Source organism: Triticum urartu, chromosome 3, assembly GCF_003073215.2.
Source record: "Triticum urartu cultivar G1812 chromosome 3, Tu2.1, whole genome shotgun sequence".
Taxonomy (NCBI): Eukaryota; Viridiplantae; Streptophyta; class Magnoliopsida; order Poales; family Poaceae; genus Triticum; species Triticum urartu.
The window spans coordinates 666,283,154-666,355,242 of NC_053024.1; the positions used below are offsets into that span (position 1 = coordinate 666,283,154).

Consider the following 72,089-nt stretch of genomic DNA (forward strand, 5'->3'; position numbering starts at 1 on the left):
GAAGCACAGAGACAGAGACGTACGTCCGCGCGCTCAGGTTCGCCCGCACCACGCATGCAGATCGATCAGCCGTGTTGTCCACAGACCACAGTCACCGCTAATTAAGCTCGCTGACGCTGCTTTCGTCCCGTTACGAATTCGTTCTTTGCTTCCCTTTTTCGAGTCGAGTCACACACATGCATGGCTGCCCCTGTATGCCAACTTGCCAAGATTCGTGCGGCGTCTCCCTTTGCCTGTACTACTACATTCAATACTACATGTCCAGTCAGTCCAAGTAGTAGCTGCTTGCTTGACCCGGGGCACAGCCCAAGGGGCAACCCGCCGCCGTCGATAGTTTGCCTTTTTGGTGAAAGGCCTGTCGGCGGGAGGACATGCCCGATATGGAAGGGACGTCGCACAGTGACCCCGGGGCATATGACGCATATGTCCCTGGCAGGCAGCGTGACTCGACTCTCTGCCCGGTCGAAACGTATGCCTCTACCAGCGCCCGACGTTTCAACCGCGGAGACCCGCCACGCGACAAGGCGCGCGTGGGCACGGACCGGCGCCAGGCCCCAAGCTGCTGCCTGTTTATTACGACGCGGCTTCCTTCCTTGGCCTGGAGCTGCTATCTATCTTTGCCTCCTTCCCCCTTCTCTCCCCGTCCATTTGCTGCTGCTTCTTCTCGACTTTCTCCTCTCCCGCCCTTCAGTCTCTTTGCTGCTCGAGTTCTCTGCTGCTTTGGTTGATGTTGTTGCTCGTCTCATGGACAAGTGCTGTTGTTGATTTTTCATGATATGCACGAGCGGGGGTTTGATTTCCATCGCCGCGGCATGAGATGAAGGGTTCGTCCACAAAGCTCAACCTTTTCACGCGCGTCGATCTTCTGTGGATTTACCGTATGACACAGACTATATGTTGCGATGCAGTAGAGCGCACGTGAGCGAGGGCGTCCTTGCCCGAGGCCAAGAGGAAGGAAGGAAGGAGGACGGCGCGGCGCATCCACGGTTCGGTCCCGTCCCGGCGAGGCAATCGGTGCAGCGACCGCACCGTACGTGGTCGAGCTCGCAGATGGGCGTGCCGCCATTGCCGGCGCCGGCACCGTGTCAGGTGTGTTTTGCTCGCCCGTATTATTCCATTCCCCGATGTTCACACGGCCGATCTGTACACTTCGAAATGTTTTCTTACTCGGCCGGTTTTACAAATTAATTAAAGCACATCCACGAAAATATTTACAGTGTTACTAAAAATTGTTCATCTAGTGTAAAAAATGAACTGCTTGTGTTATTAAAAATTGTTCATCTAGTGAAAAAAATAAACTGCTTGTTTTTAGAGCTTAGAAAAATAAATATCTGCACAAATCTCAGTGTCAGATGGAAGGTACTCGAATTCTAGGTCAATTAAGAATTAGCAAATCTGTGAAATAAATTGCCAACTCTATGCATTATTCTTTTTTTCACAAATCCACGCACAACTTCTACGGAAAACTTACATGCTGCGAGAGAACCAGTAACCACCTGAAAAAAAACTAGGGAATAACTGACAGCAAATGGGACCAGTCCGTATGATTTTTGTACAACTAGTGTATAAGAATAACGTTGCTCTTTCCCTCAAAAAAGGGAAGAATGGCATTGCTCATATTTCTTCGGGATTAAAGCTGAACTTTGTTGTCTTGCCTCAACGCACTAGATAAACGAAAACATGCTTTCTGCATAACATGTCCATCGAGATTCAGCAAAACACTAATATCAAGAGGCCCAGCCCAAAGCCCAATCTGGTAGACCCAAAGAGAAAAGAACAAAGAGGCTGCAAATTCTGGAGCGGCAAATGCAACAGAAGGTAGGTCCACATCTCATCATCCAGGAAGGCTACTACCTTTTTTGACGGATTGCAAGGCTCCCACTTATTTCATCTTCTTTTTTTCGGGGAACCACTTATTTCATCTCACATCAGCATTATGGGATCACAAACCAGCCTTCACTTACTGACACAAATAAGTGCATTAGGTTATATATAAGGTGCATCCACATAAACTGATTTCCCATTCAGTTCCATACGACAGGAATAGCGAAGGATGACAACAGACTGATAGGTTCACATAAATATCACATATAGCTCGAACAAGGCACAAGGTAAAACAACCCACTAGCCTTTTATTGAATTTGCCCTTACTGCCATACACGTTACAAGCAGCAGCTCTGACAACTCTTTCATACCCAACTGGGGAAGAGTGTTGCATCAGGAAACAGAGCATTGCTTGTACCAAATGCAGATACATCACATGACTGCTCTCAGGTCCTTCCTCGCTTCTTCTGTCCCCTAGGACCGTTGGAGTTCTCACCACCCCTCGTGCTTGCGCCGCTATTTTGTTGCACCAACATCTGCACTCCAGCCAAATAAGAAAGCAAAGCTTGTAAATAATCTTGGTACATGGATACAGAGGATCTATTCTGATGTCTCCATTTTGTCTTTGTTTTTAGTTTGTACACTAAATTGCCTTGTAAATAGTCTCTGTATTGATTTAACGCTCCAACCAGGTTCTGTTTCAAAACTTAGTTTCCTATTTGCTGGTAACTGACAGGGATCTATTCTGATGTCTCCATTTTGTTCTGTCATTTCAGGCAGCCTGCAATGCAAACCGGCTTACTAATGCTACGGAATAACCTAGACAATTCTCAGATAAATGGAAAAGGAACCCACTTGTCACTGGCTTACGGTAAACTTCAAGAGTATCCTGATTCCAGTATAGCCAGAAGATATTTTGGCATCTGCTGTTTTGACATCACATGAATGTTCATACTTAACTTAGTCCTACCAAACAAAGCTTGCTCACAAGGTTTTCATTATCTTTGGCACGAGGTCAGATTTCTTTATGCATATGTGTGTCTGTTGCTTGGATCATATCCACAAGTACAGTTCTACTCAATCAAGGGCAGCACACAAACCTTTATGCCCTGTTTGGCATGGATACACTGATTTGAGCTAAATACCGATGCCATACATCCATTCCAAACAGGTTCTTATGCTGAATTTAGAAAATCTACTAGCAGTTGACTCCTTTTGAGTTACGATGAAACTATCAAAGGCAGTCACATCCATAGTGAAGTATCCAGTGAGCTTATTTTGCTCTACCTATCATTTACCAACACATAGGCTCTAATATAGCACACACATTCAGCCCATTATCTCAAGATCTAAGTACTTTATTTAACTTTGCTATAGTAGAATTGATAATAAAAATGGAAACTGCATACCCTACATCAGTAGATAATAACATTATATGTTCAGCAGGAATTAAGTTATGTCTAGTTAGGGCATCAAGAGCAAGACTGGAAACCAAGATAGTGATAAAGCTGTGAGCTACTGAATTAGTGAAAATAGCTGAAAACAGAGCCATTTTTCTGATGGAGCAAACCAACAGGAACCAGAGACTTGATGCATTGACACAAAACCTGATTACAGGTGTCAATAGAGCCATTGAAGTGTACCTTCTTGGATTTTGTATTCCTCAAAGCATCTGTCAGGAGTTTCTCCAGTTTCTCTAGCTTATTAGCATCTGAGACATCAGCATTGTTTTGAATAGACCTGCAGGATTGCACACAATCAGTTTGTGTAAAAACACAGTAAATAACATACTAGAAGAGATTATGAAAGGTCTCAAGGGCTACCAGGAAGCGATCTCTTTAAGCGTTGACTGTATGTTTGAAGGATCACCATCCTGGTCCCGAACCAAAATATTGTGTCAGAGATATGTAAGTATATAAACAATCATATAATTTGGATAACATGGATTCAAAATGGTGTAATTACAATTATAGTCTTAGGTTATAGAATATAAATGGCTTATTTGGATAAACTAGTAGCTACCCAAAAAACCTATATTTGTATTCATTTTGCTGGTCCTTGATTATAAACACTTCATCATAGGTGACATAATCCTTGATCACAGACACTTCATCATGCACATCATACTTCCATGGCAAATTCAGAAATATAGACTGATAGAATCCATGATACTTGACAGTTGCATATTCCACACCTAAACAAGCTCTAAGATATGCAATAAGAAAAGCTATAGATTATTTTACATTGTTGCTACTTGCATCGCCTCCATTCACATTCGTTCCAGCTCCTGCAAATCTCTGATAGCGATCATATGTACCTTCGATGCTGAAAACAAATGTACCACATTAACGTTTGGAAACTCACTGTACTAAAGCTGTAAGACTCTGACAGGCGATTTCAAACAAAAATATCTAAGTACTCAGGAGAAACAGTAAAATATGATTAATCTCTTTCTCTTTTATAATTTGGTGAAGACTGCATATAGGTCTTTCAAATAAAAATTTGGTGAAGACCTGCATGTAAGACTGACAGGCGACTTCAAACAAAAAAACTAAGTACTGAGGGCAAAAAGTAAAATAGAATTCATCTCTTTCTCTTTTAGAATTTGGTGAAGACTGCATATATGCCTTTCCAACAAAAAATTGGTGAAGACCTGCATGTAAGACTCTGAAAGGCGATTTAAAAAAAAATTGTAAGTACTGAGGAGAAACAGTAAAATAGAATTCAACTCTTTCTCTTTTATAATTTGGTGAAGACCTGCATGTAGTTTCATCATATCTCAACCTGTGCAAACAATAGCTACATAGTGTAAATTTAGAAACTTTTGTACCACTTTTCTCTTATAAAAGCCCCCTCCTTGGGCCCGAGTAAACCTGATGATGGACAGCCCAGCCCAATGACCCAGCCCGAGCCCGACCCAAAAAAATGGGCTGGGCCGGTCAGGCTTTGCCTTTTTGGCCGGGTTTGGGTTCATTTTACCGGCCAAAAGAGTATTTGGGATGGGCTTGGGCTTCCATTTTCGCGATTATCAGGCCGGGCTTGCACGTGCGTAGGCTAAACAATAGTGTTCAGTCAGGACTTTCGGCTTCACGCAACTTTTTGGGCCGGGCTCGGGTTTGAGAAAAGATATATTTTCGGGCTCTGGGCTAGGCTAAGGCTTGTAGTTTAAGGATCAGGCTTTGGCAAACCCGGCCTTAAACCCGGCCCGATATATGATTAGGTTTAGGCCCGAAGGCTGTTTGCCTCCCGGAAGACGTTTTCCCCTCGGCATTCTCCAAGTCTTCGCCCAAGAGTTTGGGCTTTTGGGAAAGATGTTTGACCTAGAGTACAATACCCAACATGTATGGTATTACTTGCCCCCGTCGGCTAAAACTTCTATCAAGTTTGTAGCTACGAACCATTATATGGATAAGATTAGTAAGGATGTTCATAAATACCTTCTAAGCATGTAGGTAAGAACACATATAAGAAGAGAAATTAAACCACATATACATTCCTTTCGAACAATATTATTGTCTCCCTTTTAGACTTTAGAGTGTGTCATCTTCACAAGCCCTCGCTCAATGTTTTTCTTTGGTTCCATAACGTTTGCATCATCCTTGGAGAAGGGCTAGAACAACTACAAGAAAACTAGGACCCTCAATAAGACCGACCTCTTAGCCACGTAAGATTTAGTTGATCTGGTGAGGTTGACTCTAAGAAGTTCAAGATATTTTCTTAGCCACCTAAGAGAAGTCACTTTTCCCAATAGAAGCATAATCGATAATATAGGGCTTCAAGCATTCCCTCGTAGAACTATCAAAATTGTAACAAACATAGGTTGTCAATCTACCCACTCCATTCGCCGTGGGTGCAATGCGGTGAGCTCAAGATGGTGGTAGGCAATTCGAGCAAAAGGGGGGCATCTATCTTCATAGTGGGTGGGGTTTCTATACTCCGAGGCGGATCGGGCACCAAACTTAGCTTAGATCTCCAGGAAAGCCCCTACATAGCTCAAGAAATAGTCCTACATGATGACCATTGTCAGTCGAAATGGATGGTACAACTTCAAGATGCATCACATTAAAAATGCAGTCGAATATGTTGATATCCTCAATATTCCTACTTCAGTATGACGCACAACAAATATGCTATCAAACACATCTACATCACCATAATGACTCTAGACTTATTGGGCACCTTGTTCATGAGGCAAGCTTGTGGAGTCTAGCATACCTGCCTAGGTCATGCACACCAACATCGTGTGGTGCACCACGAGGGTTTGAACAACCACTGTATTTGCAACTCTCATATGAAGTCCATGCACTTGATATGGTAAGGGTTCCTAACTCCAAGAAATGTTAATGACTACAAGCATACCTTCTTGTGAAAGCGCCCTAAAAGATCCATGGTGAAGTAATATTTAAGTCATTAACTTGCCCCGAAGAAACTTCTCACCCTATAACAAGTAGAGATGGGAGAAGTCCCCTGGTATACCCCAAAAGGAGTTTTACATGGATAAGCTATGTGATTGGTAATTCCACACTTCAGAGGTCACCAGTAACACTAAATGAGTCTTGAAGCGACCATCAAGTAATATGAGTTCCTATACATGCAGGAAATCATATTGGAAGAGGCTAGGCGAACTTGTGGTAACAATTGCATCAGAGTATGTTTTAGATAAAACCACCATCAAGAGTTGATTGAAAGAAATGTTTCATTCGAGCTACTTTCTAAGATTCGCGGGAGGTAAGAAGCCATGGGAACTACCCCAACATTCTCATAACGTTGAAGATCCTCCAAGGGGAAGTCTCTCAAAGGATCATCCTATAAACTATTGAGGCTATTGAAGTAAAAAAGTTGAAGAAATGGTAAGCCACCATGTTGGGTTTCCCTGACGTTTATGAGCATGCCACAATAGTTTGTCTATGTCGTGAGCTCGATGTTGGGTAATCTCCCCTTCGTTTCTCTTATTGGTACCTCCTGTGTTGGACAGTCCCTCGAAATGAGCTGAAAGGATTCACCTTTTATAAATGTCTGCATGTCTTGTGTTGACAATGAACATGGAAGCCTCCCTAGGTTTTGAGACTTGCCTAGAGAAATCACTTTGCACTCACAAAGTCCGAGTAAGACTGCCTGAAAGGTGTAAAAGGGTTGGTGCATGAGCTTGGCCTTTGATGTGTACAGTCCACAACACAAGAAAACTATTGGATACCACTGCATCAGATGTGGTTGACTCATGAGATTGTTCTATGTCACTCATTTGTGCAAATCCGGGATGGATGTGAGCCACAAGAAAAGCAAACCCATGTGGAGATACTTTAACCACTCAGGAAGGACTCGTGATTGTATTGCCCCTATGAGGGAAGCATCGTTGTCAACGAAGCATGCTGTCAAGGGAGAGTCTTTGAGAACACCCCAAAAGGAGTCTTAAAGGGACAAGTTATGTGACTGATTCCACACTTAAGAGGTCACTAGTGACACTAAATTAATGTTGAAGTGACCATCAAACTACGCGTAGTTCCTATGCATGCATCACTAGCTTAATTATATTGGAGAAGGCAAGTGAACTTGTGGGAATAATTGCATTGGAGTATGTTTTGGACCAACCACCATCAAGAGCTAATTGGAAGAAACATTTGATTGAAACACTTCTAAGATTAGTAGGTGGTAAGAAGCCATAGCTAGTATTTCGCCACCCATCATAAAGTTGAAGATCCTCCAAAGGAAAGCCTCTCAAAGAATCATCGTTCAAACTATTGATGTTATTGTAAGATTAGGAGAAAATTTGAAGAAATGAGAAGCAACCAAGTTGGATTTGCCCGAAAGTTTATGAGCATGCCACAATATCTTCTCTGTGTCGTGAGATCGATTTCCATCTAAAATAGAGGGTAACCTTCCCTTATTATGTCTTGTTGGTACCTCCTATGTTCGGAAAGCTCTTGAAATGAGCAGTGAGTTCGCCTTTTTCAAGCATCCGCAATAGGATCCAACATAAATCTTCATCCTTGGGTTATCATTATTAACACAAAAGAAGCTTGGAACAACCTTTGAACTGAGATAGGCTCGATCTACCACTCTTCACTGTGACCTTTTGGAACACATACCACCATCAACTTTCTCTTCAACCTAGATGATTACAATATCATAAGCGTAGTATGAGAACAATAACATACCATGCTAGAAAACATGAGCCCATGCCTTAAAATCTCCAATGCAAGGGGGCTACGTTATTCAAGAAGCCTCGATTCCCATATGACCATACCATGATTCAGTGGACAAGAGCTACGATGACATTAAAATCCCCTCACAAAAACATTAGGACCCTTTGATTGTTTATTAGATGGCAACAAGGCATGATTGTGGGGAGCGCTTGCACGAATGTGGTGATGTATTAATTGGACTTATGCTATCAAGGGATCCCATGTAACGAGCATCGCGGTGGTCCAATTATTTTACAAGTGGCCACCATTATTGCTAGTAGATTGTCTCTACTACATATCCATCAGTATAAGAGTGTATGTCTGATAAATTGAAGGTTATGCTTAATGTGACCCCCCCTTGAATGGAATGGTGCAATTTTCATGCTCTGTCTCCATACCCAGAGGTGAGCAACAAATTTAAGTGCCTTTTGACCCTCTTGATATGAACTTTAGAGCCCTTTGGCTCAGAGACACCTCATAGTACGAATCTTAATATCAAGGAGTGACATCGAGGTGCATCGCAAATGTCAAGGCCAATAATGGGAAATGGGATGTATTTAGGCATGTGATGCCATACTTGGGTTAGCACCTCATGTCATTTAGATAGATGAAAATACTAATGCTCTATTAGTTTCTAGTGTTTCACAACCTTAGGGCTTCACCCGAGGGGCCAACCAGATAAATGCAATTCCCATAACCAATCAGGAGATGAAGAATCGTCATGTTTAGCTTCAGGATTAGGATGTCCATGTTTTTCTGTTGGAGGGCCTTACTGGTAGCAGTCCAATCCTTGTCGCTCTTCATTCGTGGCCCCACCAGGGGTCTCTAGCATGCTTGGCTACAGTTGGACATATGCAGGAGAAAAAGGATGAAGAAAGTTTGTCCTAAAAGATAAATGCCAGCACATGAGAAAATACACGAAAAGTGCATCTAAGCTAGCTAATGAGTTTTCATGATTAATGGTGAGACAACCAAGGGGACTTACTATTTTGTTGAGTCTATTTTTGTGGGATTAGAAAGGCATACCGGTTAGTCGACCCCGATTACACTGGTGGTGCTTCTATCTAGACAGAGTCGAGCACATCCTCCTCTAGGTCGAGCACCTTTCTGATATGGGCACGGGCCACCTGGTGTAGCAGTAGTGGGCCATGGGCCACTCATTCAACACCCCCTCAAGACGGGCTATACATATCTATCATTCCCATCCTGTCACACGCCAAATTGCATTCTTTAGTTCCTTATCCTTTTGTGAAGCAGTCTACATTATGTTGCCCTGAACTCACATGCTCTATCTTGATGATCCCAGCATCTAGTTTTTCTTTGATGAAGAATTTGTCTAGTTCCACATGCTTAGTTGTATCATGCTGCACTGGACTCTTTGTTATGTTGATTGCCGATTTGTTATCACACCACACATTCGCACAACTAGTCTTTAATATCTTTAGTTCTTCTAATAAATTTATGTTCCACAACATCTCACTTAGCCCTTGAGCAATAGCTCTATATTCAGCCTTGGTAGTTGACCTAGACAAACCAACTTGTTCCTTCTTCATGATACTAAGTTCCAACCAACACGGAAACAAAATCCCAAGGTTGATCTACATTCATCTATGCAACTTGCCCATGTTGAAGTGTATATGTAGTTGCCTTGCCTTCTCCATCAGTTCAGACTTTTGGTTGTGTTGGCTGCATGAAGCTTAACATGGTATCATAGCCTAAGGTCTTGGGCTCAAGTCCTCACTTTTGTTATTTATCCAAAAATTGTTGTCACCCCCGCTTTGTCTAAGTATATGCCTCTTGAGCCATATCTTTGAGTCTATTCACATGTTAACTTCCTGTGTCACACGCGAGGAGGTGTTGAAGTATATATGTGGATTGCCTAGTCCTTCCATCAGTTCGCACTTTTGGTTGCGTTGGCTAGTGCATGAAACTTACCAACCCAATCTGCATCACAGTACCTATCCACAACAAGATGCTTGTTACCCTCAAAGAACAATCCCGTTCAAGTACGTCATAATCATGTGCACTGCTTAAAGATGATCACTCCTAGGTTCACCCATGCATCTGCTTACCACTTCCGCAGCAACGTCGGGGCGTGTATGGCATAAGTACAACAACCTCCCAACCAATCTTTGATACCTCTCCTTATCCACTAGCTCTCTTGACTAAGCCATCACTTTGTGGTTTTGATCAATTGGAGTTGAGGAGAGCCGACATCTTAGCATTCCTACATCGCTTAGGAGATCTAAAGTATACTTCCTTCGAGATAACACAATCCCCTTGCTAGACCTGGTGACCTCTGTGCCCAGGAAGTATTTGAGTCGGCCCAGATCTGTGACTTCAAGACTTATCCAAACACTCTTTCAGCCTTGCTATTTCTTCTTTTTCATCCCCTGTGATAATAATATCATCCACATATAAAACAAGTATAGTGATTTTCCCTTTTCATCTCTGTAGAACAGTGTATGATCATCATTTCTCTTCCCATGCACCATATTATTGACAACACATCTGAACTTGTCTAACCATACTCTCGGAGACTATTTTAGACCATAAAGAGCTTTCTTTAACCTGCATACCCTGCAAGTAGTCTCAGAAGTAGAGAGCCCAGGTGGGATCTCCATGTATACCTCCTCCTGCAGGTCCCCATGCAAGAAAGCATTCTTCACATCAAGTTGATGTAAAGACCACCCTGCACGAAGACCAAACCCTCACATTGTTCATCTTTGCTAATGGGGCAAATGTCTCGTCATAGTCAATGTCGTAGGTCTGGTTGTACCCCCTTGCCATAAGACTTGCTTTGTACCTTTTCACTTCCTTCTGCATTTTGCTTTACAGTGTATACCCACTTGCAACTAATTGCCTTCTTTTCTATTGCAAGAGGTATTAGTACACATGTCTTGTTCTGAGTTAATGCCTCCATCTCCTCTATCATAGTTGCTCGCCACTTTCGATCTGCTTTTGCTACCTTACAATCAGTTGGAAGAGACACTTGCTGAAGAGAAGCAACACATGTTCCTGATGGGTTGGCAAGTTTGCCCATATCAACGCTTGCCTCTCCTCCCTCCCCATGTTCCTGATGGGTTTCTATCTACTCTCTGGAGGGACTCACACGAGTTTTGACAAGCATAGGGGTGCCTTCTATTGGAATTTGGCTGATAACAAGCGCAAGTATAGGTTGGTGAAGTGGAACCTTATTTGCAGACCCAAGAGCCTTGGGGGCTGGGCATCATTGATACATCGATTATGAACAAGTACCTTATCATCAAGTGGTGGTGGAAAATCATGACTGCCCCAGAGCACCCTTTGTGGCTTAGTATTCTCAAAGCTAAATATTTTCCTGTGTCTAGCCCCATGCCTGCTCCTTCGGCGGGTGGCTCTCAATTTTGGAAAGATCTCATCAAAGTGCGCCCGTGTTTCAATCCTTGGTTAAATTTGTCGTCCGTAATGGCAAATCTACCTGATTTTGGTTGGATTGGTGGTATGGGGAGTCCACTCTTGCGGTGGCGTTTCTGGTTCTTTTTTCTTATTGTCCGGACCCGAAGATCTCTATCTCTGAGCTCTTCGAGAATAATTGGGACCTGGCCCTTCGACGCTCTCTGTGTCCTGAAGAGTTGGATGACTGGCAGTGCCTTGTTGCCCACTTCCCTTTGCTCTCGGAGGGGGAGGACTCGGTGGTCTGGCCCCATTCTGCCGCTGGCCGCTTCTCTGTGAACTCCCTGTATGCTAAACTAGTCTGAGGCTCTCCTACTACTAAATTTAAGTCGATTTGGCACTCACGGATCCCTCCTAAGATAGAAATCTTCCTCTGGCAAGCGTTTAGAGGAAGGCTGCCTGCAGCTGATCAGATTCGTAAACGGAACGACCCTGGTTCTGACAGATGTGCTTTGTGTTGTGCGCTCGAAGACACGGGTCATATCTTCTTTCAGTGTGCCCTGGCCAAATTCGTATGGTGTTGCATCAGGACCTGGCTTCACGTGTCTTGGAACCCCTCCTCTTTCGCGGATCTTAGGGCCTAGCCAATGGCCTTTCGGGGACCTCTAAACGGGTTTTCTGGGTGGGGTTTGCTGTGATCTGTTGGTCGCTGTGGACTACTAGAAACAAGTTTACTATTGAACACACCTTCCCGGCTAAACCTTTTGACTGCTTATTTAAAACTTGCATGTTCTTGCAGCAATGGAGATTATTGACTAAGGAGGTCGACCACAGGGCTTTTGATGTGATGACTTCGAAGATTCGGGCTACTGCTTCTTCCTTGTCGCAACACAAACCCGGAGGAGAGTGAAACTTGTAGGTCCCCTCTGCTGGCGTGCTTTTCTTATTCTGGCCTGCGTGCCATGTTTTGGCTTGGGAGCCATGTACCAGTACTGCTGCTGTTATTGTTCGTCTGCTTGTTTGGAGAACACTGCGTGCTGGCTTTATTTATAAAGTCGGGCCGATGCCTTTCATCTAAAAAGAGAAGCAACACATGCTTTGGTGTTAGGAATAAATGCAACTTGTATTCCCATGAGGCCATAGGCCGATATATATACATGTACAGGTGTGGAACATATGCAGGAAACCCCTTATACAACGGGATAAATACAAAGGGGTACATGACTTATATTATAACTCTAACACCCCCCCTCAAACTCATGGTGGATGAACAACACTGAGTTTGGAGAGATAAAAGCCATGTTGTGCTCTAGTCTGAGCCTTCGTCAGGAAATCCGCCAACTGTAACTCGGAAGGCACATACTGAAGAGCAATAACCTGATCCTGCACAGCAGCGCGCACATAGAAAGCATCAACACCAATATGCTTGGTGAGCTCATGCTTCACAGGATCGCGTGCAATGCTGATAGCACCTGTACTGTCAGATAAAAGCAGAGTCGGTGTAGTGACAGAAACACCAAAATCCTGAAGTAACCACCGTAACCAAGTCACCTCTGCCGTCAAAAGAGCCATTGCTCGCAACTCAGCCTCCAGCCTCGGCACTCGAACGGGAAACTGTAAGCTGTTTCTTCGTCTTCCAGGCAATGAGAGAACCACCAAGAAAAACACAGTAAGCAGAAAGTGAACGGCGATTGGAAGGATCACTAGCCCACGTAGCATCCGAATAGGCCTGGAGCTGTAAAGAACTGGAGCGAGGAAAGAATAGACGGTGAGAGATCGTGCCTCGAAGATATCGAAGAACACGAAGGAGATGACTATAGTGAACCGAGGTGGGGGCAGAGACAAACTGACTCAGAATATGAACCGGATAAGAGATGTCCGGACGAGTGACAGCTAGATAGACAAGACTGCCAACAAGATGACGATAACGCGTCGGGTCAGGGAGAGGATCACCATCAGTAGCACGGAGGTGAACATTGAGCTCCATAGGAGTCTCAACAACGCGCTCGTCAGTAAGAGCAGCACGAGCAAGAAGATCCAGGATATACTTTTCCTGGGATATAAAAAAGCCATCAGAGGTAGAAGAGACTTCAATCCCAAGAAAGTAGCGAAGGGGTCCAAGATCAGACATAAGAAACTTCTCACTAAGACGGGCCTTTACAAAGGCAATATACTCGGGGTCATCCCCCGTGATGATCATGTCATCAACATAAAGAAGAAGAAGAGTCCGACCACGAGGAGAAAGGTGAATAAACAATGCTGGATCATGAGCACTTGCTAGAAAACCAGCAGCAGTGATCACAGAGGCAAAGCGCTCAAACCAGGCGCGGGGGGCTTGCTTAAGGCCATAGAGAGAGCGACGAAGACGACATGCCATGCCATCAGGAACAAAATACCCAGGTGGTGGCTGCATGTACACCTCCTCACGCAGCTCACCATTAAGAAAGGCATTCTTGACATCAAGCTGAGATATAGACCAGTGGCGTGCAGAGGCAACGGCAAGAAGTGTACGAACAGTGGTCATATGAGCCACAGGAGCAAAAGTCTCGTCATAATCACGACCATGCTCCTGCTGAAAACCACGAGCCACAAGACGAGCTTTGTGACGCTCAAGAGAACCATCAGAGCGAGTCTTAACCTTGTAGACCCACTTACAAGTGATCGGACGGACTCCGGGAGGAAGAGAAACAAGATCCCAGGTACCAGTGCGTTCAAGAGCAGCAATCTCCTCTGCCATCGCAAACTGCCATTCAGGATGAACAACAGCCTGACGGTAAGAAGTCGGCTCAAGAACAGCAGCACCAGCGGTGGGAAATCCAAAGCGATCAACAGGCGGACGAGGACGAGAACGCAAGCCATAAGTAGGCTGAGAGGAAGATGACGACCCATTCACAGAGGCATCGACTGGTCGTGGACGACGAGTGTAATGCTGAGGAAGAGATGGAATAATAGAAGGAGGAATCGGCAAGGTAGAATCAGGGGGTGGCGACGAAGAAGTCACCGGAGATGAAGGTGTAGAATCCGGTGACAGACTGGGAGAGGAGACCGGGGAGGAAGTCACCGGAGATGAAGGTGGAGAACCCGGTGACATGCTAGGCGAGGAGACCGGGGAGGATGGTGGCGGCAAATCAACTAGATGTGGAGAAGGAGAGGAAGTGGAACGGAGAGGTACAGTGTCGGCGGGGGTGATAGGTGAGTTAGGAAAAGTGAGGAAAGAGATATCCTGCACTGAAAAAGTCGAGGAAGATGGGCGTGGGTAGAAGGGACGAGACTCTTCAAAAGTCACATCTCGAGAGATACGCATCCGACGACCAATAGGATCCCAACAACGATAGCCCTTATGCTCATCACTGTAGCCTAAGAAGACACACTCAACAGACTGAGCGGTCAGTTTGGTGCGTTCGCGAGGGGCAAGAAGAACATAGCAAACACAACCAAACAAGCGAAGCATCGAATAATCAGGAGAACGATCAAAAAGTCGCTCGAAAGGAACACCACCCTGTAGAGCAGCGGAAGGCTGTATATTGATAAGATAGGTGGATGTGGAGACGGCCTCAGCCCAAAAATGAGGCGGGAGAGAGGCAGCAATCATCAATGCATGAGCCGTCTCAAGAAGATGTCGATGCTTTCGCTCAGCCACACCATTCTGAGCATGAGCACCAGGACAAGAAAATTGAGAGAGAGTCCCGTGCTCAGCAAGAACACCACGCAACATCTTAGAGATATACTCGCCAGCGGAGTCAGCACGAAAAACACGAATGGGTGAAGAGAACTGAGTATGAACCATGGCAGCAAAACGCTTATAAATAGACAACACCTCAGAACGAGAAGTCATGAAATAAAGCCATGTGTAACGAGAGAAATCATCTATGAAAATAATATAGTATTTATGACCACCTTTCAAAGCGAAAGGGGCCGGACCCCATACATCAGAATGGACTAAATCGAAAGGACGCTTAGACACTGACTCACTATGTGAATATGGTAACTGAATCTGCTTGCCAAGACGACAACCCTGACACTCTAAAGAGACATCTCCTGAGACAGACCCCAGAAGGCCTCGACGAACTAAAGAAGACAACCGAGAACCACACAGATGACCAAGTCGATGATGCCACTGCTGGAAGGAACCAGTGACAGAGGCAACAGAAGCGGAAGAACTGGCGATGGTGGTGGCAGCAGAAGGAACATGAAGCCAGTCCAACTCCCAAAGACCCTGAGAATCACGGCGGCGAGGGCCAGCCCCAACCAGAGTGTGCGTGTGACGGTCCTGGACAGAACAAGAGTCAACGTCGAGGATGACGCGACAACCAAAATCCGTAAGTTGACCAGCAGAAAACAAATTCATGGTAAGTCGAGGAACATGAGCAACATCAGGAACAGAATAAGAAGGAGTAGTAAGATTGCCTCTACTAGCAACAGAAAGTGGAGTACCATCAGCAGTGAAGACATGAATAGGAGAATCCAGTGATCGAAGAGAGGACAAAGTGGAGGAATGAGAAGACATATGAAAAGAAGCTCCAGAGTCGAGAACCCATGGGGATGTACCTGACTGTGTAGAGGGTGATTGCTCAGTGCGGGAAGCATCAGTCACAGAACCGGCAGTACCCGTCGAGGAAGAACCTGAAGCCGCGAGCAGACGCTTAAGTCTCAGAATATCCTGCTCAGTCAAAGCAATGGCTGAAGCTGTCGAGGTAGATGACGAAGTCCCTGAAGATGATGATCGAGCCTTGCGCAGGTGTTTCTTCTTCGTGTAGCACTGAGACTCAAGATGACCATCATTGTTGCAATAGGCGCAATGTGGACGGGGGCGACCTGAGCCTCCAGAAGGAGTGGGCAAGAGCGGCGGAGCACTCGAGCGAGAAGTGGTCGATGGAGCAGGTGGCGTAGGAGCACGAGTAGCAAGCACAGAGGGAACCTCCAGCAAACCAGCACCACGTAAGCGAGTCTCCTCAGCACGAATCTCAGAAAGCGCCTCCATGAGAGAAATACGGCCACGAGCAAACAACTGAGCACGCCGGGGCTCAAACTCCTTACGGAGCCGAGACAAGAACTCATAGACGCGATGAAACTCCAAATTGGCCTGGACAGCCTGGCAACAGGGGCAGGTACGACACCCAGCACTACGGAGAGAATCAAGCTGGCGCCAGATAGCAGAACTCTGTGCATAGAAGTCATCAACAGTAGAGTCACCCTGCTGAAGGGCATGCTCCTGACGGATCACAGAGAGGTATAAGGCATCACCAGAGGGCTGATAGCGCTCACGAAGACGGGTCCACATCTCAAAGACAGTAGGAAGACCCAGAAATTCAGAAGCAAACTGAGGCAGAACACTAGCAGTGAGAACAGCTGCAGCACGAGCATCATCATCAAGCCACTGGGTGTAAACAGACAGAGCACCATGATACGTCTGAAGAGCCTCCTCATAAGCCAAAACCCTCTCATCATAAGCATGATCAGCAGCCTCATCAGCAAGCTTAGCCGCATCCTTGGCGGCCTGATTAGCATCCGTAGGAAGAACCGATGGAGTTGGCGGAGTAGGGGCCACCGAAGGAACTGGACGTGGCGGACAGCAGACCTCGCCAGAAAGAACACCCCAAAGACGGATGCCACGCATGTGAATGCGCATGAAGCCAGTAAACTCGGTGTAGTTAGTACCATCAAAGATCACCGGACAGCGAGGGACAGCAACATAGCCCGATGCAGCAGACATTTTTTTAGAACCGACTAGACTTGGCGAAGTGCGCGGGGCTGGCGAGCGGGGCTTGGCGAACGACGGCTGTAGCGCGCGGGGCTAGCGATGTTGTGCACGAAGTGCAAAGCTAGCTAGACCAAACCTGATGGATTCTCAAGCAACAAACACGTAGACGTAGATGACGTATACGTGAATTTACTTGGCCGGCTGCTGGATCGGACGGGGCTAGCGGCGGCTGTGGCGCGCGATGGATAGAACGGAGTAGCTTGGGCGGGAGGGCGCCGGCGATTGGTGGAAACGGGCGACCGGATCGGGCGGGCGGCCGTCCGCTGGAGATAACGTCGGCGACTGGATCAGAACCAGGGAAATCAGCACGAGCGACGGAGAACAGAGCGACGGCCACAGAGGACGGTGGCGTCGCGAGGCGGATCAATCAGCACGAGTTGCGGCGTGCAAAAAAAAAATGACCTAGCTCTAATACCATGTTAGGAATAAGCAACTTGTATTCCCATGAGGCCATAGGCCGATATATATATACATGTACAGGTGTGGAACATATGCAGGAAACCCCTCATACAACGGGATAAATACAAAAGGGGTACATGACTTATATTATAAGTCTAACACTTTGTAGGTTGGACATAATGCTTCATAGGAGACATAATTTCAAATATCAATGACATAAAAACCCTACCATTCCTCTAGTGTCCCTACTTTTGCTTGAATACCTTTTCTCAAAGCAATTGGCAAATGAATTGACCCTTTTGTAGTCACTAACTCATGTTCAGCCTGATCCCCATCAGAGGAGATTCAAATCACATCGTACTATCCCGTTATTCTGTCTATGGCTAATCTAGTTCCCCCCTGATGTGCAACATCATCACCTCGCCTCTGGAATACAACTTTAGTTCTGGATGATCTAGTTGCCCCCCTTATGTGCAACACCATCACCTCGCTTCCGTGAATACACCTTTAGTTGCTCATGTTGGCTCTGATATCCACCTTGGTAAACTACCGATCCGGGTGGGAGCATCGCCTACCCCAGCATCCCATCAGTCACAACTGGTCCCCACTCGGTTGTATTATCAGTTGTTGAGATTGCTGCTCGCTTCGCTATATTGAAATATCACTATCAATTGGTTGATGCATCACTGAATCGGCACCACCACAACTACCACCACTCTCCCCCTCTTGACCTATCACATGAGACAGGGTATAGTCAAGACTGTCAAACAAGCGACTAACATCAATTTTCTCGGCGTAAAATGGTTCAAATTCCCTAAAGATGACATCCATGCTCACAAAGGTCCTCCATCCAGAAGGAGTCCAACACTTGTAGCCTCGCTGCCCAGAAAACTACCCAATGAAGATACACATGACTACCCGTGGATCCAATTTGTCCACAGATGGCATGTGATCCCTGACAAAGAAGAAACAACCAAACAGCTTGGGAGTAACCACAAAATCATTCTTTCCAGGAAGTAACTCAGAAGGTGACTACCCAATACTCTTGATGATGTGCGATTGATCTGGTATGCCGTAGTCATCACAACATCACTCCACAAGAATTTCGGCACATTCATATTAAACACCGGTGATTGGGAACCTCCAGAATATGTCAATTCTTCCTTTCTTCCACTCCACTTCTGAGGAGGAGTGTCCGGACATGAGGATTGATGCAAAATCCATTGCTCTGCTATGAAAGTCCCAAACACATTGTTCACGTTACTCAACATCATTATCAGTTCTTATCACTTGTATCTGAACATTGAAGTTATTTTTCGCATAGGCATAAAAATTCTTGAAGCATTGGAAAGTTTCATCGTTGTTATGCATCAAATCGATCACATACGTGAATGGCAGTCAATAAAGGTCACACAATACTTTACAACACTAACCGACACCACATGACTTGTCCACGCATCTGAGTGAATACACATGAATTGGGATATACATTTAAGTCCCTTACATAAGACGTCCTCGTGTGTTTTGCTATCACACAATTCACACTTTAGCTTGTTCTTGTCTACTCCATTCATTACATCAAGAAACAACTTATGCATTTCACCAAAGGATACATGCGCCATTCTGAAGTGATGTTTTTATCATTGAGGACCCTCTTTCTTCCACAACTGCCGCAAACACCAAGCTTCCCATCTGATAAAGCTCTCACGGTACATGTACAACAGTCCCATACGCCTTATTCCAGTCCCAATCCTCCTTCTAGTCGAGCTGTCACGAATCTAGCACATTCCTTTGTCAAGTGTACTTCTGGTTGATTAGAGCACTTAGAGACACCAAATTGACTGAGAAGGCTAGCACATGTAGGACTGCAGGTCACATAATTTTAGGTGTACATTGAACTATCCTAATAGCCTTAATAGTCTGCAATGTCCTGTCACCTGTACATAGGGTGTTACTTGGAGAGGGAGTTTGCTGATCATATGACTAAAATTCTGTGAAGTCACCTGCAACATGTTGAGATGCACCAAAGTCTAGTATCCATTCCAGATTTCTGTCAACAACAATTGTGGCCTTTTCAGTGTTGCCCTCATTTGTACATATAAAATGAGCCAAACTTGGAGGACTAGTATCCTCTTGACTATCATGTTGTTCAATATCGCATGTATCCTCTAATGTCTGCAACACTTCGCCAAGGGAAAGTAGCAAAGCGCACACTTACGTCCACATACTTGTTGCACATGTCCATAGCAAACCAACGCCAATTGTCGTCGCCTCCTATGCCTCGCACAACTCACACCGGTTCGTCACATGTAACCTCTTACGGTCATGGTCTCCTCCTATCCTTTCATCTCCTTTATGCCTTCCTCCTTTCTCTGCACCACACGAACATCCATCATCCGGCCACACTGAATCCATGATTTTGGTCTCCTCCGCCAAGTCGTTTGACATATCCACAACATAACCACCTGCCATGTTCCTCCAATGTAGCCCCGCATAACAACTAGCCTTCCTCCTTGAATAGCCGCACGCAATAGCAACACCACCAGCTCCTACTCTACACTCCAAGACAACAACATAAACTCTCACAACAGTCACTGCCTCCTGCTCCCCTCCAATCAGCAGCAACTCTTCGTCGCCTCCAGCACCACAGTAACACCACCTCTCGCTCCTCTGCCAAGTCGCGGAGAGCCCGAAACCTGGAGCGGCAAGAACCATCAAGAGGAAATCGGGAAAATCCTCAATACTAAGCACCGCCATCGCCGTGTCTCTGCACAATCTCGCCACAGTGCACGTAACTCGCGTGGACTCGCCCCTCCTCGACACTGCACCCTGCCGCCTCGCCAGATCCAACACCACCGTCACCGCCTTCTCCACAAGCCACACGCTCTGATACCACGTGGGATTGGAGGAGAGACATATCAGTCAATCAAGCTCAATTGCACTGGCGGCGCTTCTATCCAGACAGGGTCGAGTACATCCTCCTCTTAGGTCGAGACATCTCTTATATGGGTCTGGGCCAGCAGTACATGAGCCATGGTCCACTCATTCAACAATTTCATATTATGTCACCATGCTAAGTCGAAAAAAATTGGTGACTACAAAAATGAATTTTGCCTAGTGCTCAATAGTTAGTAATACTCTCGTATTTTAGTGGATCCAAGATTCCACTTGAATCTAAGGACAACCGTACTATCTATAGAGGCACACCCATTAGAACTACGAATGAGCACATACACTATCTTGAAGCAACCTCTCGCGTTTTTCCGCTCTTATTATCTCATTTCAACCACTTTCCTGGTACCATCGGACCAATTGGTTTAAACTATCAAGCCTAGTGATTTGAGAGAGTTGTTGAGCGAAGTAGTTGTTTCCACATTTTCTTTTCGGAACTACTTAGTCTTATCCATAACTACTAGGGACCACATCATTTAGGCATATCTCTTTTTAGGCCTGGTACCTCCAAGGGTTTTCCATGTCTGGAACTTCTGAGCTAGTAAGTTTTTCCAACCAGTGTAGTTCCACTATAGCTCTGGCACATTTGAGTGATGTTTTTTGGAATCTCCGGTCTGTGACCTATTCGTTTTCCACCAAGCCATTTTCAGAGGATGAACTGTTAGGTAAATACCTTTGAGCAAGAGTTATTTTGAACATCTGACACCTATGAATGATCTTCATCCGGCACCTCCATGTAGTTGGCTTCCAAAGGTGATTTCGGACCATCTGGTACCTGCAAGTGCTATGGACACTTTCGGAGTTGTCCCCCCATGACTATTCAACTTTTGAACTTGTTTGGTACTTTTAGTGTGATGTTCAGAACTTCCAAGCCTTTTTTCTTTTTTTGGCATCCAACGGTCATATTTATGGGTTTCCATAAATATGACCCCTAGCCCTTGAGTTGGGTGATGAAAATTGTGAAAGCAAAGCCCCTTGCTGCGAGAGCCCCTTTGTATTGCGCTTCACCTATCTTTCTCCAAATTTACCCTTTTGGTCCTCAAGAGAGACAAGAGCGATTCTATGTGTTGTTGAGATTCGCTTATTGCACAATTGGAGAAGAGAGGGGGAACCTTGACGAGATGGGAAGCTACAACTTAGGGAACTCTTCACCTTATTATACGAAGCGCCATTGTGGATCCCTTGAGCATCGAAGGATGGGATATTAAAATACAAGAACTAGAACAAAAATAGGACTGCGGCCAAACTAGGTGACTTGAGAAGAAGGGAACCATGCTTGACATGGATGACTACACTCGGGTATATCTGGCCATGGGCCGGGCCGGGCCGGGCTTGGGCCGGGCCTAAAAAAGCCCATGGCAGAAAACTGAGGCCCAGGCCCTCCCAGGCCCTACCAACGGGCCTACTTTTCAAGCCCAAGCCTGGCCCATCTCATAAAAAGCCCTGAAAAGCCCTTAGGGCTTAGGGCCATGGGCCGGGCCTCTTCCTTAAAATGCCAATATGCCAAGCCCAAGCCCGTCCAGGCCCTGTTGATGGGCTCAAAACTCAGGCCCAAGCCCGGCCCACGAACAAGCCCATCGGGCCTAGGTCCTGGATTTTAGGGCCGGGCCTGGGTGGGCCGACAGGGCCGGGCCTGAGATGGCCAGGACTACACTCGGGTGATTAGAGGTGGTTTCAACATAGATATTTTTGGATGCCACAATCATCACCAATAGCGAAGGTTATAGTGTTAGGAATAGGAGAGCATTCGAGAGGAAATGAATGAGAACACAAAAATGAGATGTGACAATGGGTTCTGCTTATAGATAAAATTATTTGGTAGAGGGGTTGCGTGTAAGAACGAATTTAGCCATAAGGTACAATTTGAACTAAATAACCTAGATCAAGATATGAGTTTAACTGAAACTACAATATATATGTCAAACTAACAACCTAAATCAAGACATGAGTTAAATGACCAAAAGTACACCTTTTTAAACATCATAATGTCTCGTTAAATTACAACATGAGTTTGGATGAAATTCTACACTAAATTATATGAAAATATTTTGATACCATAGCTAAGGAATACTATAGCATTTCACCAAAACATATATCGTAAAAGAGAAATTTATCCTCATAAAAGACTAAAGTTAGCTTTAAACATGTAGGCTTGGTGGCCAAACTTAATAAAAGCTTTGTCCATGCAAATCAATAGATTCTATATATTTATAAATTCATAAAAATACATGAAATATTCGACATTTATTTATATTAAACAGAAATTTGATAAGGAAATGAACATTAGTGCACCAGCATATATTCTCTTTTATATGATGACTATTTCGTTATATCTTATTAGAAATTTGTTTTATGGTCATCTTTAAAAAACATAGATACACTTTGATGACTCTTTAAAAGATGTAGAATAATGATTTTTTTGTATGTATCACTAAAGTTACTTTCAACCAAGTAAAAAGAAAAGCTTTCAAAAGGTAGCAATATTCAAGTGATATGCAAGCTTAGAAAAGAACAATGGCTAAATAAATTGAAGTATCTGTATAAACAATCATGCGAACAAATAATATTGGTAAAACATAATAATATGTATATCATTGTAGGCACCATCACCACCATAGAAAGCAAAGTTCTTGTAAATCCAGTTGTTGTAGCTATTCCCACTTGAGAGAATATTTATCGAGGTAGAATTTCCTATGACACCTTTTAAAACCAAGTCAGGCCGAGAAATGCAAATGAACCATCAAACTTTAGAAATAGAAAATACCATAGAAATCACCAAGCAGCAATCACATCATGACATGGTATTATAATACACTCTTTGCCCAAGACATTACTTTTCAATAAAATCCAACAAAGTTTGTGAAAAAGACTCCAAAGTGACATTCTATAAAATAATAAGTTACTAAAGGTCAAATAGTTACTGATATATTTCCTTAATCTCAATTCATAATGTAAAGTTTACTTGATACAAATTATGTACTAAATTTGCAACTCTTTCTTTCAAGTATTTAATAGAACAATTCTAAATTTTTATGTATTTTTTTGCGGGTGAAATTTGTATGTATGAGCATGCACAATTTTATTAAAAAAATATTCATCTCACATGAACCAAAACATTTTGCAATATATATTATAATGTATGACAAAAACATTTAATTATCATAGCATCATCTATGCATTTGTTCAAATGGCAAGCGCAAAACTTATAACACCTAGTACATAGAAATAGTACCCCTAGTGCAAACTTCTTATACGTAAACACCGTTTTATTGAGCTTAGGTGGATCTAATTGGATGATAGTAATGATATATGTACCACCTTGCATGTCTATACAATATCTATGATAAGATGCGACATCATCCTATCGTTATTAATTACGCGATACGTAGACACTTTTAATATAGAGGTAAAGTGACAACGCCAAAGGTGAAGCATCATCAACTTTCCTCATCGGTTATGCCTACATAGAGACAAAAATGTTGTAAAAGCCAAAACATAGTGCCAAAGGTAGGGCACAAAGAGAGACCTTGTCTTGACACACTATAGCTAGCTCATGCCTTTTTCTAATGCTAAATATTCCCCATAGACTAAATTTTCTTGCGATGAGTAATTGGCATAATTGTGTTTGATAGATCTATTATTATTTATTTATTATTATTATTATCAACTTTTGGAATTGGTGCAAGGAGAATTTTAAGCTGGGAGCATATGCTCATGTGAAAGCTTAATGCATATGGGTTACATTCTTGAAGGAGATTAAAATGATTAGCTAAGGTTATGACTATGAACTCATATAGCAATGTCGTTAGCTTCTTGGGTAATCATATGATGGAGTTATTGTATTTTAACAAAATGGGTTACACAAGCATGCACTAATTAATTGCATGAAGTGCTTGATTAATGATGTTAATGTATTCATACTATCGCTTTTTTGTTGGAAATGTTGTATGTATAAGGATATACTAGTTGGCATGCTTGTTATGACGGGATGCTGGATCAAACAACAATTGGTGTTGACTTTGTGGATACTGAAGTTGGAACTTATGTCTACTCACCTGACATACCTAACTTTTCTTTGCGATTGATTATAAAATTTGTAGCATTGCATAACATATGTCTGTGGTAAACTTGAGTGTTATGTGGATGATATGTTAGAATATGCCATAGAGACAATCATAGAGATGATTACATTTCATTGTATCCATGATTTATTAAATGTTGCTTGCATAACATCATTTGTATAGATTGGAAAATATGTGTCTTGTTTGTAATACTCTATGCTTAAATGATTGTTCTAAATTAGTCCCTAGTCAAAATTCATGTGAAGATACATATTAGCATTAGACTAGCACATGTATTGTTTGATGACCCTCCTTCGCGGTCATGGACATAGAGATGTCGAACCAATAATATGAACACATGTTAGGGAACATGGGGTTGGAAAAGCCCAACTTGATACAATGGGAGTGCTTTCTAGTTGTCTCTTTCAGTGAGTACGCTATGCCCTTAGACCTGATATTGTAGCATGTACTTGTGATGTTTAGTGACTTACTTAGAGACTAAAACACTAATCCATAACTGAGTAGTTATAGAGGTTGCTTTTCTTGTTTGTCACATAGCATGTTGTGAGGCATGGTCAATCAAGATGAGATTTTTTGCTGTCTACAATGAGAGAGATAGCTGGCCCCTCGAGTCAATGAATTCCAAAATTCACGGTCGTGCTACTTAAGATTAAAATGCTAACCTAGTAATGGATTTTTAGTCACATGATCAAGAAAGAGCGGTCGAGCCCGAGCTTGACCAATATCGGGAGATAAAGGGAGTAGCAACTACGAAACATTGTGAAGGTTTGTTCGATATGATCTTTATGTGCGATTTTGGGAGTTTGTGCGGTTTTGGGAGTTGGCACACCGTGATAGGAGCATTAGATCATGTCCAAACATGCACGAATAGGGTCGCACACTTAAGGGTTGGAGCCTTACTTGGATTAGGATCTGAATTAGATTGGAAATTGAGTCTTTATGGGCCTCCAATGTAGAAGTCCATTATGGGGACATCTACATAAGGAGAAGGGGCAAATGTTTTAGAGTTAGCCAAATCTTGACTTTTTGAAACCAAGCTGCCACTTCTCGAACGCCAGAAGTCACCAGAGGCATTCCTCCCTGAATGTGTAGATGCCTTGGAGGTGTTGCAAATCTGACACTTGGACGAACCTTACGAGGAAACTGCGAGAAGAAGATACTAAGTCGAGTACACCGCATCGACACGTTACATGGACTCTACTTACGATACGGGCTAGCGCGTCTAGTGGTAAATTCGTGATCTATAATTACATCTTGTTCGGTTTGCGCAGTGGCATGTTTGGTACGAGATTATGCAGGCTACCCCGTTTTCCTACAATGGTCTTATAGAGTCAATGTTGTTAAGTTTTGGATTTGGGTATATAACACTATTTGTATTGGCCGATGTAGTAAATTATACATGATGTCCGTGGATGGATTAGAGGTCCGGTATCCGTGATACTAAATTATGTTTGTGACTCTATATAGTCGCACTAGTTGGATTGGCCATCGATGTAAACTACGAAACGTAAATTCAATTAGTGCACATGAAGATCGACATGTTTGGTCGAATCTGAACAAGATCAGACTAGCTTATGGATTTGTCAGCAATGTATAGTGATCATGTGATTGGGCTCTAAGTTGATTCCCAAGGGTCTTAGTTGGTTTTAAACAACATAGCTAGTTGCATGCAAAGTCAATTGAATGGTCGAATCAAACAATAATCGATATATGATGAAATAAATAAATATGATTCACCAAGTGAAGATAGGCATGGTCGATGGGATTTGTCATTTTCTTTGAGGTTTTGAGCGTTACCACCCACAATGTGCTTTGCCTCGTCAAACCCCGCCAATCGACAATCAGCGGTTAGGATGCCGCAAGGGAGGGCACTACCCCTTCAACCTTTGCAAGGACTAATGCCCCTCTGAACACCTTTTGAAAGCACCCTTTATACCATAGGACATTCTAAAGAGTTGTGGATTCACTTAATACAATATAATGCGATTCTATCTATAACTTGTTTTTGCAGGATTATTGTGTATAGTATAGCCCATTATATATGTGATGCGTGTATGTAATTTTCCATGGCCTATGAGTCATGAGTATGTGACCCAGACTGGAGCCAATGAGCTATCATTAATTGTATTAACGACCTGCGTGTCGGCTTGTAATGATTCCATAATGCTATGTAATTTATTACTAACTGGTAGGAGAAACAAATTATATTAATAGTTGGTGGCACATTGTAGATGGACCATGAAGATGGAGATCATCATGGATAACAGAACCATGGCGATGGAGATCACCATAAGGGTGCCATACTATATATCACAATCATGTGGATGTGGTGGATTTTATTCTTGTTATTTTACTCCTATGCACCCTCACATAGTATCAAGTAAAACTCATGCCCTCCCAATTAAAAGTTACGTTGCACATCTCCTCTAAATTAATGGTGGGTCTACAAATGTAGGGTGCCATTAACTTTCCTTGATTAGATGTGTTCATGTTGAAATACACCCATAGCATTTGTTAACTTGACAAGGTCATCATAATAGTTAAGGACGTTGAGACATTAAGGTTGGCGTTGAGGCATAGAGATGCCACCTAGTAAAACGAGTCATATAGGGATATGATTAGCAAGGTGTTTCTTACCAATTCAATTGTCTTTTAGTAGTGGCGCAAAAGGTCACCAGTAGACTAGTTAATTGTAGGTCTTGAGTTACTCTATCAATAGAGGAATATTGATTTTAGTGGGAGTACATTCAATTAAATTTTCTTAACACCATTGACTATTTGATGGATTTATGTCTGTCAATGATTAATACGTCGACATCTTACAATCGACTGTAGGTCGTGGAAGACAGTAGGGAGAAAGGTGGTGCCGAAGGGATCTCATCTACGATGAAGGTGGCATGGTGGTTTTACCCAGGTTCAAGCCTCCAGATGGATAAAAGTCCTACATCTTGCCTACTAAGCTTTATTGATCAATGAGGGGATTAAAATGATGTATATCTACTTTACGAAAAACTAGATTACATGCAAGTTTCTCCTGGAGTATGATGATCTTTGATGAAGGGACACTCGCCCCCTTTATAGGTTACGGGCGATGGTAATAGCTGTCATTGAGGGATACGATAAGATAATGTGATCCCGCTGTTATAGGGAGTGTATCTCTCATAACTGCCAAAATCTCTAGCTTAGTGCACACATCCTTATCCCTTTGAAGTGTCAGCTCGGTCACAACGAGGTGCAAGACATTGGAATCTTCAGACACCCTTTTGGTTACTTGGTACGCAGGCCATTGAGGCATCCTACTTAGACTAGGTACATGTAGTCAACGAGTAACCCCACCAGTACATGAAATGAATCTATTGTTATGCTTAGTGGATGCGGTGGGGAAAGTATTTTCCACTCCCACTTGCGGAATCTTCCCGTTTGGCTCGACAGAGTGGGAGCCTCAATCTATGTAGTTCCCTTCACCCTTTGTGGTTCAACACGTACCCCCAATCATAATTTTGCTCCAATATTAAGACCAATGTATGGAGACGATATTTGAGGTTGGAAAACGAAGAGTTCTTCACCAAGGAACGGTGTTCATTCAAACTGCTTCCGTTTGCTAGCGCGAATTTTGGGTAGTGGCCTTGGTGTATTTCGATCTAAACCATCACCGGTGCAGGGAGGGCTATAAGAAACCACGAGAGGTTGCTTGCCGAGACTCTTTTCCCTTAGGTTTATCCACCCCCTTTTCTCCTCGCCCCTCTGCCAGAGTGGTAAGTGGCCCATGGACAATGTCGACTCTTGAGCAAGAGGTAGCTACATGAGTTGGTGGACGGTCACCTCCTGAAGGAGCAGAAGGCCATACACTAGTGCTCTACCCTTAGGGAGCCTTCTACTCAGAATAACCCTGACAAATTGGTCATATTTGAAAGATTCTGCCAGTTGGGCCTTTTGATCCCGCCATATGCCTTCATGGGTATCTTGGCCTGGTAACAAATCAAGCTTACCCACCTCAGCCCATTGTCCTTGGCGCTGCTCGCCTTTTTCATGCACCTTTGTAAAGCTTGACTTAGGGTAAGGCCAAACCTCGACATGTGGCGGTACTTCTTCCAGCTCCAGAAGGCCGAAAAAATCATCGCAGATAGGGTGTCTGACACCGCATCATTCCATGTTTGCATGGAGCAACATAGAGATTACATCACCAGACGTTGCCCCCCACTGCCAAATTAGTGGTCAATGTCATTTTATTGTCGGGGCGAATTCAGGGAGGCTCCTTGACCGAGATTCCCGAGTAGAGTTCCAGGCCTACCTCCCTAGGGCAGCTATGTTCTATCGCCCCACTATTGCTAGTAAAGATCTTCATGCCAAGGATGTAACCCGAGACTTCTTGGGGCGCCACATTTTCCTTCGATGTTTGAGGTCTTAAGCTTCATGCACTAGCCAATGCAACTAGGCAACCACATATACACTTCAACACCCTCTCACGTGTGACACGGGAAGTCGACATGTGGATAGACTCACATGTATGGCCCATGAGGCCTATACATGGACACAAAGGGGGCAACAACAATTTTTGGATAAACTACGAAAGCCAGGACTTGAACTAAAGACCTTAGGCTCTGATACCAGGTTAAGCTTTTTGCACTAACCAACACAACCAAAAGTCCGAACTAATGAAAAGGGTTAGAAAATCCACATATACACTTCAACATGAGGATTGCGTAGTTCTCCGATGAAGAAGTGATATCCATTATGATTGATAAGGTTTTACTTGCCTCAACCAAGCGTCATCATACCGAGTGATCCACTTTTAGTCGACCCTTCACTACAGCAAGTTGTACGCACATCTGATCATTCAGATAAGCGTGGAGTTCCCTCCATGTTTGGCCCGATGGCTGGAGCATATCGGGCGCACAACTGCCACCACTTGGCACTGGCCGAAACCAAGGAGAAATTTCTCACTGGGAGCTTAGGGGTTCTGAGGCTAGAAACCCCTAACTCGGAAATGAGGAAGAGGAGGGATGAGCCTAACCCCACGAAGCTCCCTCTGAAGCACCCTTGCAGTGGTAGAAAAGGGATAATCCAACTAACGGTGATCCCCCTTTTTGGGTTAATGCTCTTTCACTGGTGGACTTCGGTCTTATTTTTCCTATGGAGCCCTGGTTCCAGTGGATAGCATTTTGGAGGCGATGACATTGTGATCCCTCCCACAATCCAACGGTGACCCGATCAATAAGGTCTGACTCGGATAGCTGGGAGGCTCATCAAGGCTAGATGAGGACGAGCTCCGGTTATAGGATTTACATGCGGGTCTTCCCACCAAGGTGGATGATACAAATGGCTTGCCATCCTTACCATGTGCTAGGGTGATACTTTTCTTGGCTAGTTAAACATTAACCTCCTCGTATGTACAACTGTCTCTGTTGGGGTCTCGCAAGTCAAGGCGAGATGGGGCCGACCTAAGGGGTGTCAGATTTGAAGGCCAAGTAGCTTTTCTGAGAGCAAGATAATGTTTGGCTTGGCTCGCACACCCAACTCATGGAGCGTCGATTGGCCATTGTGTGGTAAAAAGCGTCGCGTTGCGTTGGTCCAGGAGGCACATTAGGAAAGGGAAAACATTGGTACGGTAGAGATTGTCTTTTCCCCTAAGAGGTCCTTGGTGGCGACTGACCTGTCACTACGGTCCGTGTATGAAGACTATGGCAACTTCTTGTCTCGAGCGGGGTTGCAAATGATGCCCCGAGGGACCTTAATGACATTGGGAATCCATGATAGATTTACGACTCTTGTGTTGCCTTCATGTGCGAGATGGTGACACGGGAAGTGAGTTTGGGAAACAAGAAAGCAGTCGCTGAAGTTTTGTCCTACATCACCGACAGCTTCCTTGTGGTTAATCCATCAACGATATGGGACCTTTCCTAAGGGTTTTGAGTAATTGCTACTTCCTTTGTGGGGAGACTTGACCCCTGACAACCATGGAGGATGTTCCGGCCTCTGGGCGGCTCAAGTTTATAGGCTCTTCACCTATAACACCAAACATACATCACAAAAACTAGGGGAAACAACACCAAATTTCCTCTGCTTTCTAAGTCTTGAGTTGACCGTTGACACCTTTCTAGCTCTAGGACGCTTAGCTTAAAGGTGGAGTCCTTTTAGGGTTGACGGTTGCTTGTTGATTTTTAGATTTATGAACACGTTGCAATGTCCAAGTCGACTCCTAGGTCGCAACAGGGCTCTCATATCTGCTTGTTATACTTAGTTTGGTCTTTACAATGAGCTTCCATGCAATACATCTTACCGTGTCACTATTGGATACCTAGGGATACCACTTTTCTAAGTGAAGGCAACAACGAGGAATAATGGTAGGGTACCACAAGGACTTTCTATTCCTTCCTGAATCCCAAGCAATGGTGAGGCCACAACAACCTTAATGTTTGCAAAAAAGCTTATCATGGCAATGCCCTAAGCAATTTTACAAAGGCTAAAGCAGGTCTGGATTTAATGGGAAGTGCAAAGATCATGACTAGGATACTTGGGTGTTTTGTCCAATGGACCAAATCTGAGGAAATGGAGACGAAGGGCTAACAGTGGAGGTTCAAGAAGTCCCTTGTGACGCGAATTCCCCTTTGCCATATGGATTCCCTATGAACCTAGTTACGCACGAGGCAGTTCATCATGGTTCTCCTGTCGAGGAAAGATGTCCTTGTGTTAAGACAAGTGTCGTTGCAAGTGTTGAAGTGTGGATTACCTAACCCTTTCCATCAGTTCAGACTTTATGTTGCATTAGCTATTGCATGAAGCTTACCATGGTATCAGAGCCGTAGGTCTCAAGTTCGAGTCCTGGCTTTCATAATTTATTGAAAAATTTGATGTTCCCCCCTTTGTGTCCATGTAAAGGGCTCTTGAGCCATACCTCTGAGTATATTCACGTGTTGACTTCCCGCGTCACATGTGAGAGGGGGTGTTGAAGTGTATATGTGGATTTCCTAGCCATTTCCATCAGTTCAAACTTTTGGTTGCGTTGATAGTGCATGAAGCTTAACAAGTACTAGGGTGGGATGAGGTGCATTCCATAAGAGGGGCAGGTGAGAACTTTTTTTGGCTGGCGGGGCCTAAGGTCTTACATCACGTGAATTGTTAAGGGGGGATGATGTCTAATGCCTTAGTTTTCCTAAGGGTGCTCCCACTTTTATTACCTCTACCCTAAGGTCTTCAAGTCTTCTTTTTCATCAAAGTCGACTCGGGCTCAAGTTTGGGTGTTGGGGTGATTCCCCAAGGTCCGCCTGAGTCGACATTGAGACACACCACCCATTCTTCAAGTATATTGCCATCCTTGGTCGCCACACCAAGGTTCTTATGGCAACAACCGGCAGCCTCCATGCATCCCTAGAGCATGATGGCCCCCTTCGGCATAGGAATCTTGCGACGAGCGTGCGCATAGTTTGACATGACAATTAATTTCAGTAGTGTCAGCCATCAAAGTATGGCCTTGAATGTTGTCTTGTAGTCCATACCCTCAAAGAAATGGACAAGGTAACATGTCTAATAGTCTGGGCAGAAGATCTGCAGACTTACATGGAAGAATTGCCTAATTGACTTGATTGACGTCCTTGGGATTTACAGATCGTCACATGCTTAAGTGATGAAGATGCTAAGTAAACTCCCTATGTCTACGAGCACCAGGGTGACGCTCTAGTTAGCGAGCACTGGGGTGAGAAACTAAAGGGAAACACCCGAGCTGAGTTAAGTCCCAGGCTGTCCTCTTGGTCGAAGGTGATGGTGGTGTCCGACCATTAGTAGCTGCTTTTGGGATGGGGATGATGGCCAACAGTTGCCTTTCGACAACCTTGTACAACTTTCTAAACATGTCGAACATGGAGTTACCAAATATATGGTCCAGAATGCATTCTAGGAAGGGGTCAGTGCCACCAGTTCATGTGAACTTTTTCTCTACCGAGTGGTCATTGTGGTGTGATCCCAACCTAGACGAGCCCAAGCGCTTTCCGATGATGAGTTTATGGCCTCTTTGGCATCCACGTCCTTCCATGCCCACTTGAGGAAGGAATTCATCGATTATGGCCTAGCCTTGGTTAGGTTGGCATTGTAGGCGGTGGAAGCTAACCACCCCTCTGAATCCGTAGATAAACGAGTAATCAAGAATCCATGGGATAGTATGGCGGGTGCTGAAAAAACATTGGATGAAGTCCCACAGTGGATCCTCATCTCCATGTTGGACATATGACATAGTTTGTTCCACGAGTAGATTTATCATCGAGGGAGGTGCGTCAACTAATCTCTAACGGTCCCCTTAAGGATTGCCACAAAGGTATTTTGACATCACCACCACCAGCTGCTTCAATAATTGTGGTGTAAGTCTTAAGAAACTCTTTTATGATTGGTAGTTCCATCGAAACGCTTGACGGTGTAGACGCAGAAACCCTTCGTCTGTAGGACAACCCAAAGTTCTTCCGTCGGGGCTAGGCATCCGTGAATTTTCCACCTTAGTGATCGACCACGCCTCAAGGAGTCTGAACTGCTAGAGCTTCCCATAGAGCGATGAGAGGATGATGACATGCAAAGCCTCCCACACGAATATTCGAGATAGGTGAAGGGACTCACATGAGCTCCTCTGTGTGTTGGCTTAGGGGGTGTAACAGGTGACCTCATGGCGATCGCGTGTTCCCAACTTAGCTTTCAACGAATAGATGAATGGACATGCTTGTTTGTTCCTCACTAGAGAGCGAGAACTCGACCTTCAAACATGTCACAAACAAAACATCACTTGGTGAATTTTGGCATGTGAATCTACCTCCTGGCTTTTTCCTTTTTGAATGCATTGACTTTATTGGATTTTATTTGGATATTGGGTGAATGACTTGGTAATTTGGCAAGCTCTCTCCATGGAACCATGAACTTTTCTCAGACCATTTTGATCTCAAGCAAATTATTAGGGTGTATCTTTAAACCCTAATGCCACCATATTAAAACCATGATTCCATTTCTGACCATTACAAAGAAAACTTCTTTTCCTTTGCTCCTATGATTCTCCAATCACTAGCATAGCCTATATGATATATAGAAAGCCCACTCCCACAAAAATATTGATGTCATTTTGCAATATTTCTCATTATTAAATATCCCTTTCATGTCCATTATCGCTTCCTAAATTTAAAGTATATTTCTATGCCTTAAAAAATTATTAGGCCAACTCCAGCGCGCGACCCCATCCTGTCCGGGTGCGTCCGTTTCGAGCAAAACGGACATACTAGACGGCCCAGCGTGCGGACACAAATGGACTTTTGTCCGTTTTCTGTCCGTTTTCGACCCATCCCTAGCCCAAGTTTGGGCCGACTTTGAGGTGAAACGGACAGCGCGCGGACGGGCAGGACGCGTGCGCTTGTCCTCCCCTGGCCCGCCCGTCGGTGGCACAAGCCTCCCCTTTTCTATCCACTCCCCATTCCCCCTCCGCCGAGCGCTCCAGCCGCACCCCCGCCACTCTTGTCCCTCGCTGCCGCCGCTGCTGCCATTGTCGTTTGTGCAGCTCGGACGCGCGCTCGCCCAGCCCCCTTTCCCTCGACACCCCCGAGCTACCCAATCACGGCCACCTGATTTGCACACTCGGTGGTCGGATTTGGAGCGGATCCGGCCGGGCTTGAGCTCACCCTGCCATGGGAGGCCGCGTCGTGCCATGGACTGGTCGGGCACCGGGTCGGAAGGCCCCGACAAGGCTGCAAGGCTGCATGCAGGTACTGACTCCGCCTCTAGCCGCTCGGATCTACACTGCGGCGGTTTGTCGACAGATACACGAACGGCCATCGGCCGGGCTCGTTGCTAGCCCAAAAGCTCGTCAGCGCACCGTTGCCACTCATTAAGTGCGACGACTGCCCAAAGAAGGTCTTGCGCCGCGTGTCTACAACGCCACAACATCCCGAATGAGTGTTCATCAAGTAGTCAACCGATGGGGCATGTGCTACTTAGCTTCAGTTGTGCTCTCGGATTTGACTAGTTGTGCTAATTTGAATTTTTATTGTGTAGAATGGATGCAACTTTTGGTATTGGGAAGAAGAGTACATCGATATATTGATAGAGCTCAATTTAGTAGATGTTCATGCACTTTTAGCTAGAATAGAGGCTAGACATGAGACTAAATGCGAGGAAGCAACGTCTACTTCTTTAGACTCGAAGAAGAAAGAAGCACGCAAGATCGAGCCTCCGCAGATCAACAATGAATGCATCGAGAAGGCACCAATCCAACTTAAGGGAGCAGTTATGGAAGTTGGTTATCTTCTAAAATGTCTTCTTGTGGTTCTTGTTTTCTTTGGTCTTGCTTTTGTAGTCAAAATTTGGTGATGTAGTTCCATGTATCAAGAATCAATGATGAAAATAAAAGATATGTGCTTGAAAAGAAAAATGTATGCGGACGGGATGCGGCCGAAATGCGACCATGTGTTGGGCGCACGGTCGGCATATCCCAGGAAAGGCCCGGACACGACCCCATTGCCCTACCCAAACAGACAGAATCCGGGCAAAATGGACGTTTGTTTGGGGTCGTGTGCTGGAGTTGGCCTTAAACATTATGGACATGATCTTTATCCCCACATTGTCATCTAGTAAAATTCTCAACTTCATTTGAGCTGGGAAAATATCGTTTTTCCTATTTTTGTAAACGCCTATTTGATAACCCTTCCAAAGCAACTACCCTTCCTATTGCTTGGAAAATTTTGAGATTATCCTTGGACCCTATCGTAGTCATATGATGCCTAGATCCACCAAGCATGACCCGACCTTGCTTTAATTTTGAGCAGAGCATCCAAAAATTCCTCTCCGGCCTAATTAGCACCTTGTGAAGGAAGTGCCTTTGCCTATGATGCCTTTGGCCTAAGATTTTTACACAATGATAACCTTCCCAAATGGTTCACCTGAGAGGAAGATTGGATCCAAGACTAGGCAAGCGTATGATTTTCCTATGAATATTTTCTTTGACTCTTACAATTGGGTTCTTTTCCCGATTGGATTACTCTGACACACTCTTTTTGACCAATGAGGCAGACATGTTGCGACTAAGTTTGGAAACAAAGAGAGAGTCTTATTGATCCAATCGGCTTACTTGAACTTTTTAGATAAGAAAGAAAGAAAGACAAGTGAAGGATTTGCACCCACTGGGTTGAACATTGGAGGTAACACCGGCAACAACTTTAGTGCAAATTAACATCAAGTGAACTGCAATCGGATCAAAGGGGAAAATCCTCGAGCGAGGTGTGGCATCCGAGTATGGTGTAGCCCCTGAATGCGGCTTGAATCGACGGATGGAGTAGCCCTCGAGTGCGGCATAATCTCGAGTCCCAAGTGAAGAACACTACTTTGATTTTCTTTTGCATGAATACCAAAAAACACTTAGTTGAAATAATTCGGAGACAATAAATACAAAACTTAACGTTTTATTCATCAAGACAGACTAGGCACAAGTTTGTGAAACAAAAATTATGTACAACTTAAGTAAAGAAACGGCAGAGGAGATCAACATTCCACACCCTTGGTTCTCCAGTCTTCCTATTAAGGTGATACGATCGGTAAGCACCATTCTTCAACACCTTGGAGATGATGGATGGCCCTTCCCATAGAGGGGCTACCTTCTGTTCCATTTGAGGATCCAATCGGAGGACGAGATCACCTTCACTTAATGCACGCCCATGCACCTGCTGCCTGTGTTATCGACATAGGTTATGCTGGTAGACATGGATTGGACAAGGGCTAGCTCGCGTTCCTCCTCGGGGATATCGAGGCCATCCTATTGCGCTACTTTAGCTTCCGGTTCATTATAAAATTTCACCTAGGGTGAATCATGAATAAGATAACTCGTCATATCTGCTTCGCTCCGTAGAGCATGCAAAACGAAGTTACTTTGGTGGAACGATTGGGAGTAGTTCTTAGGCCCCATAAAACATATGGTAATTCTATGACCCAAGCGCCTACTCAATGTTCCAAGTCTCTCAACAATCGTGGCTTCAAGCCTTTGAGTATCATTCCACTGGATCAGTTCAACTTTTCCATTAGTCTGCGGGTGCGCTATTGAAGCAAAGTCAACCCGAGTGCCTTGGGACCAACAAAATTCTTTAAATTCATCTGAGTCAAAATTAATACATCATTTTTTTATGATGTTGTGAGGTATACCGAGGCAATAAATCATCTCTTTCATAAACTTGATGGATGTCTTGGATTCCAGTTTCTTGATAGGCATAGCTTCAATCCACTTGGTAAATTTGTTGACTGCCACCAATAAATGACTAAAGCCACCTTATGCCATTCTCAGCGGCCCAGTCATGTCTAGATACCAAACTGCAAACGACCAAGTAAGCCAAATGGTCTTCAGCTCGGAAGCTAGCTTATGAGGCTTGTTGGTGTGAAACTGGCAATCTGTGCACTTCTCCACTATGTCTTGAGCATCAACATGAGCAGTTAACCTGAAGAAACCAGCTCGGTATGCTTTTGTTACCAAGGCCCGAGAGGGCGCGTCGTGATCTCATGTACCCGAGTAGATTTCTTCCAGGATTTGTCTTGCTTCTTCTAGGGGACACAACGCTGATGCACTCATGTAACACTTTCTTTATATAGTTCACCATTCATAACAGTATAAGCCTTGGAGCGACGCACAATCTGCGGTACATAATGCAACTCTAGCCCTTCAATTTTTTTCTCAAGCTTCCTGACTGCAGTGCAATATGTTGCCATTGAGGGGCTACGAACATCCCAATCTTTCATCACCTGGTTAACAACTAGGTCTAAGTCCCCATAAACCAGCAAACGGTCGATACTAAGTGAAATAGCCATGCGTCGACCATACATCAAAGCTTCATACTCGGCCTCGTTGTTTGAGGGTGTAAACGGACTTTGGGGCACGCAACTGAGTTTATTGCCTTTTCGGGAAATCAAAACCACTTCAACCCCCATGCCAGCTAACATCTTGGAACCATCGAAAAAACATGATCCCTTGATCCGACTGGATTTGGGCGAGTGGGTGCTGGGCTTCATTCCAGCCGGCAGCGAAATTTGCAAGGGCTAGATTTAATTGCTTTCTTAGCTTCAAATTTGATGTCGTGAGGCAACAATTCTATGGCCCACTTCGTCACTCAGACTGTCGCATCCCGGTTGTTTAAGATTTCTGACAATGGTGCATCGCTTACGATTGTGATCGAGTGCTCTTGGAAGTAATGAACCAACTTCTTTGCAGCAAGGAAAACACCATATACAAGCTTCTGATAATGCAGGTACACTGCTTGGAAGGGGTTAAAAAACTTCATAGTAACGGGCCTTTGAACTTTCAGAGCATTTCCTTCCTCTTCATGCTTGACTGTAAGCACGATGCTAACTACCTGATTGGTTGCTGCAATGTATAAGAGCAGAGGCTCTTTTTCACTCGACACGGCTAATACTGGTCTAGTGTACAATAACTTCTTCAAATCTTTGAAAGTTGCCTGAGCTTCATCTGTCCAATTGAATTTATCAAATTTCTTCATCAGTCGATACAGAGGCAAAGCTCTCTCATCGAGTCTGGAAATGAACCAACTGAGGGCCGCGAGACAACTAACCAACTTCTAGAAGTCATGAATCTTTACCTTGCGTTTGTCTCGCGAGTATGCACTATAGTGAGGATGAAGCCAAGCTATTTCTTCGTCAACTGACTTGCATTAATCTTCGGAGAAATGACGCGGGTATTCCTGACGGGTTTAGCCTTCATATCCAAATGAAGCTTGTGCTGAGAAAGTTTCTTTTGAATACCAAGCATGTCAGAAGGTTGTCATGCGAAGATGTCCCAGTTCTCATAGAGGAACTGGATGAGCTCGTCTTCCTATCTCTTATCTATGCCCTTCGCCACATTTACGGTCTTGGTTGCGTCAGTCGGATGAACTTGCAACTTCTGGGTATCATGGGAGACTGAAAGGCGGCCTCTGACATTGGCTTCTTGGTAGATAAGTCACTAGGATCGGCTAATTTCTATATTCATCGAGTTCTACCTCTGCCATCTACTCATCCACAATGACAAAAACCGCGCTGCATGCAATTTTCAGCTCTCTTCCTATCCCCAATGATGGTTATAACTCTGTTCGAACCAGGCATCTTTAATTGAGATAAACATAGCATGGCTTGGCCATGAACCTCGCATACGCTGGCTGACCAAGAATCACAAGATGGACACATTGGAAATCCACCACTTCAAAAATCATAATTTCTTTCCGAAAGTTTTGGGGTTGCCAAACACCACTTCCAGGGAAATTTGTCCGAGTGATTGGGCCTCCTTTCCTGGGATGACACACGAACTCACATCTGACTAACGCTGACAAATGAATGCCCATCTGCTGCAAGGTGCTAGTGTATATGATATTCTGGCGGTTGCTGCCGTCCATGAGGACGTTTATCAGTTGATACCCATTAACAAGTGGACTGAAAATCAATGCCTATCGACCCGAAGTCGGGACATGAGCTGGATGATCCGACTAGTCAAATATAATGGCGTTTTCGACCAGTTCAAGTACTTGGGTAGTGCTGGCTTAACTGCATTGACCTCTCCCGTTTGACGCACTTGAGCACCCGCTTGCACTCGGATCTGCAAAGATCAAGAGTACACCATGCTCTCTTGGAAATCCACCTACTAGAGCTACGTCATCGTCATCCTCCTCCTTTTCTTTGCTCTCCGATGGCATTAACTTGTTAGACAACATTTTAATCAGCACCAGCACTGCTGAGTGGTGTGCTTGGGAAGAACAAGGTTTCCTTCTGCATCCTTAGTGACACGAATCTGACATGGTTTGTCCAATATTTCTTCGTCTGAATCTTCCTTCTTACTAGGCACCCACTCTTTCTTTTGACCCTTGCCCTTGTTCTGATTAGTAAAGGCAACAAACTCAATGCTTGCACTTATTATTGTTATGATTATTGTTGTCATTACCACGATTCTGGCTCGAGTGGTTGTTGTTGTCACTAGCTCATCCTTTATTATTGTTGTCATTATTATTGTTGTCACTCTTCTCGACCAAATTGGGCGCACACAGCATCCGCAAATGGCCCCCAATCGCGAAAATGCAAGTGTGCCTTGCTCGACTGTAACCAAGACAGGGCTCCATCGATGAAGTACATCGTGGCACAGCTAACCCAAGTATCCGGACTCAAAGTGCACACACGAAAATAAGCCTCGCACTTAAGCTGCCAAGCTCTAGGCCCATCACCATCGAACAATGGAAAATCAAAACGAGGTGGTGGTGGAAACCGATGATACCCAAAACTCCTGTCTGCCATGAATGAACTCTCTCCGATGTGGAGCTGAGAATCGAGCGTACCCGTGACCGGAGGTGCCCTAGGGGTTTGTTCCCTCGGTGACATCCCCCGGTGATCTGAAGTCCTGCCGTGGCCAGTAGGCCCGTGGCCGTCGCCACCGCGAACCAAAAGGTGGTCGCTGGGTCGGGGAAGGCGCGCGTCCGCCACTTGTGGAAGCAGGGAAGGCAGGTCGGCGGTTGCTGGAAGGAGAGGAGGCAAATCCGCGAGGCGGACCGGCTGCACCAGATCCTTCTCCCGTGCCGGTGCCGGGTCTTGCGCCAGCGTGGGGGCCGGCCGCATCTCCTTGAGTTTCTGCCGCAATTCGCCCACCTCGGCGCGCAGATCGCCCACCGATCGCTCAATTGCCGGTCTCCACCCTTGGAGTTCGAGAACCACCGGGTGGATCTCGCTGATCTGAGCTGACATAGCGCTGATGGCCGCCGTCAGATCCGCCGGAGCTTTGTTGGTTTCCTCCATGGTTGTTGCCTTGCCGTGGCGAGTCTGGATAATGGAGGGAAATTGGCCTGCCAGTGTTTGGTGGTGGGTGGGAAAGGCTGCTGATACCAAATGTTACGCTCTCGATCTAAGGTTCAGGATAATTCCTCGATTACAGACTGAATTTCCGGATACAAGCTAGGGTTCTAGGGAAGAAGGAAGGGGAATTGGGGGTAGAAGGAAGCCAGCCGCCGCCTGTGTCTTGTTCCAGCCTGCCTCCCTCTCCACGCTCGCAGGTACATAACCCTCTCGATCAGCGAGTGACCCAGCTATGGGCCGGGTACCGCTCACTCCCCTTGCGAGCCCGCGTCGGTCGGCCATGGGCCTCAATCTCAGCCTGGGCCTTGGTCGTAGAAGTAGCAGCGCCTGGTGTAGCTGATGTAGTAGGAGGGGCCATAACATGATGGCTATAAATGACATGGCAATTACTTATAGCCATCAGCTGGCTATATTATTAACCATGCTCTAATTGCTGCAAGGAATCTATATATCCTCGCCTTCGGGTCATTTGAGGGGCTTGTAAGTGGCAAAATATCAAGTACATGCTTGGTCGCTTCCCTTCGGGTTCTCCATGAGATCAGAGGCCGACATGCGCATTAATAGCTATGCTTGCATGTTTATGATAACCTACGAATTATCAGTTATGATGATTATGAATAGTAAGCCAGTTCGCTCTGAACTGAGGCGATATGGCCTGCCGCGTATCAAGAACCTGGCATGTGCAAGTCACTTTTTTGCCTATCACTCCGCTGGATTCAGCATGTCTCTTAGAGCAAGTACAATAAGGTGACATAAGCAGGCTATAATGAATAGAATATTATATCTTTGCTTAGTTGAAGAAGAGAGAGAAAAGAAGCGGGCTCTTGGTTAGTAGCCGACTACAACACGAGACCCAAGACACTTTGTGAGGATATGAGGTGGGCCAACTATTAATAAAGTAGTACACATTTAAAACTTACTATTGTACATGTCGGCTATGAGTTTGGCTCTAGATGACATGGCAACTCCTTGTAGCCGACCGTTGGCTGTATTATTAACCATGCTCTTAGGCTTTCTCTCGCCAGGAGTGGGAGCTGGCGAGCTATGTATAGCTAGCACGGCTCAGTTCGTCAATGCCACCTGGCCCACCACCCTATCCTCTGACGGGCCCACGTGGGTAGCACCGACTAGGTCGCCCAAGATCGTTTGTGGCATGCTTTCCAGCAAGGTATTGCGGTGCCCCCCTATCCCCCTCCCCCCGTCCTATATAAGGGGAGGACCAAGGCCGTGCAAAAGGTTCGCAACTTTGAAGAAGATAGAAGAGTAGTTCATAAATGAGGAGAGGGAGAGAGAGAGAAAGAGAGAAAGAGAGCTCATCATGTAATCCATGATACATAAAAGGAAAAACTCAAGTAGGGCATAGGGTAGTACACCATTTTGGTGGCCTGAACCTGGGTACAAAAAACTTTGTGTCTTGGTTTGAAAACTTTCGGAGTGTTTTAGCCCCTGAACAAACAGAAATGGGGATCCCCACGATATTTGGCATCGACGCATCCAACCTCGACAGGACCATACTATTCATCAAACAATGTTTTTTAATATAGTTTTGCTTTTGTCATTTTTGCCACAAATACCACAAATGTCATTTCTTCATTAAACTTCATACACAAGTATATAGGTTGACTATGTATGTTACAAAAAAAAGTAAATTTATATTGTATCTAGTTTTTCTTTTTGAATTTAATATTCATAAAAAGTGTGTGGAACCATGTTTACCAAATCAGCGTCCAAATTTGTATCACAACTACGGTCTTCAATTAGTGTTTTGAGGGTGCATGCGCATAAGCATCTACCTTATGTTCGGTGTTTCTATCTATTACTCTCTCTGCCCCATAATATAAGATATTTTTGCAAGCTAACATAGCTTGTAAAATTGTCTTATATTGTGGGACGGAGGGAGTAAAAAATAAAATAGTTGTTGTCTGTCTTACTTCAAGTAATGATTTTCAGTTAAACTCAACAGTATAGGCCCGACGTTTAACTTCTGGTGATTCGACTCTAGGCATCTGGCGACCGCGAAATTCGTCTCCTTTCAAGGAGGACGCGCAAACAAAAATCATAATCACCATGCGGGATTGCGGGCGGCATGCGCTGGTTGACCATGCAGGAGCCAACAAAAGGCAACAGGCTCAAGCGTCGTAGGCGGAAGAATACGAACACGCGGTCCACGCCATTGGAGAAGCTTCCCCGGGTCAGTACAAGACCACGCTTTTCTCTCCAACGAAGCAAAAGCAGAACACCTGCCCCTGCTCATGCTCATGCAAGGTGGTGGTACCAATACTAGCAATGCACAGATAAGAAACCAGGATGCTAAGCAGGTCCGTGCAAGGTGGAAAGCCTGCGGGAGATTGTCTCGAGCATCTGGCGTGCGCGCGCAGAGCAGCCGTATGCTGCGCTACTACGAGAGGCTAAGGGGAAAACAGATTGAAATCGGAGCAAATCTACCGAGCGCACGCCGCGGATTCTGTCGGGCGAATTGGAGCACTAGCGTGGCGTAAATGAGTGCAGAGGAGTAAGTAATTTGAGCAGGTAAATAAGAGCGCGGTGGCGAGGGGAGAGCATGCACCTGGAGGAGGCGTACTCGTAGAGCTTCCCGGCGGGGGAGAAGACGAGCAGCGCGACCTCGGCGTCGCAGAGGACCACGAGCTCGAACGCCTTCTTGAAGAGCCCCGCGCGGCGCTTGGAGAATCGCACCTGCCGGCTCGTCCGGTCCTCGATCCGCCGCAGCTCCACACGCCCGCGCCGCGCCATCCCACCAGTCTCCTCTCCTCCGGCCGCCGCTCGTCTCTCGCTCTGTTTTTGTATCTCGGTGGTTGCTAGGGGTAACGGAGTGTGACGGGGCGGTGCGAGGCGGGGAGGGGAACTCTGACTCGGGTCCGCCACCGTGGGGGAGGAGGGGTGAACGGGACGGGTCGCGGGGGTGAGTGACGTGGGGTAAAAATGTGCTTGACGGGTCGCTGTACATCCTGTGCTCCCAAGCAGCTGCATACCCCCACCAATGGGAATCGAGAACGTCGGTATCCCCTGGGGCTTTTTGCTACGCCTACGCGCACACAGTAACATTTTATTCAGTTCCTTCGCGTGGCATGACTGGCTAATTATTTTTCTAATAATATAATATAATGGGATTCCCGACGAATATACACTTGTCCCACTTTTTAATCCACCCACTCATGTGGGTGGTGTGCGTGTCAAGCAGAAAAAGACGCTGCAAGGTGGGTCTAGATCCCTGGGAGATCCAATAGACGATGATTCTCTTATAAAGCTCATCAATCAATGAAATGGAGAGCGCACCGCACCCACCGGACCAGGTAACCTTAGTAAAACTCCCGATTAGGAATGCGGGGGATGAACCTGACCGTTGGCTTTTGAAACAGGGACGCGCGGTACATATCCACTGCTGACTGTTCCCGTCCTCATCCACCCGGCTCCACGCTGTAAAAGAGACAGTGACTCACTGCTTGCAGTTGCAGTGCTCCGAGCCAGGCTGGAGCGTGTGGCCGCGGAGGGCTCCAGCTAGGACGTACGGCGCCTGCCTGCCTGCCCAAATATCTGCACCGATCCTGGTGAGGCCCAATTAGCCGAAAGTAGTTAAAATTCGCGAGGATAAGGATGCCGCGGAGGGCAAGGATTTGTTGTGGCTCGCGTGGTCCACAGCTTTTTCGTTTCTTTCCCTGTTGTCGCTGGGTGCGACTGCGACTGAGGGCATCTCCAGCCGTTGGCCCCTCAGGGGCGCCTAAAATCGCCGCCTGGGGATGAGCCGGCGCAAAAATTGGGCCTGGGGCGAATTAGTCCCCAGCCGCCGGCCCTAGGGCCGCCCCAGGTATGTTTTAAAATAAAAGAAATTCGGCGAAGTTCGGCTTAAACACGATAAAATTCGGTTAAACACGATAAATTTCGACCAAACACGATAAATTTCGGCACATTTCGGCGAAGTTCGTGGATTTTTATTACATAGCACATATACATAAACTAATCTAAAGGAAAAACTGGCTGAAGTCGCCGCCATCGTCGTCGTCGGCCTTCTCCTCCTTGACGCGGGCGCCCCTGCTGGACCCCTGCCCGGCGTCGCCATGGCGGACTGGTGGCGGCGCATCGTCGTCGTCGTCGTCGTTGTCGCAGATGACGACGACTCCGCCTTCGTCGCGGCCGAGTCGACGCTCCACGAAGCAAAGCAGGGCGGCGCGCTGGCGCTCCTTCGCCTTCTCCAGGCGCTCCTTCTTCATCGCTATGGAGTCCCTGCGTGCCCATTCCAGGACCGCGTCGTCGTCGTCGAGCTCCGTCGTCACCGGCGCGGCCGGCTCCTTCTTCACCGGCGCGAGCCCTGGCTCCGTCTTTGGCTTGACGAAGCGCGGAGGAGGAGCCGACGAGTAGGCGCGCCAGCCGCCCTCGTTGATGACGATGCCGGCGCTGCGAGTGCGCCGGCCGAGCGGCGTCTCCGCCGCGGGCTCGGCCTTGATGCCGAGCAGGGCCGGAGAGCCGGAGCAGTGCGATGAAGATCGGGAGGAGGAAGAAGAGGAGGAGGACCCGAACCTCCTTGGCGCCCATGGCCCGGCGCGTCGGTGCTGCGCCGGGGCGGCCGCCCTCGCCGGGTACGCCAACGGCGGGTCGTTGTCGCCCTCGAGGTACGTCAGCACGCCCTCGAGTGTGCGGCCGGGGACGCCCCACCACAGGTGGCGCCCCTCGCTGTTCTGCCGGCCGCCAACCACCGGCGCCGTTGATGGACGCCAAGCGCTGCTGCTGGCGGCGCTCGAAATACGCCGCCCAAGCCGCGTGATTGTCGGCGGCGTACTGGGGGAGGGAGAGTTGGGCGTCGGTGAGGGAGGCGCGCACAACCTCGACTTCCTCGGCAAAGTACTTCGGTTTCGCCACGGCGTCGGGCAACGGGGAAATGAGCACTCCCCCGGCGCTGAGCCTCCACCCCGTCTGCCCGGCGCGCATGTCCGGCGGCGCCGGGATGTTCGCCTGGAACAGGAGCCAGGACTCCTGTTCGCGGAGCGAACGACGGCCGAAGCCGTTGGCCGCCGCCTCATCTCCGGGGTAGCGTTCCGCCATGGCGACGGGCTCGGGAGAGGTAGAGAGATAGAGGGAGGGGTTGGGCGGCGGCGCTCGGGAGAGGTAGGGAGAGGGAGGAGGTGGGCGGCGGCGAGGGACGGGGCTGGTGTGGGCACAGGCGAGTGCAGGCCACCGGCTATATAGCCGCACCGCACCCGTGTGTACGCGTGCGAGGGAGGGGAGGCGTCGGCGCGTCGTCCCGTGACGCGCCGCCCGTGAGGAATTAATGGCAAGGCTGACCGGTGGCAGCCTTGGCATTGATTCCCCGCGGGAACCGAGGCCGTTGGGGGAAGACGAGGCGCCGTGTCGCTGACGCGGCGGGCCCGCGGCTGTTTCGCGCCAAAACAGTTCGCCCCGGCGCCCCCGGGCGCCCCCCAGCGCGCCGGGTTCGGCCTGAGTCCACCGGCGCTGTTTTCGGCCCAGGCCGGCGAAAATCGGGCTCCTGGGAACGCGACTGGGCCGTTTTTTTGGCGCTGGCACGAAAAAATCGCCTGGGGAGGCCTTTCTGGGGATGCGGCTGGAGATGCCCTGAAAGCATGGCGAATTTGCCTTGCTGTGTTTTTTTTACGGGTGCCTTGCTGTGTTGATAGCGAGGCAGGAGAAATTTGCCTGTACTACGTATGGCGACTCAAAATCCTATTCACCGTTGGTTGATCGATCCGTCCCTTCCTCGACCGTTGGATTGCGCGTGAGACTCAGTCATCGTCTTCCTCTTGCCATCCCCTCGCGCCTGCACGTCCTCTCCGAACTCGTGCCTGGCATGAGACTCGCCGTGGTAGCACAAGACTTCAGCAACGCTGTCGCTCTGAATCATATCGTTGACCGGTGTCGTTGCGGCACCGGTTGTGCCCGTTCTTAGCGTGATGCTGCTGACCGTCACCGCACATACCGCCTCGCCCCGCGCTCATAACTCTGTTGTAACATCCCTGGGTAATACCCTAACCAAAATAATTAATTGTTGTTTTATTTTGCAACCATCATGTCCTGATGCATCACTTCACTCCACAATATTTTGAAATAAATGACAAAAGTGTCAAACCTCCAAAACTAAATTGTTTTCCAAATTAATATTCTTAGGGTTTTATTAACAAAAATGTAGGGCGGCGCCCTGACGGTGGGAGACGTGGCATTTGTGGCGGAGTGTGCATCTCAGGTGCGGGCGGACAACTATGGCCACGCGGCTGACTTGGTTGCGGGTGGTTGACAGAGTTAGGGTACAACGGAGGGTTGTGAGGGTCGGAGTACATCACTTGCCCAGTCCTTGTATTGGCTGACAGTGGCGGTGTCCGTTGACATCATATCCTTCCTGAAGGCTCTCGCGCGGCGTTCTCACTCCTTTTGTCATGCTCCGGGTGAAAACTTGATCTACGTGATCGGGCAATGGCTACTATCCGTGGTCGTAACCTTCTGGAAGGCACCGTTTTGGAGTCCTGGCTTCGCTGTTGTCCGTCTCACCTCTCCGTTGTGGATTCTCATGGTGGAGGTCTCCGTCGGCTCCAAACAGTCTTCTTCGCACATCTATAGTTTGCTTGGTAGTCGGTGGTGTGGTTTGTCGATGCCAGGCGCCTTTGTATATTGCCTTGGGTGTGTGTTGTGTGAGGTGGTGGCGTCTGTTTGTATTGATATGCTCGAATGTAATGCTGTGATGGTTGCTTTATAATATAAAGCGAGGGAAGCCTCTTTTCATCATTACGCTGAGCTTGTGCGGTAAATCAATAAGATCACTAAAAAAGTAAAAAAAATGCAGAGGAACACATGTCAGCACATGGAGAGCCCCACCCTACAGCGGGAGGCGTGGCGTTCGTTGGCGAAGTGTGCGTCTCAGGTGCGGGCAGGCATCCATGCCCATGTGGCTGGCTTGGTTGTGTTGGGAAACGAAGTAGACAACAAAAGAATTTCGCACCTACGATCACCAAGATCAATATGAAGATGCCTAACGAGTTGGGATCAACAACCGTTACCAACTCCAGAGTGCAGCGGAAGAAGAAGAGTCGGTGTAGATCGTGCTTGATATGTCTCCAACGTATTTATAATTTTTGATTGTTCCATGCTGTTATATTATCATTCTTGGATATTTTACAATCGTTTTATAGCAACTTTATATCTTTTTTTGGGACTAATCTATTGACATAGTGCCCAGTGCCATTTGCTGTTTTTTACTTCGCAGAAAATCAATACCAAACGAAGTCCAAATGCAACAAAACTTTTTGGAGAATTTTTCTGGGCCAAAAGACACATGATGGGCCAAAGAAGTACTAGAGGGGTGCCCCGAGGGGGCATAACCCACCTGGGTGCGCCTAGGGGCCCAGGTGCGCCCTGGTGGGTTGTGCCCACCTCAGTGGCCTCCCGCACCGCTTCTTTACTCTATAAATACCCAATATTCCAGAAACCCTAGGGGTAGCCCGGTGCATGTAGCTCCCGATTGCGCAGGGTCCGGGGACGGGTCCGACCACTTTGGGTCCTTTGTACGCAGCCTTTCCCTACATTTCTGCAAAGAGGTTGTTTCCAAGACTCGAACCCTTGACCTCATGGTCACAAGGCAGTGGCCTCCCGCACCACCTCATTGCTCTATAAATACCCACAATATTCCAGAAACCCTAGGGAAGTCGACGAAAAACAATTCCAGCCGCCGCAAGTTCCAGAAAGCACAGATCCAATCTTTAGACACCTGTAACGCCCACAATGCGGCTATGTCTCCCACGTGTCGAGGCACGACTTAGAGGCATAACCGCATGGTGGTTTTTGTCGCAAGAGGGGTAATCTTCACACAATCCCATGTACTGAATAAGAAAGGGATAAAGAGTTGGTTTACAATCGCCACTTCACACAAATAACAAGTTAAACATACATCATCCAGAGTACAATCAAGGTCCTACTACGGAACCAAAATAAAAGAAGACAACCCCAAATGCTAGATCCCTGATCGTCCCAACTGGGCTCCACTACTGATCAACCGGGAAAGACACATAATATCGACCAAGATCATCATCGAACTCCCTCTTGAGCTCGGTTGCGTCACCTACACTGGTATCATCGGCACCTGCAACTGTTTTGGAAGTATCCGTGAGTCAGAGGACTCAGCAATCTCACACCCGCGAGATCAAGACTATTTAAGCTTATGGGTAGGATGTGGTAATGAGGTGGAGTTGCAGCAAGCGCTAAACAAATATGGTGGCTAGCATATGCAAATAAGAGTAAGATGAGAAGCTACGCAACGGTCGTGAAGCTAGAAGTGATCCTGAAACTACTCATGTTCAAACATAACACAAACCATGTTCACTTCCCGGACTCTGCCGAAAAGAGACCATCACGGCTACACATGCGGTTGATTCGTTTTAATTAAGTCAAGTGTCAAGTTCTCTACAACCGGATATTAACAAATTCCCATCTGCCACATAACCACAGGCACGGCTCTCGAAAGTTTAAACCCTGCAGGGGTGTCCCAACTTAGCCCATCACAAGCTCTCACGATCAACGAAGGACATTCCTTCTCCCGGAAAGACCCGATCAGTCTCGGAATCCCGGTTACAAGACATTTCGACAATGGTAAAACAAGACTAGCAAGACCGCCCGATGTGCCGACAAATCCCGATAGGAGCTGCACATATCTCGTTCTCAGGGCACACCGGATGAACACTACGTACAGCAACCGAAGACCCCATGTGAAGGGGTGGCACCACAAGTGGCTCTAGGTTGGACCAACACCCAGAGGAGCACCGGCCCGGGGGTTAAAATAAAGATGACCCTCGGGTCTGCAGAACCCAAGGGAAAAGGGTTAGGTAGGAAAATGTAAAACCAAGGTTGGGCCTTGCTGGAGGAGTTTTATTCAAGGCAAACTGTCAAGGGGGTCCCATAACCCCAACCGCGTAAGGAATGCAAAATCAAGGAACATAACACTGGTATGACGGAAACTAGGGCGGCAAGAGTGGAACAAAACACCAGGCATAAGGTCGAGCCTTCCACCCTTTACCAAGTATATAGATGCATTAATTAAAATAAGAGATATAGTGATATCCCAACATATCCATGTTCCAACATGGAACAACCTGCAAGGCACCTGCAACTAGCAACGCTATAAGAGGGGCTGAGCAAAAACAGTAACATAGCCAAACAATGGTTTGCTAGGAAGGTTGGTCGGAGACTTGACATGGCAACATGGGAGGCATGATAAACAAGTAATAGGTAGCGCGACATAGCGATAGAGCGACAACTAGCAAGAAAAGATAGAAGTGATATCGAGGGTATGGTCATTGTCGTGGGTTTGTCACGGCAGATGTCCTCATGAAAGGACTTAGTCGTGGAGCCATCGCAATGGGTTAGCTTAAAGGGGTTAAACCGGACAAGGGGACACGGGAGTTTATACTAGTTCGGCCCTTTCGATGAAGGTAAAAGCCTACATCTAGTTGTGATTGGTATTGCTAGGGTTTCGAAGACCAGGGAGCGAATCCGCTTTGTCTGGCTCTCGAGTTGTTGTTGTCCGTCTCTAAACCGCGGCCGGGTCGTCCCTTTATATACATAGGTTGACGCCCGCTGGGCTACAGAGTCCCGAAGCCGGATCATAAACGTGTCCGGTTCGGTCTCTACTCTTCCTATCTTACTATACAAGTTATATGACTAGGTCGGTTGTAACCCTCCTTTGGGACTTCCTTAAAGCACCATTATCTTACATCTTCATGGGCTTCTAATCTTCAAAGAGTCAACCTGGCTACATAAGGCCGGTTTACATCCAGTAGTAATATCCCCAACATGAGGCCCCAGATTGGTTTGAACTTGTTCATGTCAATCTTCCACACTTAGAAAAAATCTTCTCTCCTATCTTCACTTTTGATCTTGTAAACCGCCGTGACGTCATACTTCAAAATTATGATAAACCGCCCTAATGTCATCCATCCGTTGATGTCGGAGATTACCTTCATTTAATATATATTCAGTCATTGAGGCGACACCTTTATTAACTTATCCATTTTTTGGGCTCCTCTATTCCCGTACTTGCTGTTTTATCGCTTCGCCTTATAAATAGGACCGAGGGGTCATTTTCCCCTTCCCCCCCCCCCCGTGCCTCTTGCGTCGTCTTCCTTGCGCCGCTCAGCCTCTGGAGCTCCGCCGCCACCGTCGACCGTCGCCTCTGCTCCGACCCTGGCCGCTGCATCACCCTGAACGCACCAGAATACTGCGGCGCCTTTCCGCTTCCTCACCAGCTCCAGTAAGTTCTCTGCTTTTTTCGCCACAGATCTGTTCTAGGGTTTCGACGTTCTTTGCAGTTCTTCCGAAGTTCATCAGTGTTGTTCTTCCCTGTTCTTCCTTTAGTATGTAGATGGACACTTCATGCTTGACATATCTCTTGCCGTAGCTAACCTACCATGGTCATCACAAATCCTTATGCGCAAAGAACTGATCTAGTCTGTCATAAATTGCTTCAGTTATGCACCCCTTCAAGATCCAATTATTTTTGCTTTTCTGTCTTATCTTAGATCCGAAAGCTTTATATATCACTGTGAGATCTGTTTCTATGTTCCTGTGAGATCCGTTTCTCCTCGCACCAATATAGGCGGTTTGACCTTGTATAAGCAGTCTATGCCATTAGCCCTCTGATAAACCGGAGGAGCATTTTACCTTCATAATTATGCTCCGGTTTAACAGTGTCTGAGTAATCCTTCACTAGTATTACCTTTTTCTCTTATTGCATTGGTCTCCGGGTTGTACCATTTCACATATCAGTATGTTTCTTACTCCCTTGTCTCTTGTATATAATCATGCGTAATTTATAAACCGGCCTTTCATTCTCAGTTTGTTCGCTTTGCAATGGCCAAAAAATTCACTGCCTGCAACTGGGCTCGTTCCCGGGTTATTGAGGCTCAGTTGAATGAGATGGTTAGCATTGGCTCTCTGCCTAAGAAAACTGAGATCAAATGGCGAGTTCCAGGAACAGAAAATCCTCCGACCCCGAGGCAGGGCGAGGTGGTGGTCTTTGTTGACCATATAGGCCATGGTTTCAAACCGCCAGGGTCAAAGTTTTATCGAGATGTGCTTGCCAGCTTCCAACTGCATCCACAAGATATTGGTCCCAACTCAGTTTCCAACTTATGCAACTTCCAAGTTTTCTGTGAAGTATATTTACAAGAAGAACCAACTGCATAATTGTTCCGAGATTTCTTTTACTTAAACCGGCGCACAGAGTTTGTAAATGGCCCGAACACAGAGCTTGGTGGTGTCTCGATTCAAAAGCGGAAAGAAGTGGAATTTCCTCATGCCAAACATCATAGCCACCCAAAGGAATGGAACCAAACATGGTTTTATTGCAGAGACACTTCGCCTGAGGATGAAAATCCCCTCCCCGGCTTTTGTGATCACAGACTATCCAATACTCACCCAATGCCACAACGCCTGAGCTCTTCAGAAAGGGAGAAATACGCTCCTCAACTCGCCAAGCTCCGGGCCTTTATGGCAAACGGTTTAACAGGCGTGGACTTTGTGCGCTGCTGGATATCCTGGAGTATCTTGCCGCTAAGCCGGCGTCCCGGTTTAATGTGCGAATATACCGGTGAGGTTGACGACCCTCAACGCCATTGCAACATCCAATTATCTGAGGAAGAAGTTACTGAAGGTGTAAAGAAGATTCTGAATGAATCGGAACTGGTCTGTAGTCAAACCGGTATGAGTCCCTTCTATGTCAAGAACAAACCGCCTGCTGTAAGCATTATACTCCCTCTTTATCTCTAATATCTTGAACTTATGCAACCTGTAACCCTTCTTCTTTATATGTATAGGGCGATGACCCCTTCTGGAAATGGAAATCCATAGAAAAAGTGGCAAAGCCTACTGGAGACAAAGCGGTCAAGCCATCCCCCCCGAAGACCAAAGCCGTAAAACGGACGTCAAAGCGGAAAACGGCTGACCGAATTAATATGGAGCTTGATGATGATACTGATGATCCAGAAGCTGAGGTAGAACTTGACTCACTTGGCTCTCTTTTTATGCATCTTGTTAACAATGATCTTCCTCAGGAGGATGCAGAAGCTAGTCAAGCTGATGACGTAGAGGTAATTACCCTTTCCTCTGGTTCAGACTCTATGCCAACACAAAAAACTCGCCAAGCAATCCGGAAAGTAAGCTTTTCTCATCCTGTTGCTCACTTGGATCCAACATTTATTTTGAAGACTCAACAGCATGAAGCTCGCCGGACAACCCGACACAGTGGCCAACATGTCACTTCAGCCGGTTTACCTGACACTCCGGTTCGGAAGTGCCGGTCTGAGGTCTCTCCTACTTCTGACCATTCTTACCCCAAGGCAGGTTATTTCAGACAGCCTCTTAATCCGTCCGATTCAAATTATCAGATGACACCTCCTTCCTCTTCTGGTGAATCGACAGCAACTCAACTCCCCCCTTTGAAAACTGTGGCCGGGTGAGTTGTAAAAACCTTTCCTTTCAATGCGCCCTAAATCCTTTGAATAGGATGTTAATCCTTTTTTATTCTGTTTGCAGGGCCAAAGCCAGACCCAACAAGAAAGCTCGGGTCACCAATCCGCCAGAAGACCCTGTCGCCGAAGAAGAAGAACCAAGAGGTGAACCAGAACAGACTGGTGAACCGGAAGGCCCCCATCCTGAAGCTACTTTTGATGATCTGCCCCTTGAAGGCCAACATACCGACGAACCAACAGATGCTGAGCCTGCCGCACTCAATACTGAACCGGCAGAACCAAACCGGGCTAGTCCGGTGAAAGACACTGAAATTCCAGCATCATCCACCAAAAATCCTGAAAGCCAAGGTGATGATGTTATTATTACTGGAATAGGCCACAGCTCTCCTGGCCATCCCGTCATTTTAGCTCAGCATAGTGCCAAAGAAGAGAAAATTGCCGGGGATAAAGGTAAATGGAGCAGCGACTTATCAAACTATGCTCATCTTAACGCCGATGAGCTTCATTCCGGCTTCTTGAACCGTCTGCACTCAAACCGGGATTATGAAGCCGGTTTGGTGAACTTGATGAAAGAGCGATATGAGGTAAATTCTTCTCCCTTTGTATATTGATTTATAGCTGAAACACTATCCCAAGTAGCCCCCAAGGGCCGTTTTATGATTGTTAATCACAAACCGGGTCTTTGTAACACTTCAAGCATCCCATCATTGATCCTTGCAATGGCGTGTCACCAATAATAGATAAGACTCATCTTGAAAAAAATAGATAACTTTCTGCAGCATAGCCCCCAAAGGCCGGTTTAACTTGGCAAGTTAATCCGGTTTTTAATTCACACAGCCATTTTAGAACAGACGCACATTAGCCCCCAAGTGTCAAGGATAATGCTTGGATTGTTCTGGAGACTTGTATAGAGTGTAGTATTTGAGAGCAAATAGGCATTAGCCCCCAAGTATGAAGTGTATAACTTGTTATATGCTTTATACTTAATGCATAAATATGTTGTTTGTTGAATAGACCTTCAATGTTGCAGGTTGAACTAAGAAGCAAAGATGCCCGAAATTCTAACTTGCAAGAAAATGTGAAGTCTCAACAAGCCAAAGCTGCAAAATCCAAAGAGGAGCTGACCCAGGCCCTGGCCGGAATGGAAAAGCTGAAAGAATCCTTCAACCAAGAGCGTGCTGAATGGGAAACCGAAAAAGCCGATTTAACCAAAAGAGCTGTAGACGCCGAGGCAGCCCTGAAACCAGTGGTTGAAGAACTAGCCGGTTTGAAACGCCAAATCAATGTGATGACCTCTGTTATCTTTGGTAAGTGTCTGCTTATGTATGTTGCGCCAGTCAATGAATCTTAAAACTGACCAAAATGTTGATAAAATCTTTGGCAGGCACTCGGATCGCTCATCTTGGTGCAGATATGCGGATGAAGCTCAAAGCGGCATATACATTGGTTGAGCAGCTATACTCTGGGTCTCAGCGGGCCATTAGTACGGCGGCTTATAACAAACCGGCTCCAACTTTGATTAAGGAGACCCTTGATAAGCTGGGCATGTTGCCAGCCCATATTGCCGAGTTGAAGAGAGCCGCTGCCAGGGCAGGAGCTTTAACCGCCCTTATACGAGCCAAGGCCTGGATTCCAGACCTTGAAGCGGAGGATATCATTAAAGGATACCCAGGCGTTAAAGAAGACGGTTCAAACTTCGACAATGATGATCTTCGGCGGCTGACCAAATAGATGCGGCCAGCGGCCAGCAAGTTGGCTGAGGATACCGGTTTGTCCCATTTTCAACCGTTTTATGATGCAGAAGGGAAAAGACAGCCGATCGACATCCATGAAGTCGAAGAACTTGTGCCTCCGATTTGTAAGCACACTTACGCCCCTGATATTAACCCTTCCAATCTTATCCATGAGGAAGCAGTGTTCCAAGCTTTAACCGGAATCGATTGGTCAACGGCTGATTTCCAGCGTCTGGGGAGGGATGAAGAAGTGCCTACATCAACTGATCCACAACCGTCAAACCGTCGCGATGAAGAGTCCTGATCCGGTCGCCGGTTTATATGGCTACTGTGAAAAACAATGGCACTGTTTGAGCCGCTTTGAAGCTTCATGTAATAGGATAGCTGAAACTCTGTTTATCTGCCATGCCATCGAGCATGTTTCGTAATGCTTTGTGACAATCTGTGCCGCCCTTCGGGATATATTTATGCATAACCCATGATGAATTGCCTTCCTGGGTACAAAAACTTAAAAGTGTCTAGCGGTTTACCGCTAGACGTGTTATAATATCCAAGAAGTATATAGTACTTGGATGAATAATCAAGTGTTTGTACAAAAAGTAATGTACAGAACATACCTCATTGATTGACCAAACGTGTATACGGCAAAGGTGTCAACACCAATCTGGGACATTTGATAATTTCATCTTCATAATGCTGGTCTATATATTAAACCGGACCGGTATAACTACCAGATTTTCTTTATAACACTGGTGATTTAGTCAAACCAGACCGGGTCAATGAACACCGGTTTATAATTGATCATGTGCCAACAACTGGTAGTTGAAAAGCAAGCTGGGTCAAGGACGCTGGTTTATCAAAAAATACTTATGATTTTCAATAAACAAAATTCAAATAGGAAAATATGCGAGGCTTTTTACGAGCTGCCAGGCTCCAAATCGAGGCTTTTCATGGGCTGCCAGGCCTCTGAGTTAAACCATTTAACAAAGCCTTTTAAGATGGGCCTCCAATTAACCAATCATCATTTTAACTGTGACAAGTTCAGGGTCTGTAAAAGATTGACTTGTCAAACGTTCGATGGGTCATACCAGGATTACCTGGACAGGAGTGGCTTACTTGATGAAGGCAGGCTAACCCGGGTTTTTAGGTGAATACACCAGGCTTCCAAGCCGTGGCTTGATAGCCAATTATGAGGGTCCTTTCAAACTCTTTGTTGCTTTGCAAAAAAGAGCCCCCAAGTAACTTTGTGAGCGATGCTCAGTGTGCGCCTATGTTTGAGTCTGTACTGTGTACAACACTCTCTTTGGCTCCACAAAATTTTCCTTTTGTGGCTGAAATGCCCATCAAGAGGTGTAGCTGTGGTTCAAACATGACCAAGCCCCCTAGTGATTTTCTTTATCTCTATGCAGCTGCTAAAGCCGGTTTAACAAAGACTCCGCTTTTTCAGTTAACTTGTAAAAGCACACAAATGATATAAGAAAGAACAGATACCCCGCTTATAACGGAGGCTCCGGTTTATTATATGATATATACACTGTCATAAATATGTACAGATGAAGAGCCTATGGCTTCAAGTATAGTAAGGCCGAAGGAGAGCTATGTTCCATGGCCACTTTGTCTCCTCCTCCGATTGACGTGAGTCTTCATGCTCTCGAACATCAATGAGGTAGTAAGATCCGTTGTGCAGATTTTTGCTGACCACAAAGGGTCCTTCCCAAGGGGGGGGGGATAACTTGTGCATATCAGTCAGATCCTGGATGAGCCGAAGCACCAAATCACCTTCTTGAAAGGTTCTAGTTTTAACCCGGCGGCTGTGATAACGTCGAAGATCTGGTTGATAAATCGCCGAACGTGCTGCTGCAAGATCACGCTCTTCATCCAACAGGTACAGAGAATCCTGACGTGCCTTCTCATTATCAGCTTCAACATAAGCTGCCACACGGGGCGAATCGTGACGGATGTCACTAGGAAGAACTGCCTCCGCTCCATAAACCATGAAGAAAGGTGTGTAACCCGTAGACCTATTGGGTGTGGTGTTGATGCTCCATAACACAGAAGGTAGCTCCTCAACCCAACAACCCGGCGTCCCCTTTAAGGGAACCATAAGCCTTGGTTTGATACCCCGTAGAATTTCTTGATTTTCCCTTTCCGCTTGACCATTAGATTGGGGGTGAGCCACTGATGCTAGATCAAGCCGGATGTGCTCACGTTGACAGAATTCTTCCATCTCCCCTTTTGATAGATTAGTACCATTATCTGTTATAATGCTGTGTGGAAAGCCAAACCGGAATATCACCTTTTTGATGAATTGAACCGCCGTGGCTGCATCACACTTGCTGACTGGCTCTGCCTCCACCCATTTAGTGAATTTATCAACTGCTACTAACAGGTGGGTCTTCTTATCCTTAGAGCGCTTGAAGGGTCCAACCATATCAAGCCCCCAAGTTGCAAATGGCCACGTAATTGGAATCATCCGCAACTCTTGAGCCGGAACATGCGCACGGCGGGAATTTTTTTAACATCCATCACATCTCTTGACTAAATCCTCCGCATCAGCATGTGCTGTCAACCAGTAAAAACCGTGGTGAAAAGCTTTGGCAACCAACGACTTTGAACCGGCGTGGTGACCGCAATCCCCTTCATGGATTTCTCGCAAAATCTCACGACCTTCTTGAGGAGAAACGCATCGCTGAATTGCTCCTGAAACACTGTAACGATGTAACTCCCTGTTGAGTATGGTCATGGACTTGGAACGCCAGATTATCTGTCGAGCCAACGTTTCCTCATCTGGTAACTTGCCCCGGTTCATGTAATCCAAATATGGGATCGTCCAATCCGGTATGGCATGCAGAGCTGCCACCAACTGAGCCTCCGGATCAGGAATAGCCAAATCTTCTTTGGTTGGTATTTTGACTGACGGATTGTGCAACACATCAAGAAAGACATTGGGCGGAACCGGTTTACATTGACCAAGACGACTTAAAGCGTCCGCCGCTTCATTCTTCCGCCGGTCTATATGGTCCACCTGATAACCTTTAAAGTGACCAGCCACTGCGTCCACCTCTCGCTGATATGCAGCCATGAGTGGGTCCTTAGAATCCCAAGTGCCAGACACCTGCTGAGCCACTAGATCTGAATCACCGAAGCACTTAACCCGGCTCAAATTCATCTCTTTAGCCATCCGAAGGCCGTGGAGTAAAGCCTCATATTCAGCTACATTGTTAGTACAAGGGAACATTAAACGGAGGACATAACAAAACTTGTCACCTCGTGGGGAAGTTAATACGACTCCAGCCCCCGAGCCCTCCAACTGTCTGGACCCATCAAAATGAATAGTCCAATATGTATTATCTGGTTTCTCTTTAGGTGCCTGTAACTCCGTCCAATCGTTGATGAAATCCACGAGTGCTTGGGACTTGATCGCCGTGCGGGGTATATATTTGAGCCCATGAGGTCCAAGCTCAATGGCCCACTTGGCAACCCGGCCAGTTGCCTCTCTGTTTTGAATGATGTCGCCCAGAGGAGCTGAACTGACCACTGTGATAGGATGGCCCTGAAAATAGTGTTTAAGCTTCCGGCTTGCCATAACCACCCCATACACCAGTTTCTGCCAATGTGGATACCTCTGCTTTGACTCAATGAGCACCTCGCTGATATAATAAACCGGCCGTTGAACTAGATACTCCTTGCCAGGCTCCTTGCGCTCTACCACAATGGCTACACTAATAGCCCGGCCATTAGCAGCCACATATAATAATAATGGCTCTTTATCGATCGGCGCTGCAAGCACGGGCGGTTCAGCTAGCTGCCTCACTCCAGACAAAGTTATCTATTTTCTTGAGCATCTGATATAAGGGGATGGCCTTCTCTCCAAGGCGGCTGATAAACCGGCTGAAGGCTGTAATCCGGCCGGCCAGACATTTAACATCATTAATACACGCCGGTTTAGCCAAGGATGTAATTGCTGCAATCTTTTCCGGATTAGCCTCAATGCCTCTGTTTGAAACCAGAAAGCCTAAGAGCTTGCCTGCCGGGACACCGAAAACACACTTCTCCGGATTGAGCATCATCTTGTAAACCCGGAGATTGTCAAAGGTTTCCCGTAGATCATCTATCAATGTCCCCTCCTTTCTGGATTTGACCACAATATCATCCACATATGCATGAACATTGCGCCCAATTTGTTTATGAAGGCAATTCTAAACACATCGTTGGTAAGTCGCCTGGGCACTCTTGAGTCCAAAGGGCATGGAAACATAGCAGAAGGCTCCAAAGGGAGTTATGAAGGCTGTCTTCTCCTGGTCCTTAACCGCCATTTTGATCTGATGATAACCAGAGTAAGCATCCAGAAAACACAAACGGTCACACCCCGCCGTAGCATCAATTATCTGACCAATGCGAGGGAGAGCAAAGGGGTCTGCAGGGCAAGCCTTGTTTAAATCTGTGTAGTCCACACACATGCGCCAAGTGCCGTTTTTCTTAAGAACCAGCACCGGATTGGCTAACCACTCTGGATGAAAAACTTCGACAATAAACCCAGCAGCCAACAGACGGGCTACCTCTTCACCTATCCTTGCGTCTCTCCTCGTTGAAACGGCGGAGGAACTGCCGGACCGGTTTGAACTTAGGACCAATGTTGAGTGTGTGCTCAGCGAGTTCCCTTGATACACCTGGCATGCCAGAAGGTTTCCATGCGAAGATGTCCCGATTCTCACGCATGAACTCGATGAGCATGCTTTCCTATTTGGGATCCAGGTTAGCGCTGATGCTGAATTGTTTGGATGAATCGCCAGGAACAAAGTCAACCATCTTAGTGTCTGTCGCCAATTTGAACTTCAACGCTGGATCATGCTCCGTAGTTGGCTTTTTTAAAGAGGTCATGTCTGCCGGATAAACTTGCTCCTTATAGAATTTTAACTCCTCCGTGGCACAAACCGACTCAACATAAGCCACATCGCCTTCTTCACACTCCAAAGAAATCTTTCTACTTCCATGTACTGTGATAGTCCCATTATGACCTGGCATTTTAAGCTGTGGATAAACATAACTGTTGGGGAACGTAGCAGAAATTCAAAATTTTCCTACATGTCACCAAGATCTATCTATGGAGAAACCAGCAATGAGGGGAAGGAGAGTGCATCTACATACCCTTGTAGATCGCTAAGCGGAAGCGTTCAATAGAACGGGGTTGAAGGAGTCGTACTCGTCGTGATCCAAATCACCGGAGATCCTAGTGCCGAACGGACGGCACCTCCGTGTTCAACACACATACAGCCCGGTGACGTCTCCCATTCCTTGATCCAGCAAGGAGAGAGGGAGAGGTTGAGGAAGACTCCATCCAGCAGCAGCACAACGGCGTGGTGGTGGTGGAGGAGCGTGGTACTCCAGCAGGGCTTCGCCAAGCACCGCAAGAGACGAGGAGGAGAGAGGTAGGGATGCGCCAGGGAGAGATCAAATCGTGTGTCTTGCAGCCCCCAATACCTCAAGTATATATAGGGGAAGGGGAGGGGCTGTGCCCCCATCTAGGGTTGCCTCCCTAGGGGTGGCGGCTGCCCCCAAACCCATCTAGGGTTGCGGCCAAGGGGGAGAGAGGGGGGGGCGCACCTAGGGTGGGCCTTAAGGCCCATCTGCCCTAGGGTTTGCCCCCTCCCCTCTAGGAGGCGCCTTGGGCCTTGGTGGGAGTCACCCCAGCCCACCTAGGGGCTGGTCCCTTCCCACTATTGGCCCATGTAAGCCTCTGAGGCCCGTGGCCCCTCCCGGTGGACCCCCGGACCCCTCCGGTGGTCCCGGTACACTACCGGTGATGCCCGGAACACTTCCGGTGGCCAAAACCATACTTCCTATATATCAATCTTTACCTCCGGAGCATTCCGGAACTCCTCGTGACGTCCGGGATCTCATCCGGGACTCCGAACAACATTCGGTAACCACATACAAACTTCCTTTATAACCCTAGCGTCATCGAACCTTAAGTGTGTAGACCCTATGGGTTTGGGAACCATGCAGACATGACCGAGACGTTCTCCCGTCAATAACCAAAAGCGGGATCTGGATACCCATGTTGGTTCCCACATGTTCCACGATGATCTCATCGGATGAACCACGATGTCGAGGATTTGATCAATCCCGTATACAATTCCCTTTGTCTAGCGGTATTGTACTTGTCCGAGATTCGATCATCGGTATCCCGATACCTTGTTCAATCTCGTTACCGGCAAGTCTCTTTACTCATTCCGTAACACATCATCCCGTGATCAACTCCTTGGTCACTTTGTGCACATTATGATGATGTCCTACCGAGTGGGCCCAGAGATACCTCTCCGTTTACACGGAGTGACAAATCCCAGTCTCGATTCGTGCCAACCCAACAGACACTTTCGGAGATACCTGTAGTGTACCTTTATTGCCACCCAGTTACATTGTGACGTTTGGCACACCCAAAGTATTCGTACGGTATCTGGGAGTTGCACAATCTCATGGTCTAAGGAAAGGATACTTGACATAAGAAAAGCTTTAGCATACGAACTACACGATCTTTGTGCTAGGCTTAGAATTGGGTCTTGTCCATCACATCATTCTCCTAATGATGTGATCCCGTTATCAACGACATCCAATGTCCATGGTCAGGAAACCGCAACCATCTATTGATTAACGAGCTAGTCAACTAGAGGCTTACTAGGGACATGGTGTTGTCTATGTATCCACACATGTATCTGAGTTTCCCATCAATACAATTCTAGCATGGATAATAAACGATTATCATGAACAAGGAAATACAATAATAATCAATTTATTATTGCCTCTAGGGCATATTTCCAACAGTCTCCCACTTGCACTAGAGTTAATAATCTAGTTCACATCGCCATGTGATTAACACTCACAGGTCACATCGCCATGTGACCAACATCCAAAGAGTTTACTAGTGTCACTAAACTAGTTCACATCATCATGTGATTAATACTCAATGAGTTCTGGGTTTGATCATGTTTTGCTTGTGAGAGAGGTTTTAGTCAACGGGTCTGCAACATTCAGATCCGTATGTACTTCGCAAATCTGTAGGTCATATTATAAATGCTGCTTCCATGCTCCACTTGGAGCTATTCCAAATGGTTGCTCCACTATACGTATCCGGTTTGCTACTCAGAGTCATTCGGATAGGTGTTAAAGCTTGCATCGATGTAACCCTTTACGCCGAACTCTTTATCATCTCCATAATCGAGAAACATGTCCTTATTACTCCAAGGACAATTTTGACTGCTATCTAGTGATCCACTCCTGGATCACCTTTGTACCCTCTTGCCAGACATGTGGCAAGGCACACATCAGGCGTGGTACTCAGCATGGCATATCGTATAGAGCCTATGACAAAAGCATAGGGAACGACATTCGTCCTTTCTCTTTCTTCTGCCGTGGTCGAGCTTTAAGTCTTAACTTCATACCTTACAACTCAGGCAAGAACTCCTTCTTTGGCTGATCCATCTTGAACACCTTCAAGATCATGTCAAGGTATGTGCTCATTTAAAAGTACCATTAAGCGTTTTTGATCTATCCTTATAGATCTTGATGCTTAATGTTCAAGTAGCTTAATCCAGGTTTTGCATTGAAAAACACCTTTCAAATGACCCTATATGCTTTCCAGAAATTCTACCTCATTTCTGATCAACAATATGTCAACAACATATATTCATCGGAAATTCTATAGTGCTCCCACTCACTTCTTTGGAAATACAAGTTTCTCATAAGCTTTGTATACACCCAAAATCTTTGATCATCTCATCAAAGCATACATTCCAACTCCGAGATGCTTACTCCAGTCCTTAGAAGGATTACTGGAGCTTTGCATACTTATTAGCATCTTTCAGGATTGACAAAATCTTCCGGTTGTATCACATACAACCTTTCCTCAAGAAAATCATCGAGGAAACAATGTTTTGACATCCTATCTGCAAGATTTCATAAATAATGCAGTAATCGCTAATATAATTCCAACAGACTCTTAGCATCGCTACGAGTGAGAAAGTCTCATCATAGTCAACTCCTTGAACTTGTCGGAAAACATCTTAACGACAAGTCGAGCTTTCTTAATGGTGATACTTACCATCATTGTCCGTCTTCCTTTTAAAATCCATATGTACCTAATAGCCTTACGACCATCAAGTAGTTCTTCCAAAGTCTACACTTTGTTTTCATACATGGATCCTTTCTCGGATTTTATGGCCTCGAGCCATTTATCGGAATTCAGGCCCACCATTGCTTCTCCATAGCTCGTAGGTTCATTTTTGTCTAGCAACATGACTTCCAAGACAGGATTACGTACCATTCTGAAGTAGTACGCATCCTTGTCATCCCACGAGGTTTGTTAGTGACTTGATCTGAAGTTTCATGATCACTATCATAAGCTTCCACTTAAATTGGTGTAGGTGCCACAGGAACAACTTCCTGTGCCCTGCCACACACTAGTTGAAGAGACGGTTCAATAACCTCATCAAGTCTCCACCATCCTCCCACTCAATTCTTTCGAGAGAAACTTTTCCTCGAGAAAGGACCCGATTCTAGAAACAACCCCTTATTGCTTTCGGATCTGAGATAGGAGGTATACCCAACTGTTTTGGGTGTCCTATGAAGATGCATTTATCCGCTTTGGGTTCGAGCTTATCAGCCTGAAACTTTTTCACATAAGCGTCGCAGCCCCAAACTTTTAAGAAATGACAGCTTAGGTTTCTCTAAACCATAGTTCATACGGTGTCATCTCATCGGAATTACGTGGTGCCCTATTTAAAGTGAATGTGGTTGTCTCTAATGCCTAACCCATAAACTATCGTGGTAATTCGATAAGAGACATCATGGTATGCATTATATCCAATAGGGTGCAGTTATGATGTTCGGACACACCATCACACTATGGTGTTCCAGGCTGTATTAGTTGTGAAACAATTTCCACAATGTCTTAATTCTATGCCAAACTCGTAATTCAGACATTCATCTCTATGATCATATCATAGATATTTTATCCTCTTGTCACGACGATCTTTCAACTTCACCCTGAAATTACTTGAACCTTTCAATAATTCAGACTCATGATTCATCAAGTAAATGTACTCAACATCTACTCAAATCATCTGTGAAGTAAGAACATAATGATATCCACTACATGCCTCATCACTCATTGGACTGCACACATCAAAATGTATTACTTCCAACAAGTTGCTTTCTAGTTCCATTTTACTGAAAACGAGGCTTTCAGTCATCTTGCCCATGTGGTATGATTTGCATGTCTCAAGTGATTCAAAATCAAGTGAGTCCAAACGGTCCATTTGCATGGAGTTTCTTCATGCATATACACCAATAGACATGGTTTGCATGTCTCAAACTTTTCAAAAACGAGTGAGCCCAAAGATCCATCAACATGGAGCTTCTTCATGCATTTTATACCGATATGACTTACGTGGCAGTGCCACAAGTAGGTGGTACTATCATTACTATCTTATATCTTTTGGCATGAACATGTGTATCACTACGATCGAGATTCAATAAACCATTCATTTTAGGTGCAAGACCATTGAAGGTATTATTCAAATATACAGAGTAACCATTATTCTCCTTAAATGAATAACCGTATTGTGATAGACATAATACAATCATGTCTATGCTCAACGCAAACACCAATCTTGATGGTAGAGGGAGCGTACGATATTTGATCAACCTTGGAAATACTTCCAACACATATCGTCATCTCACCTTTAGCTAGTCTCCGTTTATTCCGTAGCTTTTATTTCGAGTTACTAACACTTAGCAACCGAACCGGTATCTAATACCCTGGTGCTACTAGGAGTACTAGTAAAGTACACATTAACATAATGTATATCCAATATACTTCTATCGACATCCTTCTCATCTACCAAGTATCTAGGGTAATTCTGCTCCAGTGGCTGTTCCCCTTATTACAGAAGCACTTAGTCTCGGGTTTGGGTTCAACCTTGGGTTTCTTCACTAGAGCAGCAGCTGATTTGCCATTTCATGAAGCATCCCTTTTGCCCTTGCCCTTCTTGAAACTAGTGGTTTCACTAACCATCAACAATTGATGCTCCTTCTTGATTTCTACTTTCGCGGTGTCAAACATTGCGAGTATTTCAAGGATCATCATATCTATCCCTGATATGTTATAGTTCATCACGAAGCTCTAGAAGCTTGGTGGCAATGACTTTGGAGAAACATCACTATCTCTGGAAGATCAACTCCCACTCGATTCGAGTGATTGTGGCACTCAGACAATCTGAGCACAAGCTCAACGATTGAGCTTTTCTCCCTTAGTTTGCAGGCTAAGAAAAATCGTTGGAGGTCTCATACTTCCTGACGTGGGCACGAGCCTGAAATCCCAATTTCAGCCCTCGAAACATCTCATATGTTCCGCGATGTTTCGAAAAACGTCTTTGGTGCCTCAACTCTAAACCATTTAACTGAACTATCATGTAGTTATCTAAATGTGTATGTTTGATGTTCGTAACATCCACAAACGACGTTTGGGGTTCAGCACACTGAGCGGTGCATTAAGGACTTAAGCTTTCTACTATCCGCATAATTGCTACTGTCAACTTTCAACTATATTTTCTCTAGGAACATATCTAAACAGTAGAACTAAAGCGCGAGCCACGACATAATTTGCGAAGACCTTTTGACTATGTTCAGGATAATTAAGTTCATCTTATGAACTCCCACTCAGATAGACATCCCTCTAGTCATCTAAGTGATTACATGATCCGCGTCAACTAGGCCGTGTCCGATCATCACGTGAGACGGACTAGTCATCATCGGTGAACATCTTCATGTTGATCGTATCTACCATACAACTCATGCTCGACCTTTCGGTCTCTTGTGTTCCGAGTCCATGTCTGTACATGCTAGGCTCGTCAAGTCAACCTAAGTGTTTCGCGTGTGTAAATCTGTCTTACACCCGTTGTATGTGAATGTTAGAATCTATCACACCCGATCATCACGTGGTGCTTCGAAACAACGAACTGTCGCAACGGTGCACAGTTAGGGGGAACACTTTCTTGAAATTATTATGAGGGATCATCTTATTTACTACCGTCGTTCTAAGTAAACAAGATGCAAAAACATGATAAACATCACATGCAATCAAATAATAGTGACATGATATGGCCAATATCATATAGCTCCTTTGATCTCCATCTTGGGGCTCCATGATCATCTTGTCACCGGCATGACACCATGATCTCCATCATCATGATCTCCATCTTCGTGTATCCATGAAGTTGCTCACCAACTACTACTTCTACTACTATGGCTACCGGTTAGCAATAAAGTAAAGTAATTACATGGCGTTGTTCAATGACACGCAGGTCATACAATAAATAAAGACAACTCCTATGGCTCCTGCCGGTTGTCATACTCATCGACATGCAAGTCATGATTCCTATTACAAGAACATGATCAATCTCATACATCACATATATCATTCATCACATCCTTTTGGCCATATCACATCACATAGCATACCCTGCAAAAACAAGTTAGACGTCCTCTAATTGTTGTTTGCATGTTTTACGTGGCTGCTATGGGTTTCTAGCAAGAACGTTTCTTACCTACGCAAAAACCACAACGTGATATGCCAATTGCTATTTACCCTTCATAAGGAACCTTTTCATCGAATCCGATCCAACTAAAGTGGGAGAGACAGACACCCGCTAGCCACCTTATGCAACTAGTGCATGTCAGACGGTGGAACCAGTCTCACGTAAGAGTACGTGTAAGGTCGGTCCGGGCTGCTTCATCCCACAATGCCGCCGAATCAAGATTGGACTAGTAACGATAAGCATATTGAACAAAATCAACGCCCACAACTACTTTGTGTTCTACTCGTGCATAGAATCTACGCAATAGACCTAGCTCATGATGCCACTATTGGGGAACGTAGCAGAAATTCAAAATTTTCCTACGTGTCACCAAGATCTATCTATGGAGAAACCAGCAATGAGGGGAAGGAGAGTGCATCTACATACCCTTGTAGATCGCTAAGCGGAAGCGTTCAATAGAACGGGGTTGAAGGAGTCGTACTCATCGTGATCCAAATCACCGGAGATCCTAGTGCCGAACAGACGGCACCTCCGCGTTCAACACACATACAGCCCGGTGACGTCTCCCATGCCTTGATCCAGCAAGGAGAGAGGGAGAGGTTGAGGAAGACTCCATCCAGCAGCAGCACAACGGCGTGGTGGTGGTGGAGGAGCGTGATACTCCAGCAGGGCTTCGCCAAGCACCGCAAGAGACGAGGAGGAGAGAGGTAGGGCTGCGCCAGGGAGAGATCAAATCGTGTGTCTTGCAGCCCCCAATACCTCAAGTATATATAGGGGAAGGGGAGGGGATGTGCCCCCATCTAGGTTTGCCTCCCTAGGGGTGGCGGCTGCCCCCAAACCCATCTAGGGTTGCGGCCAAGGGGGAGAGAGGGGGGCGCACCTAGGGTGGGCCTTAAGGCCCATCTGCCCTAGGGTTTGCCCCCCTCCCCTCTAGGAGGCGCCTTGGGCCTTGGTGGGAGGCGCCCCAGCCCACCTAGGGGCTGGTCCCTTCCCACTATTGGCCCATGTATGCCTCTAGGCCCGTGGCCCCTCCCGGTGGACCCCCGGACCCCTCCGGTGGTCCCGATACACTACCGGTGATGCCCGGAACACTTCTGGTGGCCAAAACCATACTTCCTATATATCAACCTTTACCTCCGGATCATTCCGGAACTCCTCGTGACATCCGGGATCTCATCCGGGACTCCGAACAACATTCGGTAACCACATACAAACTTCCTTTATAACCCTAGCGTCATCGAACCTTAAGTGTGTAGACCCTACGGGTTCGGGAACCATGCAGACATGACCGAGACGTTCTTCGGTCAATAACCAACAGTGGGATCTGGATACCCATGTTGGTTCCCACATGTTCCACGATGATCTCATCGGATGAACCACGATGTCGAGGATTCGATCAATCCCGTATACAATTCCCTTTGTCTAGCGGTATTGTACTTGCCCGAGATTCGATCGTTGGTATCCCGATACCTTGTTCAATCTCATTACCGGCATGTCTCTTTACTCGTTCCGTAACACATCATCCCGTGATCAACTCCTTGGTCACTCTGTGCACATTATGATGATGTCCTACCGAGTGGGCCCAGAGATACCTCTCCGTTTACACGGAGTGACAAATCCCAGTCTCGATTCGTGCCAACCCAACAGACACTTTCGGAGATACCTGTAGTGTACCTTTATAGCCACCTAGTTACGTTGTGACGTTTGGCACACCCAAAGTATTCCTACGGTATCCGGGAGTTGCACAATCTCATGGTCTAAGGAAACGATACTTGACATTAGAAAAGCTTTAGCATACGAACTACACGATCTTTGTGCTAGGCTTAGGATTGGGTCTTGTCCATCACATCATTCTCCTAATGATGTGATCCCGTTATCAACGACATCCAATGTCCATGGTTAGGAAACCGCAACCATCTATTGATCAACGAGCTAGTCAACTAGAGGCTTACTAGGGACATGGTGTTGTGTATGTATCCACACATGTATCTGAGTTTCCCATCAATACAATTCTAGCATGGATAATAAACGATTATCATGAACAAGGAAATATAATAATAATCAATTTATTATTACCTCTAGGGCATATTTCCAACAATAACATGGCCTTGCCATAAACTTAGCATAAACCGTCCGCCCAAACAAGGCGTGGTACGGACTTTTGATCTTTACCACCTCAAACGTCAATGTTTCTGACCTTGAATCGTAGTCATCTCCAAAAGCTACCTCCAAAGCTATCTTGCCAACAGGATATGCAGACTTACCAGGCACCACACCATGAAAGACCATATTTGATGGTTTAAGATCCTTATCTGTCAACCCCATACGGCGGAATGTATCATAATTCAAAATATTAATACTACTTCCCCCATCCATGAGCACTTTAGTGAACTTGTATCCCCCAACTTGAGGGGCTACCAGCAGGGCCAAATGACCTGGATTATCAACCCGAGGGGGGGTGATCATCTCTACTCCACAAGATAGGTTGCTCAGACCAACATAAATACTGAGGTACTGCCGGCTCAACAGAATTTACTGCCCTTTTGTGAAGCTTCTGATCACGTTTGCACAAACTAGTAGTGAAGACATGATATTGCCCACTGTTCAGCTGCTTGGGATTGCTGTGATAACCCGACTGCTGCTGCTGCTGCTGCTGACTCCCCTGATGGTTGTAATCTCCCTGGTTGCCTTGGTGCCCTTGATTGATGTGTCCGGTTTGGTTGCCTGGAAACCCTGAACCGGAACCACCACCTCTGTAACCCGGCCCGTGGAAACCTCCTCCTGAACCACTGGGCGGGCCGTTGTCATATTGGAACATATTGGAATTCTTGAAATCCCGCATGATATAACAGTCTTTCTAAAGATGCGATGCCGGCTTCTCCTTCGATCCATGCTTTGGACAGGGCTGATTTAACAAGCGCTCCAAATTGTTGCCTGAACCTCCACCCCTCTGGGGCTGCTTGCCTTTACGGTGCTGGCCATTCTCCTGCGTGTTGGTATTTGCAACAAAGTCCAAGCTACTGTCGGCCTTGCGCTTACCACCGTTTCCATGGCCTGCCGGATTATGTTGTTGACCTTTGGCATTGCCGTTCTTCTTACCTTTCTCCGGTTTGTCCTCCTCTGAATCCGGATCCTTGGTATTATCTGAATCGACATATTTAACCAAAGCGGCCATGAGTGTTGACATGTCATTGCAGTGACGTTTGAGCCTTCCCAACTTCTATTTTAACAGTTTGAAACGGCAATTGCCCTCTAATGTTAACACTGCAGTGTCTGCATTGATACGATCTGATGAATGCAAAATCGTCGAGACCCGTTTGACCAAATGGGTCGTGGACTCCCCTTCCTCTTGGACACAAGCGGCCAGATCTATGATTGACATTGGCTGCTTACACGTATCCTTGAAGTTCTGGATAAACTGGTGCTTCAATTCGGCCCATGATCCAATAGAGTTGGTCGGCAAGCTCTTCAACCAAGTGCGAGATGTGCCTTCCAACATCATGGTGAAATATTTAGCACACACTGCCTCATCCACATCTAACATCTCCATTTCCATCTCATAGCTCTCCACCCATGCCTCTGGTTGCAAATCGGCGGTGTAATTTGGTACCTTACAAGGTCCCTTGAAATCCTTGGGCAGTCTCACATTACGCAAAGCGGGAGTTAAACACGACACCCCTAAGGAACTGAACATCACCCCTGGCTCCACGGAGGCCGTGGGGTGAACCGGAGTATGCTGTCATGCTCCGTGTCGAGCTATCAACTCGGCCTCCCGACGTGCGTGGCCATGGTCCACAACATCTTGCGCATTAGCACTTCCCCCGGCCGGGTTGTTCCCTCGTGGTGAATTTCGGTGACGTGCACTACTGGACACGGCCGGTTCATCCTCCACGTGTCTGCTATAACTCCGGCTTGGACGGGGAGTGGAATGAATCCTCTCACGACTGTGTGAATACGCTTGCTGTTGATTTAGTGTTGTTTGAAGGAGATCCCTGGCCCGACGTGCTTCCACTGCAACTGGTGACTCGCCGTTGGTTGGGAGGGCCGCCAGGCGTGAAGCGGCAACCACAATGTTGTCCAATGGGTTGGAATAATGCCCGGGCGTCGTCGATGGCACAACGTTGTTCTGGCGAGGCGGGTCCGTCGTGCGTGGCTGAACCGACGCTCCTGTTCCCGGCGCCCCCGCCCGGTTTAGCGTGGGTTGGTTACCAGCTCCTGCACCTGGTGTGTTGAAAAGATTCTGCGGCTCATAAACCAATGGGAGACATGATCGATACCTTCTTCTCATGACTTCCTCTGAAGCATTCTGATCCAGTCTAATCCGGTAGGCCCGTGCTTCCAATTCAGCCTGCTCTGTAGCCATCCTAGCATTCTCTGTTGCCAGGTCCGCTTTAGCCTGGGCTATCTGATCTTTCACCTTTGCAATCTCCGCATTGTGCTGATCCCTGGCTGCTGCATCCACCTCCATGGACATCAACGCTGCCAAAGCGTCGAACAAATCAGACAAGACTTGGGCCGGAGGCGGCGCCGAGCTTCCTGCCCCTGCTGGTGTGGCCGTCGTTGAACCGGAGAGCATTGTTGCGGTGGTAGATGAATGAGGCGCCGACTGTGTGCCGGCCATGAAGATGGTGGCCCGGTTTGGTAATCCAGGGGAATCCGGAATACTGTTGCCCTCGGATCCTCCCTCAATCCGGCCGTCCTGCAACTGGTAAAGTGATTCGGTCTCTCCAGAAGACTCGTCATCAGAACAGACTACGGTTTCACCATCGGACACCGGTCCACCCTCGTACCTCGATCCATGGATGACACCTACGAAAACATGCCTTGCCTCGGGCTGAACCGGCAAAGAACTTGCACGCCGAGCCATTTCGATGATGCCAGTGTAGATGTCCGGCTCAGGGGCCGGTTCGCCGATCTTTCCGATGAAGACGTGAATCCCACCAAAGGGGACCCGGTACCCGTATTCGATTGAATCGGCCTCGGGACCCCATCCTGCGTTGTCGATGTAGAGCTTGCCGCGATGACTCTTCGTCATCCGGCCCACAGCGTATCCCTTAAGTCCATCGAAGCTGCCCTTTAGGAACTCAAAACCATCATGCGATAGCCCCACAGTGGGCGCCAACCGTCGTGGGTTTTTCACGGCAGATGTCCTCATGAAAGTACTTAGTCGTGGAGCCATCGCAACGGGTTAGCTTAAAGGGGTTAAACCGGACAAGGGGACATGGGAGTTTATACTAGTTCGGCCCCTTCGATGAAGGTAAAAGCCTACGTCTAGTTGTGATTGGTATTGCTAGGGTTTCGAAGACCAGGGAGCGAATCCGCTTTGTCTGGCTCTCGAGTTGTTGTTGTCCGTCTCTAAATCGCGACCGGGTCGTCCCTTTATATACATAGGTTGACGCCCGCCGGGCTACAGAGTCCCGAAGCCGGATCATAAACGTGTCAGGTTCGGTCTCTACTCTTCCTATCTTACTATACAAGTTATATGACCGGGTCGGTTTACATTTACAGGCTGTAACCCGCCTTTGGGCCTTCCTTAAAGCGCCATTATCCTTACATCTTCATGGGCTTCTAATCTTCAAAGAGTTAACCCGGCTACATAAGGCCGGTTTACCTCCAGTAGTAATATCCCCAACAGTCATCTTGCCTGAGATCCTGCAAGGAAGAAGAACGAGTCCATGAAGAAGACAAACGGATGTAGTCAAACAAATCCTCACAACTCCGGAACGCAACCGAAGCTAACGAGAGAAGCAAAACGGAAAGAATCAAGCAACATGGTAAACAACCAAGCATAATCATGGCATGATGCATAACCAAGGATGATGCATGTCTAGTTTAAATATGCATGGCATGGCAAAATGCACAAACAATACTACAAGTTAAGTGGAG

At 46.3% G+C, this 72,089-nt stretch overlaps 1 protein-coding gene and 1 long non-coding RNA gene across 3 annotated transcripts; one reads left to right on the forward strand and one right to left on the reverse strand.

Moving 5' to 3' along the window:
• The first annotated feature begins 394 nt into the window (after positions 1-394).
• LOC125545784 lies at positions 395-2,856 on the forward strand. The gene is made up of 3 exons (XR_007300223.1): positions 395-824; positions 909-1,089; positions 2,601-2,856. It is a non-coding gene; the product is annotated as an uncharacterized LOC125545784 (long non-coding RNA).
• On the reverse strand, positions 1,965-43,397 carry LOC125545783 (MADS-box transcription factor 51-like). 2 transcript variants are annotated; one of them, XM_048709818.1, is made up of 5 exons: positions 42,967-43,321; positions 4,068-4,149; positions 3,648-3,697; positions 3,468-3,564; positions 1,965-2,360 (listed from the first exon to the last, which is right to left on the reverse strand). In XM_048709818.1, the coding sequence occupies exons 1-5, from the start codon at positions 43,149-43,151 to the stop codon at positions 2,271-2,273; spliced, it is 504 nt and encodes a 167-aa protein (XP_048565775.1). In that variant the 5' UTR covers positions 43,152-43,321; the 3' UTR covers positions 1,965-2,270. The 2 variants fall into 2 exon arrangements, with proteins under 2 accessions (XP_048565775.1, XP_048565774.1); XM_048709817.1 differs by lacking the exons at positions 1,965-2,360; positions 3,468-3,564; positions 3,648-3,697; positions 4,068-4,149 and adding exons at positions 15,528-15,651; positions 15,930-23,193 and having other exon boundaries at positions 42,967-43,397.
• Positions 43,398-72,089: the final 28,692 nt, after the last annotated feature.

Bases quoted from the DNA above. Each gene is read 5' to 3' on its own strand.
- LOC125545783 (XM_048709817.1), bottom strand. From the start codon at position 17,094: ATGTCTGCTGCATCGGGCTATGTTGCTGTCCCTCGCTGTCCGGTGATC. The intron at 15,652-15,929 runs GTACATCCCCAT...TGTTCTGTCCAG, and splicing joins ATCACCCTCTACACAGTCAG to GACCGTCACACGCACACTCT.